Source organism: Coenobita brevimanus, chromosome 66 (assembly GCF_032717465.1).
Source record: "Coenobita brevimanus isolate Jiangsu-jjx chromosome 66, ASM3271746v2, whole genome shotgun sequence".
Taxonomy (NCBI): domain Eukaryota; kingdom Metazoa; phylum Arthropoda; class Malacostraca; order Decapoda; family Coenobitidae; genus Coenobita; species Coenobita brevimanus.
This window is the reverse complement of record NC_137019.1, coordinates 28,816,264-28,888,352: the sequence shown is the minus strand read 5'-3', so window position 1 is coordinate 28,888,352 and position 72,089 is coordinate 28,816,264. Positions and strand designations below refer to the sequence as shown.

Genomic DNA, 72,089 nt, shown 5'->3' with positions numbered 1-72,089 from the left:
TAAATGACTGAAATAAATGCAATAGACACATAAAATGTGGGTTTAGAAGTATGTTCATACATTAATAAACATTCTGGTACTTATGGACTCTAACTGAACCTAACCTAACCGAACCTAACCGAACTCTGAAAAACACATTCCTACTGCACATGCATGAGGTAAGTTTAGTATGGAAAGAGGTACAGTATGACACTTTCTGGTAAGTATAATATGGGAAAAAATACAATATGAAACATTCTGGTAAATATAGTATGGAAAATAGTACAACATGAAACATTTTGGCTACTTACAGCAAGTCCCTGGCCACCTCGATGAATAACCGCCTCCTCTCGGACTCTGACAGTAAGAACGATTTCCTGAAGCACTTGCACTACACTCTTCCTGAAGTCTTGCACTGAACTTAGTCACTAACACACAGAAGTCCGTTCTTTTCACAGTGTTCACTTTAGTCCAAATAATGTTCCATTAAATTTAAGTGTTGCACATTAACTTTTCCCAAGCCATGGCGAAGAGCGTAGGTCTTGTCGCGGTGAGAGACAGGCGGGAAGTGGGGAGGATGCAGCAGCACTCTATCGGACGTCGGAGGAATGATGAACCAAAACAATGCTCTCACGCGGCGCGCGCGGCAAGTTCAAATTACGGACGGCAAAAAATTGATTTTTTTTTTTCCAATTTTTTTGGATTTTCGGACCATTTTGGGAATGTTTGATCCCAGGACGATAAGGTTCGGTTAGTGGGGATGTTCGGTTATTGGGCGTCCGGATATTAGAGGGATTACTGTATACAGGACGAGAAAGTGAATGCTACGTATTTTACTGAAAGAAATTGAATCCCTACAGTGACAATAAACTAATACTACTGAAGGAAACTTATGGATAAAGACTGTAGATATATATAAGTGTTATATAGTAATAGAAATATAAAGTGTGAGGGGCTTTATGAATAATAAATGACAGAGTACCAAGAGCGAACTAGTGCCAGTGCAACGATCAGACGCGCTCGTAATTTCCATTGCTTTCACAGTGTTTTTTTTTTTTTAGTATGGATCTCAAACTACTTGAAAATTGTAGAATAGTGTTTATAGTGTTTGTATCTGACTGTGGTAATCATATTACGGGTTGTCGGGAAGTGTAAAGTGGAGACTTCGTTACCCTACATCAGAGGTCTCCACAAGTCCTACGGTAACCGACGAAGGCTCAACAATCATTCCAGGAGAAAGCTGAAGGTATGTGCCATAAGCATATGTAATTTTATTATTCTAGGACTAATAACTGATTTTTGGCAAATATTTTTTAAGAGTCTGTCGGAGCCCAAATAACCCCGCGGGACAAGCAAGTCATTGGTAAACAAGCCCGTGGTGTAGGGGTTAAAGTGTTCTCTCCATCTGCTCACTTTTTCTCCCTTCTCCACTAGTAATCTACCATTTTTATCTTTCACTCCCCTGCTAACTTCACTTCCACCCTATCTTACTCTTTTCACCTCATTTCCAGAACATTTTCTTACAGTCCCTCCACTTTACACTCAAATTCCTTCCAAATTCCTCATCCACTCTCTTCTTACTCTCTCTTACTAATCTTTTCACCTCTTTCTTTCTTTCTACATATAACTCTCTCTTCCACCTCTCATCTTCTTCCACGCCCCTATCTCTCATCCATTCATTGTATGCTTTCTTCTTTTGTGCCACAGCCTGTTTCACCTCTTCAGTCCACCATGCTGTTCCTTTCACCCCCCTCCATCTTCTCTTTCTTCCACACACCACATCACATGCTGCACATATTTCTTCTGTAAATATCCTACACACACCTTCCACGTCTCCCATCTGCTCCAATTCATATTTGCCCAATCGTTCCTCCACTTCACTCTTATACTCTACCGTTTTCTCATCCTCTTGTAACCTTTCCACTCTCCTTGCAACTACTCCTTCCTCTCGTCTTTCCCTTCTTCTATTCCTCCATCTTACTTGAATTCTGATTCTGGCCACCACCAAGTAGTGGTCAGAAAGTCCACCCCCCAACCTTTATAAACTCTTGCATCCATTACACATCTTCGCATCCTTTCATCCACACACACATAATCAATCATTGCCTTCCTTTCATTCAGTTCACCACCCACCCTTCTCATCACTCGCCATGTATACCTTTGGATCATTTTATGCCTGAAGAGGGTATTGGCTGTCATCGACCCCCTCCCAGCACAAATGTCCACTAATGCACTCCCATTCTCATCTATCTCAGCAGGCACACCCCACTCACCAACTATTCCATCCACCTTCACATTCCCTACTTTACCATTCATATCACCAATCAAAATCACTCTCTCATTCCTTCCAAACTTTTCCATGCACACATCTACATTTGTCCAGAACTCTTCTCTCACTCTTCTAGCACGATCTTGCGTTGGCGCATACACACACACAATCGCCCACATTTGTATTCCAACTTTCAACTTTATATATATCTATCTATCTATCTATCTATTGCCAGACGCCTCAATCCCGTTTGGGGTGGCCACAAACAAATCGCCTCCAAGTCGCCCTGTCCCCCCCCCCCTTTTCACTGCCCTGCTCCCAACTCACACCCCCCTCTCTCATATACCTCTCCACCCCATCCCTCCATCTCATCCTCGGTCTCCCCCTCCCTCTTCCACCCTCCACCTCACTCACATACACTCTCTTCGTCAGTCTTTCACCCTCCATCCTCTCCACATGGCCAAACCACCTCAGTGTGTTCCTCACAACGCTTCCTATCACATCCACATCCACACCACAACGCTCCTTTATATCCTCATTCGTCAGCCTGTCTCTCCACGTGACTCCACAGGCTCCTCTTAAATAACTCATTTCCACTGCTCTCACTCTTGACTTGTGTCCTTCCAACAATGTCCAAGCTTCACTTCCGTAAGTTAGAGTTGGTATCACAATACTGTCATGTAGTAACTTTTTTACTTCCATGCTCACTTCCCTGTTTCTTATCACTGCTTTCAAGGAACCAGCAACCTTTCTTCCCTGCTGTACCCTTTCAAGCACTTCACCCTCCAAACCTCCATCCTTACTCATCACACTACCCAAATACTTAAACGTACTCACATTTTCCAATTCCTCACCATCCAACCTCGCTGTACATTCACTGACTTCACCTCTCTCAAAGACCATCACTTTACTCTTCCCTACATTCACCTTTAGGTTCCGTTTCTTACACACTCTCTCAAACTCATCTACCAAGCCTTGCAGCTCCCCTTCGTCTTCACTCAACAACACAGTATCATCTGCAAACAACAGTACAGGGAGTTTCCAAACGCTATCCTCTCTCACCAGGGCCACTCCAACATCCACTACCCTACCTTGTACCTCTTTTATTACCCCATCCATGTACAGATTGAACAACCGTGGAGACATGACACATCCCTGTTTCAAACCAACTTTCAAAGAGAAAAATTCACTTAGTTCACCATCCACACGCACTGCAGCCTTCGCACCATCGTACATACTCTTCACAGCATTCAACAACTTCCCATCTACTCCATATATTCTTAACACTTTCCACAATCCTTGTCTATCCACCCTGTCATATGCTTTCTCCAAATCCATGAAAGCCGCATACAACTTCTTTCCCTTCTCTAGAAACTTTTCCACTAAAGATCTAAGAATGAATATCTGATCTACACAACCTCTTCCCTTCCTAAAGCCTCCCTGTTCTTCTCCAACTAATTTCTCTGTTCTTTCTCTAACTCTGTCTATAAGTATCCTACCATACACTTTTCCTATTATACTAAGAAGACAAATGCCCCTATGATTACCACCCACTTCTTTTTCCCCTTTTCCTTTGTACAAGGGAATAATTATACCTGACTTCCAATCCTCCTGGACTCTACCTTCCTCCCAGGCCAATCTGCACATCTTCCACATCCATTCTACTACTATCTCTCCCCCATGCTTCAGCATTTTACCACACACTCCATCAATTCCTGGGGCTTTCCCCGATTTAACTTTCTTCATTGCTTCCACAACTTCTATCCTACTGATTTCTTCCTGTCTTCTCACCTCCCTCCTTCTCCCAGCCATTCCCCAGCCACTTATACTCGCATTACTTCCATCCTCTACGTTCAACAATTCCTTAAAGTGTTCTCTCCATCTGCTCACTTTTTCTCCCTTCTCCACTAGTAATCTACCATTTTTATTTTTCACTCCCCTGCTAACTTCACTTCCACCCTGTCTTACTCTTTTCACTTCTCTCCAGAACATTTTCTTACAGTCCCTCCACTTTACACTCAAATTCCTTTCAAATTCCTCATCCACTCTCTTCTTACTCTCTCTTACTAATCTTTTCACCTCTCTCTTCCTTTCCACATATAACTCTCTCTTCCGCCTCTCAACTTCTTCCACGCCCCTATTTCTCATCCATTCATTGTATGCTTTCTTCTTTTGTGCCACAGCCTGTTTCACCTCTTCAGTCCACCACGCTGTTCCTTGCACCCCCCTCCGTCTTCTCTTCCTTCCACACACCACATCACATGCTGCACATATTTCTTCTGTAAATATCTTACACACACCTTCCACGTCTCCCATCTGCTCCAATTCATATTTGCCCAATCGTTCCTCCACTTCTCTCTCATACTCTGCCTTTTTCTCATCCTCTTGTAACCTTTCCACTCTCCTTGCAACTACTCCTTCCTCTCGTCTTTCCCTTCTTCTATTCCTCCATCTTACTTGCATCCTAATTCTGGCCACCACCAAGTAGTGGTCAGAAAGTCCACTCCCCCAACCTCTATACACTCTTGCATCCTTTACACATCTTCGCATCCTTTCATCCACACACACATAATCAATCATTGCCTTCCTTTCATTCAGTTCACCACCCACCCTTCTCATCACTCGCCATGTATACCTGTGGATCATTTTATGCCTGAAGAGGGTATTGGCTATCACCAACCCCCTCCCAGCACAAATGTCCACTAACACACTCCCATTCTCATCTATCTCAGCAGGCACACCCCACTCACTAACTATTCCATCCACCTTCACATTACCAACTTTACCATTCATATCACTAATCAAAAACACTCTCTCATTCCTTCCAAACTTTTCCATGCACACTTCCACATTTGTCCAGAACTCTTCTCTCACTCTTCTAGCACGATCTTGCGTTGGCGCATACACACACACAATCGCCCACATTTGTATTCCAACTTTCAACTTTACCCACACAATCCTTGACCCAACTGATCCATACTGTCTTATGCTCTTCTTCCATCTTTTACTCACAACTATACACACTCCTTCCTTTGCCCTCTCATTCTCATCTACTCCTGCACATATACCCCATCCATACTCCCATTCTCTCACACTTTCTCCTCTCCATTTTGTTTCAGTTATTCCACATACATCCACTTTCGCATCCTCAAGCACCTGGACAATCTCTCTCTCTTTCACCTCATCATTCGCTCCTCTTACATTCCATGTACACATTACCAAGTTCTTTGTCTGGTCCTGGGTCGTCAACGTTTGGTCAGTCCTTGTCCGAGGCTTCTTGTTTGTTTTTTTTGTTAGTTGTTTTCCGGGGAGGGGCACTAACCCTCCGCCAACCCTTTTAGTCGCCTTTTACGACAAGCAGGGATACTGGGGGAGTATTCTTGAAAACCCCCCTACCCTCAGGGGGTATATATATATATATATACAGTAATCACTCTAATATCCGGACGCCCAATAACCGAACATCCCCACTAACCGAACCTTATCGTCCTGGGATCAAACATTCCCAAAATGGTCCGAAAATCCAAAAAAATTGGAAAAAAAATCGATTTTTTGCCGTCCGTAATTTGAACTTGCCGCGCGCGCCGCGTGAGAGCATTGTTTTGGTTCATCATTCCTCCGACGTCCGATAGAGCGCCGCTGCATCCTCCCCACTTCCCGCCTGTCTCTCACCGCGACAAGACCTGCGCTGTTCGCCATGACTTCTGTGTGTTAGTGACTAAGTTCAGTGCAAGACTTCAGGAAGAGTGTAGTGCAAGTGCTTCAGGAAATCGTTCTTACTGTCAGAGTCCGAGAGGAGGCGGTTATTCATCGAGGTGGCCAGGGACTTGCTGTAAGTAGCCAGAATGTTTCATGTTGTACTATTTTCCATACTATATTTACCAGAATGTTTCATATTGTATTTTTTCCCATACTATACTTACCAGAAAGTGTCATACTGTACTTCTTTCCATACTAAACTTACCTCATGCATGTGCAGTAGGAATGTTTTTCAGAGTTCGGTTAGGTTCGGTTAGGTTAGGTTCGGTTAGAGTCCATAAGTACCAGAATGTTTATTAATGTATGAACATACTTCTAAACCCACATTTTATGTTTCTATTGCATTTATTTCAGTCATTTATGTGCCTTATTGGTGTGATTTGGGTGTTAAATAGGTGCTATGCATGTCAGGAGGAAGTTGTATAGGTGTTTCTCTGTGTTAGGGTCTGTAAGTACAAGTCCATAAGCTGGGGCCCAATATCCGGACGAAACCAATATCCGAACCTACCAATGGCTCTATTGCTCCGGATATTGGAGGGGTTACTGTATATATATATATATATATATATATATATATATATATATATTTGTATGTCTCTCTCTCTCTCTCTCTCCCTGTTTCTCCGCATATATAACTCGCGTGTGATTACTATTCCCTTTTCAATGTCAGTATTTGCTACTTATGTGATTCTTTAGCCAAAGTCTTTTTGCATGTACACATTATAATAACATAATATGTGACACTCCATTCTTCTTCCCTTGCTTTCTCTGTCTCAAAAACAGATCACAAATAATTGCCCAACCTGCGACCTATCGTGTCCTTGACCATTCAACCACACCTGTCCAGGTGAGTGTTACCAACATTGCGTTCTTTATTTTATGCGACGGACAGTATATTTTTGATGTGGTTGGGATTTTTTTTTTTTTTTTTTTTTTTTTTTTTTGTGGAAGACGATGTGTGCAAGTTTTTGTGCACAAAATCATTTCTAGTAGAAGCCGCTGCACAATGTATTTGTGTGCAAAAAAATTATTTGATCGGTAACACAAAACCTATTGATCCGGCATTAGTGCCCAATCTTTCCTCATCACATTCATATTATCCTTCCCATTGCATGCATTTCACTACCTCTCACCTCAAAAGTGAGGGCAGAAGGAGTGGGAGGAATGTTGCTTAGACTGTTAGCCAGTGACCAAGGCAGGTCTTTGCCTGTTGGCGGCCCACCAACTTGGAGAGACAAAGGTGAGGGAGGGGAAGGTGATGGTTTGGTGGGGGGCAGATGAAAATACCTTTTCTTGAAAAATGACACAATCTTGTAAAAAATATATATACTGTATATAAATAAACAACGTGAAAGTTTGCATTTGGTCAGGAGACGTAATCAGTGGAGATTTTTTTTTTTTTAATGGCTTTTTTTTTTTCAAGCTCATGTCAATTTCCTGAGGATAAGATTCTTATGAAAAAAATGACACGATCTTGTTTTTGTGACATTTCGTTATCTTACATATAAAAATCAATGTGTGCGAGAGAGAGAGAGGGGGGGGGGAGAGGGAGAGAGAGATTTTTATTGGTGTAGACGACGGTTGAAATTATGGATCACCAAGGGATTGGGGAGGGTGGCATGAGGTCACGCAATTCAGGCAGATTAGGTATATATTCTTTCATCATCAAATGATCAGGTTGGTACTATCCTGGACTAAGATTAATATTTTTACAATTCTTTGTATATATGGATTCTCTTCTTATGGGTTTTTCATTTGTACAACATTTTCCTTTCATTCCAGTTCACTGTGTGGTTATTCCTTTTTTTTCATGTTTCGTCTACACGCTGTCTCTGTCTCTTTCTGTGTCTGTCTGTCTCTCTCTCTCTCTCTCTCTCTCTGTCCCTGCTTCTCCGCATATGTAACTCGCGTGTGATTACTATTCCCTTTTCAATGTCAGTATTTGCTACTTATGTGATTCTTTAGCCAAAGTCTTTTTGCATGTACACATTATATTAACATAATATGTGACACTCCATTCTTCTTCCCTTGCTTTCACTGTCTGAAAAACTGATCACAAATAATTGCCCAACCTGCGACCTATCGTGTCCTTGACCATTCAACCACACCTGTCCGGGTGAGTGTTACCAACATTGCGTTCTTTATTTTATACGACAGACAGTGTATTCTTCATGTGGTTTGGATTTGTTTTTGTTTTTTTTGTAGAGCACGAGGTGTGTAAGTTTTTGTGCACAAAATCATTACTAGCAGAAGCCGCTGCACAATGTGTTTGTGTGCATAAAAATTATTTCATCGGTAACACAGGACCTACTGATGCGGCATTAGTTCCCAGTCTTGCCTCAGGACATACTTGTTATCTTTCCCATTGCATGAATTTCACTACCTCCTCCACATCAAAAGTGAAGGCAGAAGGAGTGGGAGGAATGTTGCTTAGACTGTTAGCCAGTGGCTAAGGCAGGTCTTTGCCTGTTGGCGGCCCACCAAGTTGGAGAGACAAAGAAGGCGAGGGAGCGGAAAGTGATGGTGGGTGCGGCTTGACATACCTTCTCTTGAAATAATTGACACGATGTCGTAAAACAAAAATCTAGATAGACAACGTGAGAAAGTTTGCAATTTGGTCAGGAGAGATGACCAGTGGATTTTTTTTTTTTTTTTAATTGGGATTTTTTTTTTTTTTTTTTTTTTTCAAGGTCATGTGAATTGCGTCAGCAAAAGATTCTTATGATGAAAATGACATGATCTTGTTTTTGTTACATTTTGTTATCTTATATATAAAGATTATTGTGTATGTGTGTGATAATTTTATGGTCAAAACGCTGCACGTGGCTTGATGAAGTTTTTCATGTGACAATGATTTTTCACCAAAAGTTAACATAAAGAGGCAGTAACTAAAATCATGGCCAGTGTAGAGCATGGGAGGGAACAAAAACCATGAATCTCACAGACCTACCCAACTGGGGTGGGATAGGGCGGTGTGGCCGGGGGAGAACATAAAGAACTTAAGATGAGAAAACAACTGCATTAGGCCGTATGACCCATGTTAGGCAGCTTCATCTGCTGTACTCCATTTACCCGAACTTTTCACCTGGCACCACGCTGAAAGTTACCCAGTTCGTCTATACCACCCCCCTGTCTAACTCCAGCCAAGTGTTGGAACCTCCCTCCGGCTTTTCCTAAATACGAAGAGACTGGTAGAAAAACAGACAGATAGACATGTTTATCCAGGGCAACTTCCGGTACCCCTATTTGTTATTATTAATTTTTGGTGATTTTATATTTTCCCAAAAATGAGCAAGATATGACTTCATTTTCTGTTTAATTTAATGAAAATTGTTGTTGTATATGGAGATAAAAGTAATGGTTGTTCCTCAACTCATTACCCATTGTGTGAGGCCCACCTCCCGTAAGGACTGCCAGGGGGTAAGCTTTTGGGGAAGGGATTAGGATAGTGAGTGACCCTCCCTGCTCTTGTCCTCAACCCCTTTGCGTCCCCCACATGGCCACAACCATCCTATCTACTATGATCATGCTTTTTGTGACATTTTATGTTTATATATATCTTGTTACTTTATATTTTTCCTACATTTTTATGCATTATCATTTTCCTGTCAGAAAATGGAAGGGGTAGATGTCCATTTGTTTTATCATAAAATCTGATGTAACATTCCTTCATGGATGACTGTGGGTGGGTTTGTGGTAACACAGGAGCTGCCACGTACGGGCCAATAGCCCTATTGTAGACTCCTTACTTTATTGTCATGTAACAGAACACAGAAAAGGCCATGAAAGAAAATGCTAATGATTACAATTTATTATACGCTAAAATATTAAAATTTATAGTATATGCAGTATATACCACGACTGTGGAGTCCTAGCTGGATGTTTTAGGTATCGACTTACAAACCTGGTTTATACCATGCACCATACACAATCATATTACCGTACATAACTATACAGACACCACCACAACCATACAGAGACCTCCATACACCACCACAACCATGCCTCAGACACAAGCATATGGATTCCAACAAACACCACAACCATACACCATATAGAACCATGCATACACTATCATTCATCAGCACAACTATTCCTTATACATAACCATAAAAAACACCATACACCACCACAACCAAACAACATACACAATCATACAGATATCACCATATTCTGCTATGCAACCATACAGACATAGAGGCTCCCAGGACCACCGCTGAAGAACTTAGAAGTGTTTTAGGGTGTGGTAGACCCGGAAGCACTCACCCAAGTACAAGCCAACTTTACATTCATTGCACATGACATTTGCTCTACTTTTTTTCTTTGTGCCTCGCGTTGTGTTGAGGCACACATGGCAGTTCACTCGTCTCCTATGCCCGTCGCCCATCTCTGTGTGTACAGGGTAATGACGGCTGCTGACACCGTCGATGTGATCTGGCATCGGTGTATGGCGGTGACCTCTTCTGTTGCTGGTGGGTTCCCTGAATTCTTCTAGAAGCTGGAAGCAGACAGTGTGTATAAACTCGCGGAGTTTCAGCTTCAAGATAGGGTACATGTCATGTCTGACTAGCCAGATATTGTATGCACTGAGCATTGTGATGTCTATGAGGTGGTAGAAGAATTTTTGGTACCACTTGACAGACTTTCTCAGACACTCAACGCTACTTATCTGAGAGTCAGACTTGTCCACCAGGCGCATATTCTGAGTGTAGTCAGTCACCACATCTGGCTTGTGGATGGGTTTTTTGGTTCTGTAGTGGGTTTTGCCCGAGTCAGCAATCTCACCCGTGTGGATGGTGGATAGTAGGTGGACTGGACTCTTATCATTCCACTTTACAGCAAGCACCTTTCCCGACTTTTCTCTCTGGACATACAGTCGCTTCGGCTTCTTCTGTCGCTTCCTGCTCCTCTCATGGTGGGCATCAGTTGTGTCTTCCTCGTCACTTGAACTCGGGTTTTCAAGGTGTCATCTGGACAAGGAAATTTGGCATATATTTCCTACTCTTCTTTACAATTCCACATGACCCAGTTTTATCATCATGAAGGAACTGACAGAGAGCTGGACTTTTGTACCAACTGTCAGTGTAGAGAATGTGATCCCTGCCCATGTAAGGTGCCATCATCTTTTTGACGACGGCACCAGACATACCCATGGGGTCTGTCTTACTGACCTTTGGTACATCATAATCTGTCCCTGTGTACACAACCATATCAAGCACAACTCCTGTCTCACAGTCGCATAGCACAAACAGTTTTATCCCAAAGTGATGGCACTTTGAGGGGATATAATGTTTGAAAACTAGGCAACCACTTGTATAACAGAAGTGACTCATTGATGACCAGCTTCTGGAAGGGATAGAAATATTTCTTGTACTGTGAAAGGAACATTGAAAATATTTCTCTCACCTTCCAGATATGGTCATCATGGTCAGGATTTTCATTGTCTGCAAAATGCAGAAATGTTAATAGCAATAAAAACCTGTCCCGAGTCATATATTTGCTAAACAGGGATGTGGGGATAAGGAGGTCATTCTGCCAGTAATGATCTATCATATGCTTCTTACAAAGTGGCATCACCAACATCAAAGTAATAAAAACAATGAGCTCCCTGGGCGTGGTATCCACCCACTGCCGTAGTCTGGAGCGAGGAGAGCTGAAGTCCATTTGCTGAGACACACAACGGTAATGTTTGTTAGTGTTCTCAGCAATGTACGACAGGACCTCATTATCTAAGAAGGCACGGAAGAAGTCACTCTCCCATGCCTCGTCTGTGCATGGTCAGTCTTCCGTTGTACCACTCCTGTTTTACATCGAAACTCGTGCAGGTCTGGTACAAAATCTGATCCCTGCGACCAGCCAAACGAGAGGACCGAAGTCTCATGTAAGCGAAAGGTAATTTACCACCCACAAAATAGGCAGAAAAATACAGAAAACAAACTAGAGCAATATGAATTGAATTGATAAGGTTATTAGGCTGTATGCTTGGACAAAAATTTATGAGTTTCAAAATTATAGGAGACGAAATACAGTGGAACCTCGGTCCTCGAATGTCTCACATGTCGAACAAATCGGACCTCGACCAAAAAATTCAAGAAATTTTTGCTCCAGAGGTCGACCAAAATATCGGACCTCGACCAACCTGAACGTAGCCAAACGAAGGGAAGCTGGCCGACCGACAGTCACGTGTCCACCTTTGTTGTTCGTCAATGTGGTCGTCCTGGTGTGCTTCACATTTTTCTTGATTCAGTGCAGTATTAGCCCCTAATAATGGCTCCAAAGAAAGCAAGGTCATCCAGTACGGCTACTGGCAGTGAAAAGAGGAAAGTAGTGCGGAAAATAATTGAAGAGGAAAAATTATTGCTTATCTTCATCAATGAGAAACAATTAGCAGGAGACAGTGTTAGTGAGTATACAATTTGTGAAAAGGCAAGAGAAATATACTGTCACCTCATAAAGGAAAGCACTGGTACCAGTGCTGAAACTTAAATAGGTAAGCATCTGGGGTCTTGGAACGGATTAAAATGATTTACATTATTTCTTATGGGGAAAATTAGTTCGGTCCTCGACCAATTCGGTCCTGGAACAGCCTTCCAGAACGGATTGTGTTCGAGGACCGAGGTTCTACTGTAGAACAAAAATGTTTACTAATAAAAAATACTTTCATCTCACGTGTTCTCGTAAGGTAGCATTCAGTTCCACAGTCTTTGTTCGATGTCGCATCCCAACACATTTTGGACCGACAGAGCATACAGTTATTTCTGCTTCTTACAGTTAAGTGTACATCTATTGCACATTCTTTTGTTCGTTCGTGTATGTGCGAAAGAGAGAGTATTGATACAAACAATAATGTATTCCATTAACCCCTTCATGGCTGCCAGACTTGAACAATGCTTTACCGTACCGGTGTCAGTAACGTTGAGTTAGGGAGAGCCATAAAAACTGCGAACAATTATGGGAAGGGAACGGAGGTCACTGGTATGTTTACACGACCCTACTCTACCATCCCAAACAGCCACGCGGTCCTTTCATCCCAGATGTTTTCGTCGATATGTTTAAATGCTAAAGTAACATGCACTCTAATTTTGTTTAAATGCTAATGTAACATGCCCCCTAATTTCATGAATCATAGCAAATCACAAGATGGGTTTAGGGAGGAGGGCAGAAAGCCAGGTGTACCAGATGAGTCTTTTCACATATATAAGAAAAAGAAACTGACTTAATAACTTTGAAACAATGGTTCCAAAGTCTACCACGGGAGCACAAAAATTTCTGAACTCACGAACATTGAGGGGGGTAAACATACGCTTTGCTGTAAGCACTAAAAGCACCTTACCAAATCAGTTCATCCTCATAGTCTGTTATATTTTTCTGATCATTTCTGGGTTGGTAAATAAACATTTCTTGTTAAATCTTTTTCCCCTCTGTTTTTAGCTGTTCTGGTGTGACGACTCTAGATTTGATTCGTTAACGTAATGGCAGAAGACACTGTTCTGATCTAAGTGTTTAACCCTGGCCTAACCTAGCTTAACAGCACCTAATAATTTAACCTAACCTAATCTTCAGTCGGGAAATGGGAAACGAAGTCCACATTTGAGTACGATGAGTTTCGTCCATTGTGCTGGAAACAGTCGTAGGTACAGCTTTAGAACGTGACGATAATAACAGGGAGGAAATATTTCAGTAAGGAAACGTAATTTACCAAACTGAATATAGTCTGAAAAATACTGAAACAAGCTGGAGTAATATACATTGAACTGGAAAGGTCTTTCTGGTACTTAAAGTGTACATTTACCAGTAAATAAATCAGTCTAACAATACAGTACTTGTGTTGTTCCTGCCGGATTAATCGTGCTTTCGGACTAATCAGGCACCCCTTAACACCATATAGCCCGGATAATCGGGCTACCTCAGTATTTTATAAACCATTGATTTTAGAGAGAAAATAAATTCATATGCAATACTCACCAGGGCGGCTTCGCTTGATCCCCTTCTGGCCTTTCCCTTTCCTTCCGGCTCAATTACGTGTTGAAGTGTTGTTGGTGGGATGGTACAGGGGAGGAGGCTCATTCACAAAAGCCAAACACCGCCCAGCATGCTTCTTTTTTATCATTTTCAAGAGAGGCAAGTCCTCCTCTGGAATTACTGTGGCCCCCGTGGACAGAGACCTGTCAACACTTCCACCTCTCATGGTGGTCGCTGCGTCACTGAACACAATAGGTTAGTCCTGGGTCATTCTCAGGTAGTGTGGAGTTGCCAGGTGTCACCGGCTGAATATTTAGCTCACTTTGACAAGACAGGTAGCGATCCAATTGGGCATAGTCGATGTTACCTACTGAGTGACCAACTGGGCATAGTCGCGGTTTACGGGTTAAATACGAATAAACACATCCATGTATAACATGCATAGTAATGTGAGACATAACTGATTGTGGGAGTGATGCCTAGAACCAGAACAATGGTACTCCTAAGAAAACTGAAAATATTAATATGTTTAATGTAAATACAGTAATTTAAACTTAATTCTGTTGAAGGCACTGTTAAGGTGGTCTCAGTTGGTGATTCATCAACCAGGGTGTCAATCAGGAATTTGACAGAATCAAATAATGGCCTCTTCATACCAGGAGACCCCTCGTAGGAGCGTCTCTTATTTTCTTGTATGCATTCATGAAGAAGGTTTTAAGGTTCCTAAACTTGAGCCGAACCATTCTGATAAAATAATCTATCTATCTATCTATCTATCTATAGCCCGACGCTCTAATCCCGCAAAGGGTGGCCGCAGACAAAACGCCTCCAAGTCACTCTGTCACCCACCATTTGACTCCCCTCCCCCCAACTCACCCCCCCCTCCCTCATATACCTCTCAACTCCATCCCTCCACCTCATCCTCGGTCTACCCCTCCCTCTCCCTCCCTCCACCTCACCCACATACACCTTCTTAGTCAGTCTTTCACTCTCCATCCTCTCCACATGTCCAAAATAAACATTATTTAAATCTTGTAAAAAAGAAAATGTTACCCTGGTAACAACATACACTTTCACAAATATTTATAGCAGTTGTTTAGGGAAGAATAAGTCTAAGGGTGATGGTTGCCAGTGGCTTGAATGAATACTTCATAACTGTATTACTGTATTGTATATTTTTACCATTACAGCATTCTCCCCAAGGAAAGTGGACCTGCAATTTCCAAATGTTTTTCATGTAATTATTCACTTGACAAGAAATACAGATCTAGCCTCTTCTTTTTTTTTTTCTGAAGAACAGAGGGAAAAATCTGTTCTATTAGTGGCCGCCACGGATAAGAAATTTGTAACAGTTGGGACTTAACCACTGTAGAGAAGACCGCCCCGAGAAAATGTCGCTGAAAGAATGAAAATGTCAATAGGGCGTGGTTGAGTGACACTCTAATAATACCTTCTTCAAGCAGGCCAGGTATGCATGTTCAAAAGGGGGTGGGGGAAATACAAACCTAACCTAATCTACAAGCTGTATACTTCAGGCAAGGCATGTACAGTATATATGTTAAGAGGGAAAAAAAATATTTTATATAATTTGTATACTTCAGGGCCAAGTATACCTACCAAAGTGATAATAAAAAATAACATATGTTACAAGCTGTATGTTTCAAGCAGGCCAAAAATACATACTACATATGACAGGAAATATTGCACATGCATGTAAGTGTAAATAAATTCTGACCTCCCTTTAAGAGATAAAGTTGAGGGTATTCTTCCATGAATGATTCAGTAGTGTAACTGATGGTCTCTTGTTACAACTTCGTCCTGTGGAAAAGAGCATTTTGTGGATCCCACAGGTATCTACTCTGCCTCACATGCTCGAGCAATGAGCCCTCATAGGCAAGGCACCAAGGTATTTTCTCCATAATGTTGACCTTTTGTGATTAGTGATTCACATAGTGCACAGTCTGGAACTGAGTACCATGGAAAAAGTCATTGATTTTATGAATTTATATCCAGAGAACTAGTGATTACATAAATATTTAATCTCCAAAACAGCATTTTAGAACAGGTTTTCATATTCAGATAAAAGATTCTGAAAAATGTTCTCAAGTATATTTACAAAGGTCAAGACAGTACTTACTGTACCTGCCACTCTACATATTCAAATGTATTTAATTAATCGGCATCAGGAATATAAATAACTCTTGTATTGCTTATAAAAAGTCACAGGTGAAGTACCTGTGGCCACCTTGAAACCTAGTGTTGCCGAAAATCGTAGTCGAGTAGGACCGAGTAGCCAAAATCTTGGGAATTCTAGCTGAGTTTGTGCCGAGTTGGTGTTGCCAGCAATTTCCACCAGGGAAAAATGCCCATGTGACCACGTTTTTAGCCTGTAAAAAGATTGGAGAGTAATTGTCTTGCTGTGGACAGACTCAGGCTGAAGGTGATGATGATGACTTTTTCCAAGCCTTGAAATATAAAAGATTTCAGCCAGTTTACCTCTGTCGCCATTGCATCTGTTGTTTTCATCCTCTCATATCACTGTTTATCTCTCTTACTAAAAAGAGAGGTGATAAAGATGTAATGAAATTCAGTTTCCCAAATAGAGTAATTGATCAGTGGAGTGAGTACCAAATGAAATGGTGTGTACCAAAACTTCATAAATTTAAGGATATGTATGATAAAAATGGTTCAAACACGGGATAGTACAAGCTTGGCGCATTCCTGTTAAGTTAAAATTAGGTAAGAACAATTAGGTAAGAGCTGACAAACACAGGTCATGGTCTGGAACAGGCCTACTGGTTGAGGTGACTGGTACAAAGGCCACTAAGAGTCAGAAGCAAATCATTCAATGGCCTTACAAATTATTAATAAAAATTTCAGTAATGCAGACTTAGATGAGCATCTATTATCATATTTATATGGTAAGGTAAGCATTCTGTGGGTTAGATATGCACACATCATGGCTCGAGGTATTGCACCATGCCAAGCCCAGTGATAATTTGTAAACAAAAACAGTTGATTCCGTTGAATGTAAGGCGGTGGTGAAAGACTTGTAGTTCCTGTATTTCCACTTTAAAAAAATCATTTAATGCAGAACTATTATCCTACCCTAACATAATTTATGATACATCAGTGTGTTTGGATAAGTTTCCATAGGTATTAGGTTTGATTAGGCTAGGTTGTTGTTTCATTTTCATTTCGTTTTTGAAGGCCCCAACATGCTTGCATGGGTTGGCCTTGGTCACCTAATGGTGGCTCTCCATGCTGCTTGATATTTGGCAGCCTCCTTGTTCAGTCCCTTAACCTTGAGGTCACAATTAAAGACCATGTCCCAGGTCTTTTTTGGTCTACCCCTCGCAGCCCTAGCCCAAATATTAACACTTCTCACTTTCTGCACCCAATTATCATCCCCCATCCTCTCCACATGCCCAAACCACCTTAATCTACCTCTCATCACAACACCAATACACTCCAGTCCCATCATACCTCTCAACTCTTCCATCGTAAACCTAGCCCCCATCCCCCAGGCCTTGCACTAAAGGACACACTGCACATTCACCTAATCATTGTCATTTATGTAAGTTTGAGTCTGTGAATATCCTCATCCTATACTCCCCAGGTCTACACTCCTAACACATGCTGCATACAGTACAAAGATCCATTAGCACATAGGGAGAACCCTCTCAGTGTCAGGAGAAGCAACAGCTCCCTGAACTTTTTCGAACCACTCCATACCCTAGCCATAGAGTAGCTCCAGCCCCACCTCCAGCACATGACATGTCACCCAGATAACAAAACTCTTCCACATACTCAAGAGACTCACCAGCAAGTTCAATCTTCAATCCTTTCACGCCTGACAATATCCATCTGCTCACCTCAACACACTGCACACATAAAATCAGCATTATCTGGCAGTCTACCTCTAATACCACTACAGTACATCTCTGATGCACCCACTTATCACAAACACTGCACAAAATGGAAATACTTCCCATGCCCTTGTGGCAGCTTGCACATGGCCACTCTCCCAAATCTTTGACAGTACTGCCACCAACCCTAGGTATCATCACTTTTGTTTTATCTGCACTTACTCTTAAGCCCTTGTGCCCCATACCATCTCTCCACTTCCTAAATCATTCCTTCACCTTCCTTTCATTCTCTGCAATCAAACACCAAATCATCAGCATACAACATCTCTCATGGGAGTCCATTTCTGAAGTCTCGAGAGAGGGCTTCAAGTACCATGATAAACAACATGGGACCCAAAACTGACCCCTGATGCACACCAACATTCACGGAAAACGTATCCCTCTAATATCCATTCACTTCCCTGCGTGCGAGTTCCCACATACATGGCCATAACCACCCTAACCGGCCACTTCTCGATCCCAAGTTTTTTCATTGCCCACTTCACCACCTCTCTAGGGATTCTGTCAAAGGCGTTCTCCAAATCAACAAAAACAAAGTTCCCTATTCTTTTCTATATATTTTACCTGAAGGTGTCAAACAATGAATATGGCATCAGTAGTCCCCCTGCCTGGCATAAACTCAAACTGCATCTCCTCATTATTCACTCCTCTAATCATACTTTCTAGAACTCTCTCCATTACCTTCATTATCTGATCTAAAAGCTTTATACCTCTATATAATTTCCTCTTTCCAGGGCATCACCCTTCCCCTTGTACACATTTATAATTACACTCTTGAGCCAACAATCTGGGACAACACACTCGTATATAATTATATTTATCAGGCCAGTGACTGACCTCACTCCTAAATCTCTGGAGGCCTTCAACATTTCAGCAGTCAACCCAGACACACCTGCTGCATTACTCATGGTTATGGTTAAATAAAAGTTTAGTGTGTGTTAGGTTAGATTAGGGTTGGCTTGCTAAAGTTAGGTTAGGTTTGGTTTGGCTTAGTGGTTAGGTTAGGTTTGGTTTGGCTTAGTGGTTAGGTTGGGTTATTTTTGTTTGGGTTACGTTATATTGTTTTGTTAGATAAGGTTATTTAATTTAGGTAAGACTTTTATTTGAATATGTAAGGTTAGGCTTGTAATAATAAATATTGAACTAGGCTAATGTTGTCCTATCTTCAATTTTTATGGATATCAAAGGTCGAATGTATTCAGCTTATCAAAAAATATAATGAACCTGAAGGGTTATGTATCACTGTTACTCCAATGCAACTGCCATTTTCAGCATCCTATGATTCCAGAGGGTTTGGCTGTGACAGAACTTAGAATAAGTCAGTCCTATGATTCTAGAGGGTTTTGGCAGTGACAGAATGTTGGATAAGTCAGTGCACCAGTGCTAGGCTGATGTTGAAAGCATCCAGTCTACATTAGCAAACAAAGTTGGTAGCTATTGTTTGGTGGTGCAGAGGTGGCACTTGGCTGAGTAACTTGGCATCTATATTCACCACATAGGACTTGCTAGATCTGTGATGCAGTCAATGATTGCTTTTTGTTGCTGATCAACCCCAGTCTGTCTGGGCAAGTAGACCCATCAAGTACTGGCAAGCAACCAACTCTGCAAGGATGTGCAATGCAGTGAACTGGTGTTCCTTTGTGGCTGACAGTGCCACACCCTACCAAGGTGCAGGGAACTGCATGGAGGTTTGGTTCATGGATGAGTGCCACATTTGTATCTCTCCACCCAGTTAACAGTGGCATTGTAGCAGGCCCCACTTCACCCTGTAATTTGGTTACCTTGTTACCAACCAGAGCTGTAATGGTTTCCTGGGTTATAGGAAATTATTAGGCTTGTAACTCAGCCTATTGCTACCTGATATGGAAAGAAGATTTGGCTAATAAAAAGTGGTAGGAAGAGAAGGGTGAGGTAAGATGAGAGGAAAGCAGATGCAGAGATAAAATGGGGAAGGGGAAGGGACAAGTAGGCAGCACTACCATGCATCAGTTGAGTACCATCACTTACTACCTTAAGTCAGTGTTTGAATAATGTAATTACAATTGCTGTTTGTATCTTGTCGTAGGAATACACTACATTTAAGCCTTACTGGTTTGTATATTTCTTCAGGAGGTACACATTAATCTGTTGATTCCAGGCCATTGACTACTAATAATATTACATGGTTCCATTCATGTAACATTATGTGTTCACTAGACATTTTACTGTTCTCTATGTAATGAAGTGATCCATGATTCAGGTGTGTGGTGAGAGAGCAACTGGACTTTTACAAGGCAGCTTGCAGTCAGTTCATCAGAGGAGCTGATGTGGACTTTGCAGACCCCAGCCAAAAGGTAATGATTGTACCAAGACTCAAATCTCCATTTTGATGTTTCTGGCTCTGTGTATAAAGTGTTGTACCGTAAGCCATTGTTTTGCATGGCTAATGTTTTTCCAAGTTGTACTTTGAATTGTGCAAATGGAATCTGCACAAAAAGAAGCTTAAAAATCCCCGTTGTTTAAGTGTCAGTGAAAAGTGAATCAGGAATATTCCCAAAAGTCCCTTTTTTTGCCCCCTAAGAAGTGTTTTATCATCTTGCATACAGCAGTGATACACAGTACACTATGGCTTACTGTCAAACTGTCCCACCATTGACGTTATCCATGACTCTGGTGCACAGTAATGAGGTGGCAGGAAATTCTAAACACCATACATCTCAAAAGTAATGTAGCAGTTTCTTGATCGTTATTCATGGCAGGAACATCACATGTTAAGGGTTAAAGATGTATTGACCATGAATGACACAGGAAACTGTTATTAATTGTCAAATAAATTGTATTTTTGTGTTTACAACAGTTAATATTGTACACAAAGATTTATAAACCAGCCATTACTAATAACAAAAGACAGTACAGAGATAGCCCGATTATCCAGACTACATGGTGTGAAGGGGTGCGTGAATGGTCCTTAATCATGATTAATCCTTCGGAAACAAAACACAAGTACTGTTAAATTGATTTTTTTACCAGTAAATGTCCACTTTAAGCAGCAGAAAGACCTTCCCAATCCAATTCATAATCCTCCAGCTTGTTTCTGTATTTTTCAGACAACTTTCAGTTTGGTAAATTACTTTTTCTTGCTGAAAAATTTCCTCCCAGTTATTATCGTCACTTTCCACTTACGATCGTTTCCATCGCAGTGGAAGAAACTCAACGTTCTCAAAGGTGGATTTCGTTTCCCAGTTTCCCAACTGGAGATTAGGTTAGGTTAAATTATTAGGTACAGTTAAGCTAGTTTCAGCCAGGTTTAGTTAAACATTTAGGTTAGAACAGTCCTTTCCGCCATTACCTTAACGAAACAAGAGTTGTCACACCAGAACAGCTAAAAACAAGGGGAACACAGACTTAACAAGAAAAGTTTATTTACCAACCCAGAAATACAGTAAAACCTCAATATAAGGGACTTCAATAGACCGGAATTTGCTTTTATCAGAATCAAGGAGCTACTGGACAAAATCCCTATATATCGGAAAAGGTACAATAAAGCCAGAAGCAGTCCAGACTGTCTGACCACTTCAGCTATGTGCACCACAATAAAGTAAATAAAAGACTCGTTTATGAGTGTACAGCACTTTATTATTACATATATATTATACATTTGATTAATGTAGTGAAGTTATAATACAGTACAGTACCACAATGGTAGTCAAAACAGTTTAAAAACTGTTCATGCGATCCGGACTAATGTCTGATATATTGGAAAAGTCCGAGTTTGCAGGGGGAAGTCTGGCGACCATATTCTTAAAAATATTTCCTTCCCTAAACTTTTCCTTCCCTTCGAAGGATTTTTCTTTCCCTTCAGTATGCATAAAGATTTCCTTGGAAGGGAAGGAAAAATGTTCAGGTTGGTAGCCCTGTTAAACTAAAATGACCCATCCTGCTGATATTTGGTATGATGGAGCATTAAATTTATAAACTAATACATCAAAACACGCATATCCTGTGCTGAATAATGAAAGCACAACACATTTGAGACGTGGGAGGTCGCCACCACATGCAGTATACTGTTGGTTTGTATTCAGCCACGAATGCCATTCTGGCCAACATCGCAGCGTGGTCACTCCTCAAGACAATATTTTGATAAATTATATTCGAGGAATATTATTACGCTTAATGTTGTTATTAGTACGTGTAAGAATCACTTGTTAACGTCCGTCTCGTGTACTTGCATGGCGGCGCTCACTTGTTTTTTTTCCAGCTGGAAGACATGAGCCGAACCACACGTGTGACCTTGATGGCAGATTTTCCTTTTTCCGGCAAATTAACAACCAAAATGTTTCTTGAAATGAATCCTCGTTTGACCCTGGCCATATTGTATAAGATTTGTCAGTGTCAGATCATAAAAGACTGGATGAATATCAGAGGTAGTACATCGTCTGGTCTGTTTATGTCTGGCTTATTGTCTCAGCCGACTTGGGTAACACTTTTAAAGAGAGACAAATAGCGCTTAAACATTAATATAGCGTTGTAAACTGCATCAGTAAAATTATACAGTAACTTCTGTCAACATTTTAAATATATATAAGACAATGAACCACAACAGAAAGCACAAAATTTATGAAGGAATTTTTGAAGAGAAGGGTCAAGGAATTCCTTCAAGTTTCAATAATTTCTGCTGCCCAGAGGAAAAATCCTTCCCTTCGCGCGGCCCAGGAAGGGAAGGATTTTTTTAAGAATACCAATTTGGCTAAAGATATCCTTCCCATGCCTCTACAAGGGAAGGAAATGTTTAAGAATACGGCCGTGGATGTCGCTTCTATCGGAATTTCGCATTTTTCGGACTGGCTTGGCCCCCAATTATATATTGAGGTCTTACTGCAATCAGAGAAATATAACAGATTTTCAGGAAGAACTGATTTGGTAAGGTGCTTTTACTGCTTAAAGTAAAGCGTATGTTTAGCCCCCTGAATGGCATGGAGTTCAGAAATTTGTGTACTCCCATGGTCGGCCTCGGGACCATTTAAACAAAGTTCTAAAATCAATTTCTTTTTCTTACATACGTGAAAAGACTCTTCTGGCACACCTGGCTTTTTTTTTTTTTTTTTTTTAAAACCCGTCCTGTGATTTGCTATGATAGGTGAAATAATTAATAAAATTAGGATGCTTGCTACAATAGCATGTAAACATTGGTGAAACATCCAGGTTGAAGTGAACTGTGAATGCCTGACTACTTGGGATGGTAGAGTAGGGTCACGTTAACACACCAATGACTTTCGTTCCCTTCCCATAATTGCTTGCAGTTTTTTATAGCTCGCCCTAATTCAGTGTCACTGACACCAGTACAGTAAAGCATTGTTCAAGGCTTGCAGCTATGAAAGCGATAATGGAATACATTATTGTTTGTATCAGTCCTCTCTCTTTCACACATACACATAAGAACAAACAAAAGAATGAGCAGTAAATGTACACCATCTTTAAGGAGCAGAAATAACTGTGCTCATCCGGTCCGAAATATATTGGGAAGAGCGATACCAAACGAAGAATGTGGAACTGAATGCTAACCTACGAGAACATGTGGGACGAAGGAATAATTTTTTTTTTCTGATTAGCAAACATTTTTGTTCCATTTCGTCTCCTAAAATTATGAAACCCATAATTTTTTGTGTAAGCATACAGCCTTAAGACTTTACTAAATCAGTTCATAGTCCTCTGGTTTGTCATTTGTATTTTTCTGACTATTTTGAGGGTCGTAAATTACCTTCTCTTGCTGAAAGAATCTGTCTATCTATTGCCAGACGCCTTAGTCAAAATTATGACGCAAGTAACATAAGCATGTGTACATTGGCGAAAACATATAGAATGAAGTGAACGCTTGACTGCTTGGGATGGTGGAGTAGGGTCATGTAAACATACCAGTGACCTGTGTTCCCTCCCCATAATTGTTCACACTTTTTTATAGGTCGCCCCAACTCAACGTCACTGACACCGATACAGAAAAGTGTTGTTCAAGGCAGGCAGCTATGAAGGGTTTAATGGAATACATTATTGTTTGTGTCAAGCTCTCTTTCAGATACACATAAGAAAGAACAAAAGTAAGAGCAGTAAATGTACAGTTAACTTTAAGGAGCAGAAACAACTGTGTGCTCAGCTGGTCCGAAATGTGTTGAGAAGAGCGATATCGAACGAAGAATGTGGGACAAAATGCTAACTAAGAGTAATTTTTTCTGATTTGCAAACATTTTTGTTCCATTTCATCCCGTAAAAATGTGACACCCATAAATTTTCATCTAAGCATACAACCTAAAGAAATTTGTTTTCTGTATTTTCCTATTTTGAAGGTGGTAAATTACTTTCTCTTACTGAATGATTTCCTCGTTTATTATCAACACGTTCTTTAAGCCGTACTTACAATTGTTTCCAGCATAATGGAAGAAACTTACTCAACGTACTAAAAAGTGGATTTCGTTTCCCAGTTTTCCAACTGGAACGCAGGTTAGGTTAGGGTAAGTTAAATTATTAGATAGTTAAGCAAGTTTAGGGTAGGTTAGGTTATCAGCCGCCTCACCAAACTCCACCTTACCACCCTTGTAATTTAGTTGTGAGCAGGAGGTGTGGGTGGGGGCAGGGGGGGCAGCCTCACAGTTGTTTACCCGTGTCTCGCTCTCGCTAGCAACCAGTTGCTTCCTGTTTAAACCGGAGCTATTGTATGGATAATTCTATATTATTGTACCACTGAACCATTCGGTCACAGCCCAGATATACCGAAACCTGGATATCCGAACCTGGATAATCAAGCTTTCACTGTATTTTTTTTTATGTAGCTGGTTTTATGTACATTTCTGGTTTTTTTATTGCTGTGCAAATTAACCGTAAAAATGATTCTAAACATATATATTTTTTGTCACATAGAAAAAACAAACTGCATGCAAAAGAATGGTTCAATGAATAGTGTTATTACTTTCATGGAGACTGATTTAATGGCAGCTATTGTTCCATTTTCACAGCTGAAGTCATAGCAGTGATGCAGTCATAAACAGTGTCGTCATCAGGGTGCTGCTTGATTAATAGATGACCTGGACGACACAGAAGTGGGGGCATGTCTTATATTGTGTTTGCGCTTCCAACAAGAGGTACCTTGGCCAACAACTTCCCTCCCACCCTCATACAGGGGCTGATCTTGGATCATTTACCTGGTGTGGCATTTACACTATCTGTTGCTGCAGAGACAATAGGTAACAGCTATTGAAATAAGGAAGACAGTGGTAATTTCAGTCTGAATGGACAGCTTGACTGAGCAGTGATGCCCTGTATATTTAAAGTTACGGTTCAGAAGCATTCATGTGTGTTAATAATTTATTGTGTCAGCAGTATTGTAAAGGAGTCATAATCTGTAGAAATTGTATCATTTTTATGTATATACAATTATTATCCAGTAATGGTGATGAATTTTTGACAGTTACTGCTGAATCTTAATGACTGAGCATTGATACAGTATAGTTATCATACTGGTGGCAGACAGTAAAATTAACACTAAGGTCATGTAACTGAAGTATGATGGAAATTGAGAGAGGTAGATGGAATGATATAATAGAGATGGTGAAGAAAGAACCAGATGTAATATCAGAGTGTAAAGTGAGTGATAATATAATAAAGCTGGTAAAGGAAAAACCATTTGTAGAGCATGAGGTCATTGATAAGATAATGGAGGTGTTAAAGCAAGAACCAGATGTAAAGTTAGAGTGTAAGGTAAGTAATAAAATAATGGAGATGGTCAATGAAGATCGATATGTAAAGTTAGAGTGTGAGGTGAGTGATGAAATAATGGAGGTAGTAAAGGAAGAACCAGATGTAAAGTTAGAGTGTGAGGTGGGTGAAGAAGTGCTGTTTAGTGAGAATGAGGATATCCAGGACACAGTGTCCCTTTCAGCTGAAGTTAAGCAGTTCAACAGTTTAGAGTGTGGTAAGGCATTTCCCTTTAAGAAAAATATTCTTCAACATGCTATAGTTCATTCAGGAATGAAGAATTTCAAGTGTGATGCATGTGGTAAACTATTTGCACGGAAAGGCATTCTCACCAAACACCTGTTAATTCATTCCAGAGTTCGGAATTTTAAGTGTGAGGAATGTGGTAAACTCTTTACTCACAAAAGTCAACTCACCCAACACCTAGTAGTTCATGCAGCAGTGAAGCATTTTAAGTGTGATACATGTGGTAAATTGTTTGCTCGGAAAGATGTTCTCACCAAACATCTATTAATTCATTCAGGAGAGAGGAATTTTAAATGTGAGGAATGTGGTAAACTCTTTACTCAGAAAAGTCAGCTCATCCAACACCTAGTAGTTCATGCAGGAGTGAAGAATTTTAAGTGTGAGGAATGCGGTAAACTGTTTTCTCAGAAACATTGTCTCAACCAACACCTATTAGTTCATTCAGGAGTGAAGAATTTTAAGTGTGAGGAATGTGGTAAACTCTTTACTCTGAAAAGTCAACTCACCCAGCACCTAGTAGTTCATGCAGGAGTGAAGAATTTTAAGTGTGATGAATGTGGTAAACTGTTTGCTCAGAAACGTTGTCTCATTCAGCATCTATTAGTTCATTCAGGAGTGAAGAATTTTAAGTGTGAGGATTGTGGTAAACTCTTTACACAGAAAAGCCAACTCACCCAACACCTAGTAGTTCATGCAGGAGTGAAGAATTTCAAGTGTAATGAATGTGGTAAACCGTTTGCTCAGAAACGTTGTCTCATTCGACATCTATTAATTCATTCAGGAGTGAAGAATTTCAGGTGTGATGAGTGTGGTAAACTGTTTGCTCAGAAAGAGTGTCTCAACAAACACCTGTTAATTCATTCAGGAGTGAAGAATTTCAAGTGTGATGAATGTGGGAAATTGTTTGCTAGGAAAATTTCTCTCACCAAACACCTGTTAATTCACTCAGGAGTGAAGAATTTTAAGTGAGATGAATATGATTAAAAGTTTGCTCAGAAAAGTTCTTTCACGAAACACCTGTTAATTCCTTTTGGAGTGAAGAATTTTAAGTGCTAGGAATGTGGTAAACTCTTTGTTCATAAAGACCATATCATTAACTGATTCAGAAGTGAAAATTTTCAGATGTGATCATTGTAGTAAACTGTTTGCTCAGAAATGTGTTCTTACCCAACACCTATTAATTCATTCAGGATTGAAGAATTTTTAGTTTGATAAATGTGGTAAACTGTTGCTAAGAAAACTTCTAACTGAGCATCTCTTAGTTCATTCAGGAGTGAAGAATCTCTAGTGTGATGAAGGTGGTAACCTGTTTGTTCGGAAAGGTGAGCTCACACAAAACCTACTAAATCATTGAGATGTGAAGAAATTGTAGTGTCATGAATGTGGTACATAGTTTGCACAGACATGCCGTCTTTCTGACACTTATTAATTCATTCAAGAGTGAAAATTTTCCAGATGATGAATGTAGTAAGATGTTTGTTCAGAATAGTTGTCTCACCAAACACTGTTCGTTCATTCGGGAGTAGAGTTTCAAGTGTGGTGAATGTGCTAATCTGTTTGCTGAGAAACCCAACATCCATGAACCCCTCCATGGCCGTTCCTTTGGAAATTTATAGCCGCATTCTTAAAAATAATCGCTTCCCTAAACTTTCCCTTCCCATCAAAAGAGTTTTTACTTCCATTGATATTCAAACAGATTCCCTTGGAAGGGAAGGGAAAATGTTTAGGTTGGTAGCTATGTTAAGCTAAAATGACCCATCCTGCTGATATTTGTTATGGTGGAGTTTTAGATTTGTCAACAAATACATCAAAACACGCGTATCTCATGCTGGATAATGAAAGCACAACACATGTGAGATGTGGAAGGTCGCCACCACATCCGTACTGTTGGTTTGTATTTAGTTATAAATGCCATTCTGGCCAACACTGCAGTGGTGTTCACTCCTCATGGCACAATATTTTCATAATAAAAATTATATTCGAGGAATATCATTATCTCTAATGTTATTTGTAAATGTAAGAATCACTTGTTAATGTCCGTCTCATGTACTCGCATGGCAGCACTTACTTGTTTTCTTCCTGCTGGAAGACATGAGCCGAACCACTCATGTGACCTTGATGGCAGATTTTCCTTGTCCAGGCAAATTAACTAGCAAAATATTTCTTGAAAAAAAAAATCCTTTTGTGACCCTGCCTGTAATGTATAAGATTTGTTGGTGTCAGAGCATACAAGACTGGATGAATATTGGAGGTAGTATGTCATCTGCTCTGTTTATGTCTGGCTAAATATGTCAGCCGACATGGGTAACACTTGTAAAGAGACACAAATAGCACTTTAGAAAATCATTGTCATTGTAAATCGTATTAATAAAATTGTATGGTACCTTTCATTGATATTTTAAATATATTTAAGACAGTAAACTACAAAAGAATGCACAAAAATTGCGAAGGGCTTTTTGAAGAGTCGGGTGAAATGATTCCATCAAGTTCCAATAATTTCAGCTGCTCGAAGGAAAGACCTAGCCCTTCAAGCAGCTCAATAAGAGAAGAATTTTGTAAAGAATACCAGTTTAGTGAAGGATGACCTTCCCATGCATCTAAAAGGGAAGGAAAAGTTTAAGAATATAGGCGTTACTTTCCCCTCCTAGCCGGCACTGGGACCATTTTTTTCACAATTTGAAAATCTTTTTTTTTTTTTTTTTTTTAATCAACTTAAAGAGAACCATCTAGCACACCTGGCAATGTAATTTTTAGCTTCCTAAACCCATCCTGTGCTTCATGGTGAAGCACAGAAATAGGTGAGTTTCTGGTCAAAATGTTTTTAAAATAGGATATTTGTGTAGGTAAAAAATATTAAGAAAATTACAATGTCAACCATTTTTTCAAAAAAAAAAAAAAAAAAAAAAAAAATTGCAAATACACGAAAAAATAAAAGGTAAAGTAGCTGAAAAATCACATGACTATGAAACGGCCTCTGATTGGTCGTGACGTCTCTACTCACGCTGAGGTGGCATTTGTGACCTCCAAGAATGTCCAGTGACAAGAGGAATAATAGCTGGTGTTTCATCCCAATGTGTAAGAGCACAGGCAAAAGTACACTTGGGAAATTATTCCTCAAAAAAAACTGTGCTTAATTTAACTATTGATAGAAAATTAGGTTTCAGAGTGAAAACGTGCTAAAGTTAGTGGGTATTTCTCCTTAAGATCGTCAACTCGCCTTGACAGACTTCTGTTTTGCACAAGTATTGATTTACAGTGCAAATAAATTAATTTGCCTGATAAATAAAAATTTATACAAAGCAGAAATCTGCCAAGGCGAGCTGTTGAGCATAAGCAGAAGCACTTCCGCTAACTGTAGTGTGTTTTCATTCTGAATCCTGATTTTTTTAATGAACAGTTAAACAGATATTTGACCAGATTTAAGAGAATTAGGTGTGTGTAAACCTATATAGTGATAAAAACTATAATATTTACTATTTAAAAGTGCCATTTTGGTAAATGACCACCCATTTGGTATTTCATTGCACCCTCCAGAAGGTACTTCTATATTCTTCAAGTTCAGAGCACTCAATGACATTGTTCTTTCAGAAAACTAATAATGAAGAGGTCAAATATTAAACATTCATGACCATAATACCAATATTAACTCATACAACTGATACTGTACGGCATACATTAAACACTTTCCACTTGAATGAGTAGAGCACAGCTCGGGAATGATGTAAACAGTGGTAGCTGTTCGCCACTTCTAGGCAGTTTCAGTGCAGTTTACTTATCTAACAGGTACCACCCATTTACACCATGAATAGTATTCCTTCACAACATTCCTGAAGAGGGTGATTTGGATCTCCAGTGGCCATGTCGGTAAATATCTTGACAACTGTTATCGCTGTTACCGGTAAAGTCTTGTGTGATGGATTGGAGCATTGTCTGCAGCATGAATACAGATGTCATTGCCAATTTAGCGGCTGTTTCCTTCCAGCAGCAAAGAATTAAAGTTATTACTGCCTAATCAGTGCAGCTGATAAAGTAAATTAAAACACACAGTAAATATACCGTAAGCTTCTAAGTACATGGCAGATTGCACTTACCATGTTTGTCTAGAACCGAAAACTTGTCTGTTTCACAAAGTGAAGGTGTACACGCTGGTGAAAAGTAAGCAGAGGAGCATCAAAACCTCACACTAAGAAATATCCATATTTTTATCCTCCTAATAGTTCACTGTTGCTGAAATGATTTGAAATGACTAGATAATTATTACAGACAAAATCACTTCATAATATGGCAGTTTTTTTTTTTTTTTTTTTTTTTTTTTTTTTTAAGTATGGATTTATTTTTGTAGTCTGGGTGGTGTTGTGTATGTTAATAGAAATGCAAGAGATGCTATTCTTTTACCCTAGCCAGATAAATGTGCTCCTTTGTGTATATAAGCTGAATCGCAGCGGCTAAAATTTTATATGACTTGCGATTAATGCTTTGCAGGATGGAATTTGCGTGAATGGAAAGAAAGGTTTTACACCCATCTTTTCACCATGAGAACACTCTAATGTTGCTGAAATGCTTGTGCAAAACTAGAAATATGTAAAATGAACAAAGTCAGTACTGTACATAATACAGTAGGCACGCATAACATGCCAGCTTACAGTATGCGAACCTCATGGTACGCAAGGACCTATTTTTTATTGAATTTTAGTGTACTTTTTAATTGTGACGCGAATTGAACTCATAAGAGGCAAGATGGCAATGAAGAGTGGCCCAAATCCAGGGTTACCCCGAGCACGGGACATTGCCACCCCAAGAAGCGCCAACCACCAGTGATGGAAAATGGAGACTTGTCGATGAGCCATTTCCTGGGGAGGATCAAGAGGATGATGCGATGTCTGAGGTGTCAGAAATTGACTTTGAAGGGTTTATGAACGAAGTGAGTGCATTAGCTAGTGAAAGTGTCGAAAGTGCTGGTGATGAGAGTGGTGAGGAAGATGGTGTGTCGGGTGGTGCATGAGGTGCACACTAGGGTTCCAAGACAATTCGCCGTCGTCAATTCACCGTCAAACAATTCCCCATCAAAGCATGGACGATTCCCCGTCAGGACAGTTTGCACCCTGAACGATCCCCCATCATTCTATAAATACAGTATGCTTATTATTAATTAATCAATACTTTAATAACTATATTTCAAGGGGATCCATCAGAGTCTATGTTCAATAGCATACGCTTTGGATATTATTAGTTGCACCTTTAGTCAATAATTAACTTGTTTCTTCCTCGCTGTAGTTGCCTCTGAATTATTCTAGCATCACCCATAGCTGTCTTCATTAATGACTGCAAATTTTCTTGTTATTGTTGTGATGGCGAATTGTCCCGAAATCCATGGTAGGTGCCACCGAAGGGCCGGACATAAACAAATCATTGCTGTGTTCAGCTCATATTCCTGGTTTTTCCGCTGGTCCTTGCCTTCCAACACCCTTCTGTCATTGCAGGGAGCAACATAAAGGTCTAGTGTTTACTTCACCGTTGGTTGTGTTTGTCTGGTGTTTGGACTTGGCCTGTAGTTTGGGGGGAAATTCAGTATGGCAGACGGGGCCCCCACTGGTCGGGTTTTCTCATTTCTGCGCATGCGCAGTACGACCTGTGTGACATCATGGATGCGTCACTCCACTTCCCCTGCTACCATTGGTCTGTTCTGTCATGCTGGTGAAGCTGATGTCCCGCTCACCCTGCTACCTGCCTAGGTGTGCAGCATGGAGTATTCGGGCCCTGCCACCCTTGAGGACCTTGAAGCTGACCTGGTGCTGAGTGACAAGGATGAAATGACTCAGAGTGACTGGCCACAGCTACCACAAAGTAATTGCAATGTCTTGCTAGCTGGGAAAGTAGCTACGGAACCAGCACTATCTGTACCTGCTGCACCTCACCTCATAGGCCAGGCATCTTCCTCTGCCAAGCGCCCCATGCATAACATCTCGGACAGCAACAGTGAGCCTTCATCCTCTGCTACCAAATCCTCCAAGCAGCAGGAGACTTCTGATCCTCTGCAGAGGGCAACTGCCCTTGGATCCAACACTCCTCGCCTCGCGCAGCTTGTTCAATCCCCCCAAGTTTCGCCGTTGCTTCCTGCCTCTAAGCCTCCGGCATTCGCACCCAAGGCTGACTACATCAAGCTTTATTCAAGGACAACCCAACTGTGGTCATCAAACTTCGATGGTTGTCTGAGGTCAACATGCTTTTCACCTTGACCGCACCCAAGCAGAGGTCAATATGTCTGCAATCACTTCCCGTTTTGTCAACATCTCCAAATGTCGCAGGGACATTGTAGATAGTGTAACTAAAGGAGAGTTCCTATCCCTTTCTTTGGAAATTCAAGACTCACCTGAGAGGCCCTGCAAATTTCCTACTTACCTCCTTACATGTTATCCTGTCTGCATTGATCCCAACTTGGCCAGGGAGCTGCCAGCTATCTACTCAGCCCGACGTTTCCACCAGAATGGCACTCCTATCAACCGGCTGGTAATCACCTGGAGCCTTCACCTTCAGCTTCCTTCCCTGCCTCCCATCTTGTGAGTTTCACAGGATGGAGCATGAGCAACCGTGGTGCTTTCGATGCTGGGGCATTGGTCACATCTCCTGGTATTGCTCTGCACCAGAACAGTGCGCATGGTGCTCTGGCCAACACGACTCTCGGACATGACCTCACCGACCCCCTCCACCTGCTTCTGATACAGCCTCGATGCAACCCAACCCACCACCTCCAGATACCTTGCACTGGAAATGTCCCTGATGTCACCAAGAAGGCATGGCTGCACTAGACTCCGGGCTAACCCTGCCTGCATTGCCAAGGGTGGGACTCCACTAGCGTCACCATCACCACTCCGCGCTGCCGCTCCCCCTGCCTCCACTGTCGGCTTGGACTCAGCTGCAGTCACTGAACTTCGCGATGCTGTTGCCACTCTCAGGACTCTGATTAGCTCACTTACAGCACGTTTTGATGCAATAGAAGCCCGCATTGATGGCTTGGTTAGCAAGCAAACCACACTTGAGACAACATTAAATTCACTGGTTGAATCACAACAAGTCATCATTATGACTGTCACCACCCTTACGGAGAAGCTGGACTCCATTGTCACTCCCATTGGATGACTGAATGCTCCCCCGAGGGAGTCTTCCCCTCGTGGCACGCCGCGTAGCACTTCTCATGCCACCACCACTTCCTCATCTGGCCCTCGCAAACATTATGGCAAAGTTCGGTAACATGGCACAACTGCATGTCATCTCTTGGAACGCCTGTTACTAACCGGTCTAAACTTACTGCACTCAAAGGATATGTATACAGTCGCCATCCGGATATCATTTTCATTCGGGAATCCTTTGTTGGTCGTGCGCTACTCGGGGTAGAGGCACCCACTCTTGGTGGTTATGTTTCTTACATCCATCGAGTTAGGAATGGACTTGTCACGTATGTCCTCTCCTCCATCCAGCACCGTTTCCTCCAAAGCTCTGTAGACAATGAGACAACCTTCCAGCTTCTTGAGGCCACCATTGGAAGCGGCACAGTTCGGTTGTGCAACATGTACTCTGCGCCAGGCAGGTTGAATACAGCTGCTCTCCCAGCTCCCACCATCCGTGGCAAGATATACATGGGGGATTATAATGCCCGACACCCTGCTTCGGGGGACCTTTCTGCCACCATTAACCATAATGGGACTATACTTCTTGAGTATATTCGTTGTAATCAGCTCACCCGCTGGGACACCGGTGGGGCCACACACTCTCGAGGAGGCACACTAGATCACGTCGTTACATCCGGCCTCGTGGCGTCCTGGGTCAGGTGTTCATCTATCCCTGCATTCTTCTCTGATCGCACTGCTCTCGCCCCTCATTATTCCCTCCCTGCTACACCTTCTCTTGTACACCGATGCACTCGCATTGCAATCCCACCCAAGTACTGCCCTACTGTACATACATCTCCTATATGACCATCCTTCTTCCCATGTTCGGCCTTCATTGTCCGGAAAAGTTGTATTCATCACTTGTCAGCCCCACGCATGACTTCTACACCCATTATGTCACTAGGCCACACATTACGCACCATCATGATCCCCACACCTGGACACTAGATAATCGCATCGTTCAGGCAGAAAGGAAGGCGATGGAAGATGGTTTTGCCTTTCAAAGACGACCTTCCCTCGAGAGTCTCCATCGGCATCAATTGTCGAGGGATGATCTAGTTGCTCTCCAGCACTGCGTTTATACTGATTCGTGGCATAAACTTACCGATAGCATCAACCATCAAACGACTATCAGTTCCATGTGGCGCCTTATCAACAATGTTGTCAAGAAGAAGCCCCTGAGTGTCCTCCACCACAGTCCAGCACAGTACACACAGGATCTCGTAGAAGCCTGGTCTGCACAGTCATGGGCTTCCGCCTGTCCCGCATACATACAGGACGTGCTCTCCACCCAGAAAAACTTTCGTGCACTCCGTCTCATTACTGAGGACAGATGATGAGGATGGTGTGGCTATAACTGACAATGAATTGCGACAGGCCTTCACCAGGGGTAGGGTAATGGCTCCAGGTGATGATGGCATCACTTTTTCTGTGCTCCGTGTCCTCCTGAAAGTTCCTGGTAATCCCCTTCTCCAGCTGTTCAACCTTTGCATCTGTCTGGGATACGTGCCACAAGCCTGGACCCACAGTACGATAGTGCCTATTCTTAAACCTGGCACTGGTAAATTCCGACCCGTTTCCCTCACCTGCTTCAGTAAAGTACTGGAACGCATCCTCCTTACAAGACTCCTGTTTAGGCAGCAGGACGAGCTCTCGCCCCGACTGTACGGCTTTTTACCACAGCGAGGGACACATCACTGCCTCATTTTTTTTTTTTTTATGTGAGGAAGAAGGAACCAAAGGCCGTGAGCCCGCAAAACTGTGCCTTCCAAGAGAAAAACAAAATACGAGAGAGCCAAATTCAAGATCCGATCATTTTGAGATGCCTCGACACACTGGATTTGAAAGACTGGAGATCATACGAAGCAGGAATACAGACAGAGGGAGACAGTTCCAGAGTTGACCTGTTGCATAAATGAAGGACTGGGAGTAACGGTTAACTCTTGCATTAGAGAGCTGGACAGAAAAGGGATGAGAATTTGCTGCTAGATGGGTGCTACGTGCCTGTCGTAGAGGTGGAGGAATGCATGCAGACAGTTCAGAGGAGCAGTGACCATTGAAGTAGCGATAGAAAAGAGATAAAGATGCAACAGTGCAGTGAAGAGACAGAGGTTTAGGGGGTCAGTAAGAGGAGGAGAATTAATAAGACGAAAAGCCTTTGACTCCACCCTATTGAGAAGAGCTGTATGTGGGGAGCCTCCTCACACATGAGAGTTGTACTCCACACAGGGGCGGATAAAACCCCTGTATAGAGTCAACAATTGTGCAGGGGTAAAGAAGGAGTGGAGTCGGCTTAGCACACCTAATCTCTTGGAAGCAGATTTTACAAGAGATGTAATATCTTTCCAAGACAAGTCCTGAGTAAATAAAACCCCAAGCATGTTTAAGGATGATGCAGGATTAAGCTGAATATTATTAAACATTAGTGGGTATACCTGTGGAAGATTTTGTCAGGTTGATGGGTGTAAAAACTGAGTCCTTGATACATTAAAACAACCAGATTATTTTTACCCCAGGCAGATACACAAGCCAAGTCAGACATAGGTGTGCCATAGCCTCATCCCATGTTTGCTGAAGTAACTGGTGGGATGGACGTGGTGGGATGGACGTTGTGGGAACCGAATGGAAAGGTGAAGGGTGGAGTCATCAGCATATAAGTGGATACGGTTAGATGTACAGATTAGAATGTCATTGAAGAATAAAGGGAAGAGAGTTGGTGATAGGACAGAGCCCTGAGGAACACCACTGTTAATAGATCTAGGAGAAGAACAATGGCCGTCTACAACAGCGGCTATAGAACGACCAGAAAGGAAGCTAGAGATGAAGGCACAGATAGAAAGATAGAAACCGTAAGAGGGCAGTTTGGAAATTAAAGATTTATGCCAGACTCAATCGAAAGCCTTTGAGATGTCAAGTGCAATGACAAAGCTTTCTCCAAAGTCCCGAAAGGAGAACGACCAAGAGTCTGAAAGGTAGGTGAGATCGCCAGTAGAGCGTCCCTGACGGAACCCATACTGACGATCAGAAAGAAGGTTGTGATAGGAAAGATGCTTTAAAATTTTTCTATTAAGAATTGACTCGAAAACTGTTGAGATACAGGATGTTAAAGCAGTTGAAAGATAGTTAGAGGGTTGGGAAGGGTCACCCTTCTTTGGGACTGGCTGAATGAAAGCAAACTTCCAGCAAGAAGGAAAGGTACAAGTTGATAGACAAAGGCAAAAGAGTTTGCCTAGGCAGGGTGTAAGCACAGAAGCACAGTTCTTGAGAACAACAGGAGGGACTCCATCAGGCCCATATGCCTTATTAGTATTGAGGCCAGTGATGGCAGAAAATACATCAGCTGAAGAAATTTTAATGTCAGCCATGAGGAAGTCAGGGGGGAAGTGATTGAGGAAAAGCACCGGAATCGTCTAAGGTGGAATTGGAGGAGAAAGTCTGTGCGAAGAGATCTGCTTTATCAGTAGAAGAAATAGCTACAAAGCCATAAGAGTAGAAAAGAAGAGGGAAGGATGATGAGGTAAAGTTGTTAGAAACGTTTCAGGCAAGGTGCCAGAAGGAGCGTGAAGAATTCGAGCTAGAGAGTTGAGAGCATTTAGTACGGATGAAATTATTTTTACTAGAGCGAAGAACAGACTTAGCACGATTCCGGGCAGAAACGTATAAAAGATGTGATTCAGAGGTGGGTTGGCTCTGGTACCTTTTATAGGTCCTCTCCTTGTTGCGGACAGCAATAGAACAAGCGTGATTAAACCAAGGCGTTTTTGCATTAGTCAAAGGATATGAGAAAGGAATGTATGCTTCCATACCCGAGAGAATAACCTCCTTAATGCGCAAAGGACACTCAGATGGCTCCCGGCCATGGAAGCAATAATCATTCCAGGGAAAATCAAAGAAGTACTGTCTGAAGGCCTCCCAATCTGCAGCTCCAAAGTGCCACAGACAATGTTTCTTTGGAGGGTCCACAGGCCGTACCGGAGCGATAGGACAGGTTAAGGTGATAAGGTTGTGATCGGACGAGCCCAATGGAGAGACAAGTTTAGCCCCTTCGTGGCCTCCTGCGTCGAATGACGTTTAGCCGATAAATGGCTGCCGGTGTCGTTTGAGCGCGGCCTATAAAAAACTGCAAAAATTTTTGGGAAGTGAACGAACATTCTGAACGTCTTCACACTGACCTACACTACGCTTCCATACACCTCATCAAGCACTTCAGAGCCTGATGCTGTGATGAGTGGATTTCCAATTTTATTGCTCCTGGCCATGCCTGAACAAGCACAACTACACCCATTATCTCGACCAGGCAGAACATATCTTTGTCCTGTCTTGCAAAACACATACAACCATCTATATAGGATTATGATGTAACACAGGCACGTCCAAAAAAGACATGATAATAAGTGAAAAATACATTTCTGTCTTGGTATCTTTATGTATTTGCTCAGGTTTGCTGTAATGGTTTGGATCATTTGATGCAGTGCAACTTGTAGAAAACTGTGAAAACCTTCGGGAAGTGAACGAAAATCTGGGACATGAGACTGACCTTGACTTCATCCTCTCACATATCATCTGTCAGTTCACCACCTGCTGTCGTGACGAGTGGATGTACAATTTTTTCGATCATGGCCATGCCTAAAATCACATAGTTACACCCATTACCTCGACCCAGACAGAGCAAAACACACACAACCACCCTGTTTACGAGACAACAATATATATTGCGATAATAACAAGGTAAAATGATAAAGATGAATGTAAAATGACAGAGAAACATGAACATGTTATTACGGAAAAAATATGTTTCCCCCCATTTGTAAACATATTTATTTTTACTTTGTATCTGTATTCGTAATAATTAGACTTGTTCTTCGTTCTGAACTGCATTACGATTCTATCTTTAGCCATGCTCGTGGTGTGGGAGCTGGAAGTTGCGACTCAACTTCCTTATTGCTAATCGGATCTGACCCTCCACTTTATTCTCCCGTGGCAGAGTCTAGCCTTTGAGGACGTGCAGTTTTCTCATTTAGGACTGAAAATTCAACGCTTTCGCTCCCTTTTCCAAGCATGGGCACCAGCCACTGTATGTACCGGGGAGGGATCGGCCACTGTACATTCCTCAGCTGTTTCCCCCTGTAGCACAGCGGTATTGGTCACTGTACGTACCGGGGAAGGATCGGCCATTGTATGTTCTTCAGTTCCAGCCACCTCTGGAGACCACCTCAGTGGGTTAGCTATTGAGCGCCCACCGACTGGCAAAGGAGAAGTGAGACCACGGTATCGGCCTCTGTACGTACCGGGGAGGGATTGGCCACTGTACGTCACTCACTCACTTTTTCGTCCTACAGGAGTAGCCCTGTAGCTGGTGAGGCAGCTATTGAGCGCTCACCAGCAGGAGAAGGCAGGAGAGGTGGAACTGCGGTATCAGCCACTGTCAGTACCAGGGAGGGATCGGCCACTGTACGTCCCTCATCCACCTCCTCCTCCTTCTACAGGAGTAGCACCATGGTATCGGCCACTGTATGTACCGGGGAGGGATCGGCCACTGTACATCCCTCAGCTACTTCCCATCGGGCAGGCAGAGTCGAGGTATTAGCCACTGTACGTACCGGGGAGGGATTGGCCACTGTACATCCCTCATCTGCCTCTTCCTCCTTCGGGAGCAGCGCCGCGGTATCAGCCACTGTACGTACTGGGGAAGGATCAGCCACTGTATGTCCTTCTGCTGCTACCCCAAAGAACTGTGGGACTGCGATGATGGCCACTGTACGCGTCGCGGAAGGGACAGCCACTGTACGCCCTTCATTCACAGCTCTGTGGGTTCTCCCGGAGGGGAAGGTCCCTTGCGCGGCCCACCCTACACCTCTGGGCTACGCAGGATGCCCTTCTCTCTCTCCCCACAGGTGCAGTTCCCCGGAGGTGCAGCCGTTTCAGGACTGGTGGCGAGGTTCTATCGCTGGAGGCGAGGTGCACGCCCTACAGCCGGCCCCTGGACGATGGCTGTTCCTGATGGACGCCCCACGGATGAGGAGCCCCCACCTAAAGGTGACCGCAGTCCCAGGTCTCCTAAGGCCCGGCTCCAGACCCTAGGGCAGGGCCACTCCAGCCCTTCTCACCGTCAGCCCTCTGCCCGTAGCCAGAGGTGGCAGGCCCGACTCCTGGCCTTGTTCAGCCCCAGTCCTGAGGGCCATCTATCAGGTCGAGGCCCACACAAGGAAGGGACTCCCTGCACCCCAGACCAAACACGCGCCCGGGTTGTGATGCCCCCGAGAGCTATACTGTGCCTCCTTCAGGAGAGCTCTCCTGACAGGCCTTCTTCTCCGCCCAGGTGCCACCTCAACTAATCCCAGGCCGTAGGAATCCAGTGACGACACCTACAACTCCCAGAGTCGTGTTAAAGACTTGGTGCAAGCGACAATCAGTGATGTGAACAGTGAGACAGAAATATTACTCTAAGGTTCCTATTCTAGCTTTTCCAAGGTACTGTGATTATGCCCAAGCCCTTCGGAACCGGGGTAATGTACTAGTGTGCGGACTGAGACTAATCTATTAAAGACAGTACGTGTGATCAGTGTCGGTGCGGCTAAGTGACATTCCCTCGCGCCCCGACTCAGGCATAGACACCGTGCCCATGTGATATGTATGCTAGTATCAGTTACTGTGTCACCCAGCTCTATACATATGTGAAATGCGTGGCTTGCAAATCAGTGCCCTTGGAGACGATGTGAGAGAAGAACAACATAGTGCCCCCAGAAACACGGAAGAACAACGTAGTGCCCCCAGAAACACGGAAGAACAACGTAGTGCCCCCAGAAACACGGAAGAACAACGTAGTGCCCCCAGAAACACAATGAGAAAGAAACAGTGCAGTGCCCCCAGAAACACACCGACACCCCTACCCGGAGTAGCCACACCCACACTAGGGGACACAATACGACAATGGCATAAGCCAGCCCGGACCGTGCGCCCTTATCACACTCAGCTGTCGCACCGCTACCGTAGCAGACGGAGGACACTACCTTCGGAAAGCAGGACTGCTGAATCAGACTGGGGTGGAACTGATATTTCAGTTTCCGATAGCGCCCCTCTGGAGACGGCCGATTGCCACTCCCGCCTTCGTCAGTCGGCCAAGGGTCGCACTGAAGGTGTTTCTGCCAAGACGGCCAATTGCCACTCATTTCTTCTGCCCCAGGAGACGGCCAATTGCTGCTCCACCCTCCTGCCGATGGAGACGGCTGATTGCCGCTCTGGAGGCGTTCCCACCGAGACGGCCAATTGCCGCTCAACCCTCCTGCCGAAGGAGACGGCTGATTGCCGCTCTAGAGGCGCTGCCCCTGAGATGGCCAATTGCCGCTCACTCCTCCTGCCGAAGGAGACGGCCGATTGCCACTCTGGAGGTGCTGCCCCCGAGACAGCCGATTGCCGCTCACTCCTCCTGCCGAAGGAGACAGTCGATTGCCGCTCTAGAGGTGCTGCCCCTGAGACGGCCGATTGCTGCTCACCCCTCCTGCTGAAGGAGACGGTCGATTCCTGCTCCAAAGGCGCTGCCCCTGAGACGGCCGATTGCTGCTCCCCTCTCCTACAGAAAAGACGGGCCCACGGCCTCTGGAGAGATGACCAGAGATGCGCTGACTCCCCCACACAGCCACAGCCTATTGCCAGGCCCTACGGCCAGACAGAGGTGCCATCACCCCTGCGTGAGACAGACGCCCGCCTCCCCAGCACCAGAGGGACCCGCAAGGCGTAATGGCCTCCCCTGGCCTCCGGTCCCTACGCCTGGCCCTGGAGAAGACTCACCTGTCGGGCCCCAGTACAAGACGGTGCCGCAGCCCCCACCCGACGGCGCCCCTTGATTTTGGGGACCGCAGACCTCAGCTTCCCCAGGCCCTCCCCAGGACTCCCGGGCGCAACCTCTCCACGCCCAAGAGACGGCGACGGACCTCCACGTCTGGCCGAGACAGGAGCCAGAGACTCCTAGACCTGTTTGGCCCCAGCCCTGAGGCCCACACCCCTAATCCCAGCCTGGAGACTACGGGCCCTTGCGCCACATGCAGCCTTAGACGAGAGAAGACGCCTCTGCGAGCCGTCCCGTGCCCTCTCGGCACGCCTTTCCCTGGCGGTGCCCCTAGCCCGGCCAAATAGATGCCAGCATGTCTCCCCGCCGCCCCCACGACACGAGTGAATATATGTCAAGTGTGGTATTGCCCCAAGACTAGTGACGGAAATTATATTAAGTGTGACGTTGCCCTAGAAAACAGGCTACAGTGATATAGACTAAATGTATGTTCAGTAGCAGGGCGAGTGAAATCACGGAAGAGTGAGTTAGGATGAGAACAGTGAGTCCCGAGAACTCTGACTCATAAGTGACGCCCTCGTAAGAAACCAGTAAGAACTCTTCCCCTGAGGAAGTCTCTGTAGTGAAAATATACATATGTCCTTCGTTGTCAGAAAACCATAGAAAAGTGAGAATATTATCCGTCCCTTTGTATTACCGCAAATATCCAGTGTCCCGCTATTCCCTCCCTCTCTATAACATCCCCTCCCCATAACTAACGTAATATAAACGAGAGATAGATCAAATGCCAAAACCCTTTTTCTATCAAGTGATACTAAGAGTGAATTAGAAAGACGTATCCTTTCCCAATATTACTATAACTGTTCCGGCTCGTCACGAGTCCTTCCCCTCCCCCCCCCCGTGTGAACTCCCCCTCCTGCGCTCTCACGCGCACCCGTGTTCCCTGTACACCTGTTCACTAGACTTTCTGTATTGGCAACCGTAGTGGTTAAGTCAGTATCCTGTGAGATACTAATATCCTAAGTAAGGTTTTATTTCTGTGTCACTATTCGTGTTGTAATATCTGTATTTTGTCCTGTGTCTGACTGTGGGAATATACGTGCAAAGGGTTATTGCCTAGAGTTTTTGTGTCCTGCCTCTCTTTCATTGCACTAAGCTCCGGTCACGAAAGAGGACCCCGCTACACGTTAGGCGTTTTAGGACCGAGGAGTCGGGCCTTTTTCACCTAGCATTACAATATGTAGTGTTTCTTGACGTGTATATTGAATGGAAATTGTGCACTAACCCTGACATCACTACCGTGCACGTGTGACCGATTATACGTGTGTATTATAGTGAACCTGTATACTGACTCAGTCATCAGTCACCTTGTCTCTGTACACATTGTACCAGAATCAATCGCCCTATCCTTTTGTCCCTTCCATATTCAGTATATTTTTGTATGTACATTGTAAGGAGATTGAATTAAGGCAATAGATGTGTTAAGGTGTCCTGCCGAGTTTTTATGCCCCGTTCCTTTGTGAGTGTTCTACTTCCGGTCTAGAAAGAGGACCCCGCTCAGTCGCTGGTGTCTTTAGGGTGAGAGGTCGCGCTAAAAACATCCAACATTACATTGTGGTTTTCAGATCAACCCTATGCGAGTCCTGTTTGGACTCAGTGGTCTGGTTAAACTTAATTTATTATAAATTTATACATTTGCTTAGTTCATAAAATATAATGAATACAATAAATAAGTCAGTATCTGCAGGTATTGATAGGCTAGTCCTTTTGTTTCATTATTGCCTTAAAAAGTAATTGTTTCATTCATTCATTGCCAGACGCCATGTATCCCACACGGGGTGGCCAAGGGCTTAGAGTTAGTTTTACAGGGAGGGGCACTAATCCTCCACCAACCCCACTTGACACGTAGGGATGCCAACAGCATCTGGTGTTCCCAAGCAGTCACCCATCCAAGTACTAACCAGACCCAACGTTGCTTAACTTCGCTGATCGGATGGGAAGCGGTGTACTCAACGTGGTATGGCCGTCATTTAATGATTTCTTTAATTCCTATGACCATTATTTAATGCACATAACTTTCTTCCACTCCTAGTCTCGTATGTGTGACATAAATGGAGAAAAATACGTTAAACCTAACATTATTAACACTCAGATGCATGAACTTACTGCGTGGTTTCTGCTCTTGATGTTGGTAATAAGTTCTTTAAGAGCGTGTTCACAGTAGGCGGATTATGATTGGTCGGGAGTTCGAAATGGCAAACCTCGATAGCCAGTGAAAACTGTTGATATAAAATATGGCAACAGAAATCAGCTGACAATCCTTTTCATATTTTCAGGAGAGATTTTGTCTTCAAGACTTAATATTAGTATATTATGGGCCAGTCACACTCGAATTCCGTAAATATTCCCCATAAATACTCAGAATTCCCCAGTATTTTACCACCCTCAGTGGTAAAGAAGTCACTACCCCGTGGCTGGAGGTGGTATGTTGTGGTGGTGGATGTCTGGTGGGCCGGGGTGAGATGTTGTAGGAGGCTGGTCCAGTGGAAGGTGACAGGGTTTGGCTCTCGGTGGGGGTTGAGAGCGAGCCGGAGGGAGGATGGGTGGTCGGTCCGGCGTAAGAGGCGGAGAAGGTGGTGTGTCTCCCAGATCCTGACATGTGGACAGTCGTGGGGTAGCCAATGGACTCTGGTGATCCTCATCTCGGGGAATGGTGCCTGGTGGGGAGGTAAAAGCTGAATGCTGGTGAGTGACGGGAGATTGGGGCTTTAATGGGGAATGGGTCGGTGGGAGTAGCGTTGTACTTTGGGGAAATGGGATTTGGGAGGATTCCATCGTGCTTGGTGGAGAGGGAGGGTTATGGGGGAGGTGTTCGGGGTGTGGGTGGTTTGTGGTGGTGGATGGTGGGGTGTGTGGGCGGTGGGCGGCAGTGTTGGTGTGTATCTGGAGGGTGGGCGTGAAAGGCGTCCTGACCTGGTGGTGGTGGTAGTGAGGGTGGGTGTGGGTGGGTGTGGGTGGTGAGGGTGGTTGGGCACGTGGTGGTGGTGAGGGCGTGCTGCCATTGAGGGGGGAGGCGGGTGGGGGTGCGGTGTGGTGCGTATAATGAGAATGGTCACGGGGTAGAGGGGGTGAGGTTGGGCGGGTGGTGCTTGTATGTGGTGGGCTGGAGTGTGGTGTGGTGTGGGAGGTGGTGGGTGGACAGGTGGGAGGGGAGCGAGTGGTGGGTTGTGGGGACGTGGTGGCATCGGGCGGGGGTGGTGATGTAGGCGGTGGAGGTGGTGTAGAGGTAGGATGGTCGTCATTAAGGGGGGGGGGTTGGGTGTTAGGGTTGGTTTTGGAGGGTGGTGTGTCGGGAGTGGGTGTTGTGGGAGGCGGCGTGGTCGTGGGTGAGGTGGAGGGTAGGGGTGAGAAGGAGTAAGAGTAGGAGTATGGGGGGTAATTTTTAGAAGATGTGGAGGGGACAGGTGCACGGGAAGAGGTGCGGGGCGCGCGGGTGTGAGGGTGGTCATTGTTGGAGGGGTGAAAAGGTCGCACGTGGCGATTGCGATACGTGCGTTGCTGTCCTTGTTGGTCAATGATCACTTGGTAGGGGTTAGGGACTCGGACTATTTTGAAGGGACCATCGAACCGGGGAGAGGTCTTGGTGGGGGCGGGTAGGTGTGCCACGACGACGGACTGGCCAGGTTTGTAGGGGTTGGAGTGGTTGATGTCGGGTGTAAGGTCTTGTTGGGCTTGGAGGTGGTGAAGGGGGTCAGTGGTAGAGGGCGGGGTGGGCGGGTGAAGGTGGTGGCAGAGGGGTAGGAGGAGCGGGGTTTCCCCGAAAACTCGCTCGTGGGGGGTTATGCCGTCATCTCGTGGGCATGTGTTGAGGCCCCATTGAACAATTTTGACATGGGGGGGCCAATCGTATTTCCCTGTTTGCATGATGCGTGTCCGGACCTGATTCATGAGGGAGCGATGGCTCCTCTCGCAGATGCTGTTACCTTGGGGCCAGTAGGATGAGTGGGAGATGTGATAACCGAATATTTTCCCCAGTTCTTCCCAGACTTTGCAAGTGAATTCTGGGGCATTATCCGAGTGCAGGGCTTGGGGAATGCCAAAATAAGGGAAGACATGGCGGGTCAGGGCATCGGCAACTGATACAGCGTTGTGATCTTTGGCGGGACATGCGATGATGAATTTCGAGTACACATCCACGAACATGATAATGTATTTGTATCCTGGTTTGGGTGTGAGGGGGCCGACGACGTCAAGGGAAAGTAATTGCCACGGTTTCTGTGCTGTTAGTTTTCCTGAAGGGCCGGGTGTTTGAGTGATGTCTTTCCTCAAAGCGCAGGCACGGCAGGATTGGATGATGTTTTTGGCAATGGTGGATGGGTTAGCTGTCCAGTACATATCACTGAAGACTTGTAAGAGTTTCTTAGTCCCAAGATGGATGCCATTGTTGGCGTGAAGGTGCAGCATAGTGTCGTGTGCGGTGGTAGGGTCTAGGACGATGTGGCCGTTGGGATCGAACAGGTGATCGCCGTGAAGGTGGAGCTTGGCAAATGTGCTTGGCGGGATCCAGGTAGGACGTTGCTTATTTTTCCACAATTAGAGAAGGTCTGGTTCTTGGCAAATGGCATTGATGGGTAGGCGGGAAAGGGCGTCGGCGTTAGTGTGCAACTTGCCTGGTCAGTATGATATCTCGAAATCATACTCTTCGAGTGCTTCTTGCCATCGTATGAGTTGGGCGTTGGTGGTTTTGGATTGGCGCAACCACTGTAGGGATTGGTGGTCAGTAATGACAACTACGTGAGTGCCGGAGATATATGAACGAAAGTATTCGAGGAACCAGATGATTCCGAGGCACTCGCGTTTGGTGGCCGTGTAATTTCTTTCAGGCGGATTCAGGGTGCGGCTGGCACAGGCGATTATGTGTTCGCGGCCATTTTGGACTTGGGCAAGGACAGCCCCTATGGCTATGAGGGAGACGTCGGTATATAGACGGAAGAGGAGGTTGTAATCTGGGAATGCAACGATGGGGGCAGAGATCAACTTGGACTTAAGGGTGTTGAATGCAGTTTTTCTCGGTTCTGTCCATATGAATGGTTCGCCCTTTTTTGTCAGGTCATGGAGGGGTTTGGCGATGTCGGCAAATCCTTTTACAAAGTGTCTGTAATATGAGGTTAGACCTAGGAAGGCCCTGGTTTCGTGTACGTTGTGAGGTAGGGGGATGTCGGCAATCGCACGTAGTTTGTCGGGGTCAGGTGAGATGCCTTCGGCATTGAACATGTGCTCTAGGAAGGAGACTGATCGTTCGGCCAAGACGCACTTTGTGGGTGTGAGTTTAAGCCCAGCCTGGCGTATGCGTTGGAACACCTGTTTGAGGCTGTGGAGGTGGTCGGCCCAGGTGTGACTGAAGACTATGACATCATCCAGGTAGGCCAGGCAGGTTTTCCAGGTCAGACCGCTCAGGACAGATTCCATGAGGCGGGAAAATGTGGCGAGGGCATTGCAGAGTTTGAAGGGATGGACGTTAAATTCGTAGTGTTTCCCGTTCGAGGTTGAGAAGGCAGTCTTTTGTTTGTCGTCTGGGTGAACGGGGACCTGCCAGTAACCTGATTACAGGTCTAGGGTAGAGAACCATGTTGACCCGTGCAGGGAGTCAAGAGAGTCGTCGATTCTGGGTAGGGGCGTGGCGTCTTTGATGGTAATGTCGTTCACTCTGCGGTAATCAACGCAGAAGCGCATGGTTCCGTCTTTTTATCTCATGAGTACGATGGGTGAGGACCACGAGCTGGTGGAGTTGGAGATGACACCGGCATCAAGCATGTCCTGGACCTGCCGGTCTTCTTCTGCCCATTGCTTAGGATTTTTCCGGCGTGATGGTTGGTGAATGGGAGGTCCAGTCTTGTGTATCTCGTGACTGAGATAAGTAGTGTGGCTGAGGTCTGTTGGGACGGAGGAGAAAAGGTCCTGAAAGTCCAGGAGTAGTTGTCGGAGGCTGTTGGTTTGGGAAGGGGATAGATGTGATGGTAGGTCGGGGAGAGTGGGGTGGTTAGGTGGTGGTGTTTGGCATGGTTCGGCTTCTTCCGTGTCGCCAATGATGAGTCCTCGCGGTAGAGTTAGTGGTGTTGTGGCGAGGTTTGCGATACGGATCTCCTGGGCATAGGGGGGGAGGGAGGTGGGGGACACTAAACAGGATGAGAGGGGTCCGGTGGGTAAGGAAGGCGAGAAAAGGACGGAGGTACCCGAGGGTCTGTTTAGTTTTACCCAAGCTTCGTGCTGGGGTGGAATGGTGACTGTGGAAGCGATAGTGGCGGGAAATGGAGAGGGGGCCAGTAGAAGTGGAGCAGGAGATGGGGATGGAGAGGGATGGAGTGAGGCGTGGAGTGAGATTGGGGCGGGGTTGCATGTACAGGTGGGTTGGGTCAGGTGAGTGTTGGGGGGGGGGTGAGCATGGTGTGTGGGTGGTGGTGTTGTGTTTCTATCTTCTAGTTTTTTTTTTTTCCTTTTGTGATTGATGCTTGTTTGGGGGGGGGGGGCTGGACTGAAGTGGAGGCGGCACTGATGACAATCGATGGTCGCGTGGAGTTTTTGGAGGAGGTCCAGCCCAAGGTATCCATCATACTGATGGCATGTGGAATCAAATATGATGAAGGGGTGATTGGTGACTGTTGGTCTGAAGGGCCCGGGTTTCCCCACGGATGGGTAGGGGGCCATCCCCCGTGTCTACGAGGTTGGCTGAGGTGGGGAGAAGAGGGCTGAAAGCAGAGGTGTGGCGGGAGTAGAAGTGGGAGTAGAGGCATGACCTGGCTGCTCCCGTGTCTACCAGTAGTCTAGCCTTGACCCCATTCAGCCAAATTTTGTTATAGACTGGGGGCCTGTAGTTGTGTGAGGTGGCCCCCGCCACCGTGGGGAGGTGCGGGGGTGGGCCTAAAAATCCATCTGCTGAGTGTGGACGTGTTCGTCGTGTTCCTCGTCGTCCGGTCTGGGTAGGCTAGGGGCGGCGCGTCGTCTTCTTGGGCTTCGTCTTCTAAGGAGGAGACCTTTTTGTGCCCCTGTGGAAAGGTTCTGCACCTGCTTGCCTTGAGCTGCTCTCTTATGTCGTGCAGGGGGCAGATGCGACTGCAGGCCATGAATTCCCAGGGATTAATTGTGATGAGGTTGCCTTGATCCCTGGGGTTGGGGCGTTTCTTCTGCGGGTGGGCCCTGGGCACAGTAGGAGGCGGCTCCGTGGGTGATTGGTGAGGCGGCGGCTTTGGTTTTGGTGGGGGGGGTCTTGGTTGTGGGGAATCTGCTCACTGCGTGGATAATTTGTGGCATGGGATGGGCGACGAGGAGACGTCGGACGAGTTGCAGGTCCTGATCCATGTTCCCTGAGGGACCATAGATGGAAAAATGCTCCCTGACTGTGCTAGGGAGAATCTTCAGCAGGGCATTGAAAGTGTGTAGATCCTGAGTATTTGTGGCTGCCTCGGGATAAGCGGCACTGACGGGGCGCCGAGCCTGGACGAAGGTGTCGTCTAGGTTACTGACGTAGGTGAGGGCATCGAGTTGAGAAAGAGCGACAACTCTGCCCATAGAAGGCATGAAAGCCTGTCTCACAATGTGTGAGAATTGGTCCCATGTCAATTCTGGGATGATTTTTGGTGCAACAGTGGCGATTATTTTGCCCAGGTTAGGTAATGTGATGGCTATCTTTTCTTTGTCTGAGTCGAACCCTATGTCTAAGAGGGGTTTAACCATATCCAAGTACACATCAATGTCACATTGCTCCAGGTTGAATTTCGGCAATTGAATGTGAGGTTTGGCTGCCATTGTGCAAGTTTTACTTCATCGTTCCTCCATGCTTTATTCGGATCCATCCTACCTCTGGCCACCAGTGTTATGCTGGGTGTTTTTAGGTCGACTTCTCATCCTAAGAACACCAGCGACTGAGCAGGGTCTTCTTTCCAGACCGGAAGTAAAGCACCCACAAAGGAACAGGACATAAAAACCAGGCAGTATACCTTAACACATCCATTGCCTTAATTTCTACACCGTTACAATATAACACAGAGTGGTATTGGATATACAGTAGACAGGGACACAGAGTTAGCCTTTAACACCAAGATTCACAGTTACACTTGAGACACAGTATTATACCTGTACACTTATGTTATTAGTTATAATATTGCGATACCCTTACTTCATCTTTAGGCAGAATTCTAATTATATATATTTAGTCCGATGTACTGGGAATGAACAAGGCCAAGAGTCAGTGGGGTGAATACTACTATAACTAGACAGGGTGCGGATCGCGACACTGGATGTAGTCACTTAGTCGCGACGGCACTTATACACAGACTTTTGATTCTCCCGCGCACCCTAGTCTCCGTTCACAGTTACTATAAGTTCTTTTATTTGGGACTCAGGCTATTTTCTATTCTGCCGGGTATCGGGCTCTTATAGGTTAATGGTAACTTTCACTGGTATTACACTGGCCCTCACTTTGTCACTGTTCACTGTTATTTTCCCCCTGGGTTGTTCTCGGTACAAGAGGCGTCACTATTTACCCGTGTGTCCTGGGTATGAATCACTCTGGTGTATGGGCGTGCAGGGAAGGCCCTAGGGGGAGCCTTCCTGTAGAGGACAATACACTGCCCGGGTCCTGGTCATCGGTGGAGTACAGGGAGGCCCTCCTGTCTGGAGGCCTCGACCTGATAGGAGGCCCTCGTACTGGAGCCTCGTTGGTGGGGTGCAGGGAGGCCCTCCGGTCTGGGGGCCTCGACCTGAGAGGTGGCTCTCGGGACTGGGGCCAAACAGCTGTAGGAGGCGGGCCTGTCGCCTCTGGCTCCGTGGGGAGAGTGAGCCTGGGTTGCCCTCACCTGGAGGCTGCTGGTCGGGCCTGGGGGTCCTAGGACTGCGGTCGCCTGTAGGGGAAGGCACCGATGGGGTTGGGCTGCGGCACCGTCTCCGTTGGGTGTCTGGCAGGAGCAGGGATCTCCCAGGGGTAGGAGGTAGGGCCTGGATCGGGCCTTGCCACCACTCTGGCAACACCTCCGGATGGTGACAAAGGGCGTCCCACGCAGCTGAAAGGGAAGGGGTCGGCCGTGCAAGGGACTTCCTGCATCGGGAGAGCTCTCAGAGTCACGAATGAAGAGCGTACAGTGGCCGCTCCTTCCCCGTCACGTACAATGGCCATGAACGCAGTTCCGTGACTCCTAGGGCACACAGCTGAATGGCGTACAGTGGCCATGCCGGCGGTGCTGCTCCCACAGGAGGAAAAGGCAGAAGGGTACAAGGAGTCCATGCCCTCTCCAGTACGTACTGAGGCCGTAGCCTTGGGTCTGCTTACCCTGGTACGTACTGCGGCCATAGCCGTGAGCTTAACCGCCCTATGAGAAGCAACTGAAGGGCGTACAGTGGCCACTCCTTCCCCGTCACGTACAGTGGCCGTCAACGCGGTGTTGTTCCCGTAGGAGAGAACAGCAGGAGAGGGGTGCACAGAGGCCGCGCCCTCTCCGGTACACACTGAGGCCGTAGCTGAGGGTACCCTTACCCTGGTGTGTACTTCTGGCCGTAGCCTTGGGCCTCCTGCCCTTGGGGTGGGAACTGAAGGGCGTACAGTGGCTGCTCCTTCCCCGTCACGTACAGTGGCCATCGACGCGGTGTTACCTGGGACTGAATCTTGTTCAGTCCCACCCCGATTCTGGTGACGGCTGTCCTGCTCGCAAGGTCGTTGCCTCTTTCCGCTCACCTGGTGTTGGGGTAGTTGCGGGGAAAAAGGACTCAGGACAGTAGTGTCTCAGTGACCCTCTTGTACTGGGTCACTAGCTCCACCGTTGTGTCCTCCTGGGGTGGTGGTGTGGTAGCAGCTCGGTGGTGGGGTGGGGGTGGGGGGTGGCGGGGTGGGGGGTCCGGCGGCGGGTATTTTAATAATATTTTTACTTATGTGACTGATAAATTAAGTTATTGTATTTTAGTTTGTATGCCAAATAATTTAGAGTGTTACGTACTGTAAGAAAATTCTGGCATGTTTTGGATGTCTCTGATTTGGCAACTGTGGTAGCTAGAGTAGCCTGAACTCAAAAGATCTGAGTGTAACGCAAGATTATAATTATAGTGATGGAGGAGAGAATAGTGGAGTTTGAGTTTATTTTGACTTGTGACCTTGCGAAGTTGGTGTAGCTCTGGTACTTGTGAAATCTGTGAAGCGTTGTTGGCGAGCATAGCTTGTAATTACTGGGTAAATAAAGACAACGAACTTGAGAAGCCTGTGTTTGTTTACAACTCCTGAGCTGATCTTGTGTACTGTACATTGAAGGGCAGATCTTACTGTACGAAGAATTACTCACTGGGTGACGTCTTTCCTACACTGAACTACTGCTGTTGGAGGCTGTGGCAGTATGGAATGGGGACATACCAAGTGGTGTCAGGAGTTGGGATTGAAGTGCTGCAGTGAGGCTAATCTTCGACATGGAAGCAGAAGGTGTACAGACAAGAAGCCAGGCTAGGCAGAAGGAGATGTCATTGGCTGCAATCATGAAGTTTCTGCAGTCTCAAAGAGAACAACTACGAGCACAAATTGAAGGGCAGAAAGAACCCTGTGAACATCTACAAGGACAAAGTGAACAACTGCAACAACGAAGTGAAGGACAGAATGAGCTCAAGAAAGAACTCAGTGAACAACTGCAAGCACAAAAGAATAATATGAATGACTTCAAGAGGCATTACAGGAACAACAGAAGTAGTTACAACTGAGGATGCAAGGACAGCTAGATGTTTTCATGTGGGAAATTAAGGAAGAACAACAACAGTTGAAGGAAGAAGTATATTCTGAGCTAAAGGAGCAGAAGTGTGAGGTAGGCAATAACGAGATGGCGTGCAGACAATATGTAGACATCCAGCTGAAGAGTACTGAGGGAATTGCAATGGAGTGCAGACAGCATGTAGATGACCAGTTAAAGATAATTAGTGAGAGAATGGAGTCTGTAAAGAAATTTTGTACTGTTCAGCCACAGGTTAGTGTATAAGGCGCATGTTATAAAAATGGACAGTGTATGTTGAATCTTGATGAATCTCAAGCAAGCATTACAGGGTTGAGTAATCAGAATGCAGGGGTTTTGAGTCCTGGACTTAATTATGATGATCAAATTTTTAGGCACCAAACCAGTGAAGTGCATGGCTATAATGGGGGTCCAATGAAAAAGAAACCTCAGGAATTTGATGGCAAAGCATCTTGGGAAGTTTACAGTGTGCAGTTTGAGTTATTTGCTGGTCAATTACTTGCTGGTTACAGTGTGCAGTTTGAGTTACTTGCTGGGATGATAGGCAGAGAGCAGTAGGCTACAGATTGCTACAAGCTGTAAGGGTGCTGCAATGGAGATTCTTGGGCAGATGCCAGTGGAGGAGAGGAACAGTTATCAGTCCCTAGTAGAAGTGCTGGAGCGCAGATTTGGGGCTATGTACCTGACTGAGGCTTACAGAGCAAGATTCCGGCGCTGTGTGCTTGCTCGAGGATATTCTTACAGCAGCTTGTTCATGACCTGGAGAGTACGACACACAAGGGATAACCCTGGAGCAGCACCTAACCTGTTGGCTTTTCTTCTGAGGGACCAGTTCATCAATGTTCTTGATGGTGCAGAGCTGAAAGTGCAAGTGAAGCAGGCACAACTAAGAAGCATGCAAGAAGCACTAGCCAGGGTTCTGGAATTGTGAGTCCTACGTCAGGTCCAGTACATTCACATTTCAGGCAGGTTGTAGTGCAAGATTCAAGACACGAAAGGGGCAGGTACGTGAAGTGGAAATATTTGAAGGAAGTTGCTGTTACTGTGAAAAGCCAGGACATTGGAAAGAGGACTGTTACAAGTGCAAAAGGGAACAGAAGATCAGAGGAGGTTGCTGGTTCTGTAGAAAGTCAGGGCACAAGGAGGATTGTTACAAATGGAAGAAGGAGCAAGAACAGGGCAGTGCAAGGAAATCTACAAGTTTAACAAAAGTGTGTTGGACAAGTTGTTAGGTGGGACATTTCAGTTCTGAATGTCCAAAGAAGAAAAAGCAGGATAAGAAGGCTGCAGAAAACCAGAAGGAAATGGAAAACTATTGGAGGCTGGTGCTAAGGGGCAACCACCAGCCGGCTTTTCCCAAGTAGCCCCACCACCGAGAAAATGCATGAGATCTGCAATTGACAGTGTGCAGGTAGATGGAAGAATAGACTGCAAGAAGTGTTCCCTAGTGATTGATTTAGTCTCAGAGAAGACTTTCGTGAGGCCTGATGTGTTACGTCATCGGTATCCGCCTGAATCATCAGAACAATTGTGTGGTGTAACAAGGCACTGCACAGAACTGATGGGACCCTTGGCTGTCCGGATTGAAGTGGCAGGGAAAGAGGCCACGCTTCCAGTCCATGAAGCCAAGATGGAGATGTTGACTATCTGATGTCCATGGGATGTGAGCTGGACTAATGCTCCATGAAGATGAATGTTCAAGAAAAGTCAGTTCCTGTCACGGCAGTGAGATGTACCAGTTCCAGTGGCGAGGTAAGGGCGTTCAGCATTAAAGTGATACCCCCAAGATTAGAACTATTGCTTCAGTACAAGGTGAGTGGCTCTTTTGACAGCTGTCTAAGGGTAGTGGAGCCTGATGTACAGTATAAGACGAAGGCCGGAGTGATGGTGGGGAGAACTTTGGTGGAAACAGGTGCAGGTGAAGTGCCAGTTGCGGTGGCCAATTTCTCCCGTGAGTCACAGAAGATCAAGGTAGAAATTGTGGGGCTGTGCCAGGCGGTGGACCCTGAGTGGCATCAGTGGAAGGCCTGTAAAAGGAGTGTAGTGAAAGAAGATGGGAATCTGCCAGACCACTTACAAGATCTGTTTTCAAGGAGTTGCCAGTGCCTGGATGACTCACAAGTGTTGCAGTTAAAGCAACTGCTAGTGAAGTTTGCTGATGTCTTTTCCACCGAAGACCTAGACCTGGGATGCACAGATCTAGTAAAGCATTGTATCAACACCGAGATTACCACCCGATTAAACAGCCAGCTCAGAGGATGGCACCAGCTCAGCGGCAAGAAATGGAGAAGGTGATGGACAGTCTTTAAAGTCAGGGAGTGATAGAAAAGTCCACAAGTCCTCGAGCATCAGCAGTTGTTCTGGTAAGGAAGAAGGATGGCTCAGTGAGGTGCTGTGTGGATTACCGAGCATTGAATAAAGTGACGGTGAAGGATGTGTAACCCTTGCAAAGAACTGACCACATGCTGGATGCTCTGTCAGGTGCCAGGTGGTTCTCCACTCTAGATTTGAAAGCAGAATATCACCAGGTCAAGGTTGCAGAAAAGGACGAGGAGAAAACAGCCTTTTCATAAGGATGGGGTTAATGGCAGTTCAGAGTGATGCCATTTGACCAATGTAACACCCCGGCTAATTTTGAGTGTCTCATGGATCGAATACTGGAAGGTCTGCACTGGCAGACAGCTCTCATCTAACTTGATGATGTACAATAATTGTGTTTGGACACACTTTCGACCAGGAAATGGAGAGGCTGTCGGAGGTATTCAACAGGATCCGAGCAGCACAGCTCAAACTGAACTCCAAGAAGTGCTTCTTGTTCCAGAAGGAGGTGAAGTACCTGGGACACACTGTAGGCGAGGGCAACGTGTGTACTGATTCAGAGAAGTTGGCAGCTGCGAAAAACTGTTTGGTTCCAACTTGCGTGAAGGAATGATAGAGTTTCCTGGGTTTGTGTACCTGCTACTGGCATTTTGTCCAAGACTTTTGCAACGATAGCTGCACCTCCACACAAGTTGTTGGGGAAGATGTAGAGGGTTACATGGACTGCAGTGACTCAGAACGCCTTCGATGAACTCATGCATGCACTGACAAGCTCTCCAGTGTTGCCGTACCCAGATCAGAGTCAGCCATTCATCCTGGACTATGACGTCAGTGACCATAGCACTGGTGGAGTCCTGTCGCAGAAGAAGGATGACAAAGAGTATGTGGTGGTGTATTACAGCAAGAAACTCAGCCCACCAGAGCAGAACTAGTTTTTTTTTTTTTTTTTAAATACCAGAACGGAGGAAGGAAAAACAAATGGGGGAAAAAAAAAAATCCATACACCAGACTACTGGTGTCCTCCAGTCATAAAATATCTGTAACAGTTAGACGTGAACAGTTGTGGGTTGAAATTTGGAGGAAAACAACTCTGGGGAAGCGAGTTCCAGAGAGATGCAGTTCGGGGAATGAAAGAATTCTGATAGGCAGAAGTTCTGCAATATGGTTGAGTGACATTCCAGTCATGAGCGCTACCAGATGCCCGTGTAGCACAAGGGAAGGCATGGAGAGGCGGCACCATGGACGCAACCTCATCTGAGCACTTGCCAAAAAAATATCTGTAAAATAATGCAAGGGAGGCAACATTCCTTCTTACTTGCAGGGGAGGTAGTTTATATGTAATGGCAGGGTTGTTAATGATTCTAACAGCTTTATTCTGAATTTTGTCCAGTTGTCTCAATGCAACCTCTCCACAACCATTCCACAAGGGTGAGCAATATTCAAGCTGAGAGCGCACATGACTCTTATAAATTATAGCTAACTGCTCATCGGCGAAGAAGTTACGGACTCTGTACAAGTTTCTTTGAGGCGGCCTTAGCAAGTGATCTGACATGAGAGGTCCAGCTGAGGGCACTGTTAAGTGAGACACCAAGAATTTCAATACTTTTGGAGATGGGAATATTAGTAGCACTGAAGGTAATGTACGAATCTGGCAATATCTGTCTATTAGTAAACTGTATATATTTAGTTTTACTAGCATTAAAGGGACAAGGTTGTTTTGTCCCCATTCACTGATTGTAGCTAGATCTTGATTTATGGAGATGGCTGTACTGCGTTGAGAGGTACAGATATTAGACTTTGTAAATGGATGTCTGAATGTGAATGAACTATGTAGTGTTGAGTCATCTGCATATGAGTGAACGGGATTGTGAGTGACAGATAAGAGATCATTAATATGAACCAGAAATAGGGTTGGCGCCAGAACTGATCCCTGCGGCACGCCGGCGTTAATTGAGTGGAAATTCGAATATACATCATCTACTTTTACTCTTATTTTCCTGTCACTAAGATAAGAAGAAATCAAAGGAACAAAAGACGTTAGTCCATAGCAAGGGAGTTTGGACAGCAGGGAACGGTACCATACTCTGTCGAAAGCTTTAGAGATATCAAGAGCTACTGCATGAGTTTCTCCAAAAAGATCAATTGATTGATGGATGGTATGAGTTAAGAGATTGAGTATGTCAATGGTGGATCTTTCGTGGCGAAAACCGTATTGTCTATCACTAATTAAGTTGTTGGATTCAAGATGTTTAACAATATGCTTATTAATTAAAGTTTCAAATACCTTACCAAGAGAAGATGTGACAGCTATTGGTCTGTAATTGGAGGGGTCAGACGAACTTCCTTTCTTCAGAACTGGGTGGATATTGGCTTCTTTCCATGAATTTGGGAATAAAGAAGTACGTATGCATAGTCTGAATAATTTGGCTAGGACAGAGGCAAGTTCAGGGGAACACTGTTTCAAAACAATTGGAGGAATTCCATCTGGGCCTGGAGCTTTGTTGGTAGGTAAATTGTCTAGGATGGATTTTACGAATCTTGTCTGTATTTTAAGTGGGGCAATTTCGGGAGAATCAGGTTCCAGTACTGAGACATTCTGGCTGGTATCATCTATGGTAGAGTTTCTTGCAAAGGTACTAGCAAAGATATCTGCTTTCCCACGTGGATCATTTGTAATATTGCGATCTGAAGATTTTAGTGGGGGAATGGAAGATGACTTGTTAAAGTTATTATTGAAAGAATTAAGAGTTGACCAGAATATTCTATTGTCATTAGGGTTGTTAAGTAGTTTTGATGCTTGCTTTTGAAGAAAGTTTGATTTAGATAGATTTAATACAGCTTTTGCATGATTTCTAGCAATTTTAAATTGGGAGAGCGATTCAGATGTTTTTTATTTTAAGTAAGAGTTATATGCTAATGACTTTTGGGCTGTTGCTCTGGCACAATTGCCATCAAACTATTTTGGAGAGTTTGATCTTTTAGTGAACTGTTGACTTGGTATGAATAAATCCATACCAGCTAGTATTAAGTCGCAAATGTGGGACTGGGTAGTATTGGGATCACTAGAGAAGAAAGACTGCCATGGAACATCAGCAAGATAATTTCTAAATCCATCCCAGTCTGCCCTGTCAAAGTGCCATCGGGTCACCCTGACAGGTTTGGAATGGGGAGGTGTAGGAGGGTTAACTAATGAGGCTTTGATGAGATTGTGGTCAGAGGATCCAAGTGGTGACAGTACCTCTATCCTGTATTGATCTGGATTATTTGTCAAGAATAAATCCAAGAGATGGGCATTATGGTCAGGATTATCAGGTATTCTGGTTGGTTGCTTTACCAACTGGGTGAGATTAAACGATTCCGCAAACAGCTCGCATTCTAGACCAGCATCGTCAGTCCGGGCAGAATGCAATAACCATTCAACATTGTGTATGTTAAAATCACCCAAAATGGTAATTACATTGCCAAGGGCAAGGTCGAGGTTACTCAACTGAGTGGATATGGAATCAAATACACTGGGTTCCGAAGAAGCATTGGGGGAACGATAAACTACACAGATATATTTGGTAATGTTTTGGCAATTTAATTTATATAATAAGTAATCAAAACTGGATGAAGTGAAGTTTAAAATAGTATCAACTGCATATCGGGATTTGATATAACAACAGGTGCCGCCCTTGTTTCGAAAGTTTGTAAGGAGATGGTAACCGGGAAAACAAAATGGAGATATGTCGGTAGAGGGTGAGATTTGTGGTTCTGTGAGGAAAAGGGCCAAAGGGGATATGGACTGAAGGAAAAAATGAACTGAGTTTAAATTTGTGGTAAGGCCGCGGATGTTGGTAAAGAATAAGGCCGCACCGTCACCTCTTCGCCGACGAGCATTCCCGGAAATAGCAACAGTCGCTGCCGGCACAGTCGCTTGATGACGACCGGGAGGACCCTGTGCCTCCAGCCCTACCCTGCCGGTGGTGGCAATCCAAGGTACCACCTCATTTGATTGTAAGATTGCAGTGGCCATTACTAAAGATGTGAATAGAAGGTGTGATATGTTAGCGCATGTAATGTGGTGTAGACAGTTGAAGGTACAGGTATTATGAGAGCATGCTGGCCTACTCTCTGTGTAAATGAATGCACTGAAAATGTTCAGAAAAGGGAGATGGTCAGGATCAAGTCCTGAGGGCTGGTGAAACGGGAGCTCCAGCTCTCCCTATCACCAGCTTGCCATCAACCTCGGGAGTACTGCCCTGTTCGACTGGTGCTACTGTAAGGAGCTCTTGGCAGTGATGAAGAGCCTTGATTTCTTCCATCCCCACTTGTATGGGTTCTGCTTCATGATCAGGACAGACCATGCAGCACTGAAGTGGCTGAAGACATTAAAGAAACCAGAAGGACAACTATGGAAAGCTGGACCAGCATAACTATGAGGTGCAAGACTGTCCTGGGTGGGCATATGGCAATGCTGACAGCCTGAATCGTCGGCCTTGTGACCCAGATTGCAAGCAGCGTAGTATGAAAGAAGATCCTAGCAAGAAATGCAGCACACTGCAGTGACAGGGCCAGCGTCAGATGAAGGAGACCTGAAGAAGAGGCTGATGGAGGATGCAGATTTACAACCAGTCCAAGACTGGCTGCAGCAGAGTACAGTGCAACCATCTTGGGAAGAGGTTTCCATGTTCAGCCCAGTGACTAAGAGCTACTGGAGTCAGTGGGACCATTGTTTGAACAACAGACTACTGAAGCAGTAGTGGGAAACACCTGATGGCCTCAGCAAGTATTGGCAACTGGTGGTTCCGAAGAAAATGAGGTCTGTCTTAGAAGAGTCTCACAACCAGATCACTAGTGGGCACATGGGAGTGAAGAAAACTCTGAGTCGGCTGCAACAAAGGTTCTACTGGACTGGCATGCAGCAGAATGTTGAAGAGTGGTGTCGGGCCTGTGATGTATGCTGTGCCAAGAAGGGACCCAAGAAACGTGGTTGCCCCCCTCTTCAGGTGTACTAAGTGGGTGTATAATTGGAAAGAGTCGCGGCGGACATCGCTGAATCTGTGCCACTCACTGAAGGAGGAAACTGGTATATATGTGTTACCATGGACAACTTCACAAAGTGGCTAGAAGCCTATGCCATCCCCAATCAAGAGGCTGCAACTGTTGCTTGACCAGTTTTTCTGTCATTTGGGGATGCCACAAGAGCTACATTCAGACTAGGGTAGAAACTTCTAGTCTGCTGTGTTCCGTGAGTGCTGCAAGTTACTGGGGACCAAGAAGACCAGGGCGACTCCACCATGGCCACAATCGGATGGGATGTTGGAGAAATTCAAGTGGACCCAGGGACAAGAACTGGCCAAGTTTTGTGTAGTGGGACAGAGGGAATGGGACCAGAAATTACTTGCATTGCTGATGGCATATCAGTCTGCATCCCAAGAGTCTACCAGCTACATCCCTGCAAAACTGATGTTGCACCACGAGTTATGCTTACCAGTTGACCTGTTAATGGGAAGACCACGTGGTGAAGAGCTGCCTACAGACACCTCCAGCTATGTGAAGCATCTTCAGGCAAGGCTGGCTGAAGTACATCATCTAGTGTGAAGAGACCTTAAGTTTTCAGATGTGACAAAGCACAAGTATGATGCCAGGGCAAGTAAGTTGAGCTTGAAGGATGGTGGCAGATTTTGACTACACAAGCCTCAGCGGGAGAAGGGAGAATCATCAGCGCTACATAGCCCGTTGGATGGGCCCTACACTGTGATGGACCGCCTGTTGATCATAACGTACCGGATTCAGGGAGGCAGGAAGTCTCGCCAAAGGTGGTTCACGTAAATCGTCTGTGGCAGTACCACGGGCCAGGACAGTACAGCTGGGATATCCCCGAAGAATTATGCACACCCGTAGCTGATGATGCTGAGGAGGACCTAGAAGGTGAAGTACAAGAGGATGTTGACAGTTTCCGAGAGAAGTGAATGAGGAAGAGGACCAAGTCATCCCAGGAGGAGTGGACTCTGGAGGAGCAGGAACATTGTTGGAAGCGGCATAGGAGAAGACTTGATAAGTTGAAGGATTATTTTGTGTATAATTAGATGTTTCATTTGGATTAAGGATTATGTTTGTATACATTGTGTAGTTTTGTCGGGATGACAAAAGGACTAGGGAAGGGGTAGCGTTAAGAAGTGGGATTTGCTAGGTAGGTAGTACTGGAGGGTTCCTGATGGTTCTCACAGTTTCTATCATGTGTCAGAATTGCCAGTTAGCCTGCTATTGTAAGCAGAGTTATTTTGTAAAGTTATACATTCATTTTTATGCTCTTTTTCTCTATATTTTTATGTGATGGTTTTAATTATGTAAGCAACGCTGGGTCTGGTTAGTACTTGGATGGGTGACCGCCTGGGAACACCAGATGCTGTTGGCATCCCTACGTGTCAAGTGGGGTTGGTGGAGGATTAGTGCCCCTCCCTGTAAAACAATTAACTCTAAGCCCTTGGCCACCCCGTTTGGGATACATGGCGTCTGGCAATGAATGAATGAATGAAAAATTTCAGTTTGTATGCTAAATAATTATGAAACGTAAGGAAACTCTGGCATGTTTTGGATGTCTCTGATATGGCAACTGTGATTTCTAGAGTAAACTCGAAGATTCAGTTGTGATGCAAGATTATATAAGGATCGAGGAAAAAATAGAGGATTTTGAGTTTAGCTTGACTTGTGGCCTTGCGAAATTAGTATAGCTCTGGTACTTATGAAATATGTGAAGTGTAGTTGGCGAGCATACCTTGCAAATACATGGTAAATAAAGGTAATGAACGTGAGAAGCCTGTGTTCGTCTACAACGCCTGAGCTGATCTTGTGTAAAGTACACTGAAAGGCAGACCCTACGAAGAAAGACTCATTGGGTGACGTCCTTCCTATACTGAACTACTGCTGTTGGAGCCTTTGGCAGTGTGGAACGACGACATAACACTGTAATAACTAATTTTCATGGGGACCTATCAAGGTTTGTGTTCATTCAATAGCTTGGGCTTTGGATATCATTTATAAGTTGCACTTTTAGCGTCAGCCGTAGCTGTCGTCATTAATTTTTATTGGTACAATATCCTGGGTGTATTTTAAAGAGACTTTGACGAGACACAAGTATATATTAATTTCAAATGACAATATCCAGTGTCTTGCTCTGATACCCATAGTGGATGCATACCGTGGGGAAAGTTATGTCTGAGCCTCAACAGATGTTACCACATACGCTGGCAAAGTGACCGAGCTTAATTGGATCAATGAATATTTAATCAGAGGCAGAAAGAAGAGGCTCCATTATCTCCATTTTTCTTTGCACCAGATGCATTACGTTCTCCTTTATTGATATATATATATATATATATATATATATATATATATATATATATATATATATATATTAATTTTATGCTCATGACAGCAATTAATTTCAGAGGTAGTAATTAGGTGAATCATACTGAATACTGAAGTAGTTCAGGTTACAGAATCAACGAAGTCTGCTTTTCTTTTTCATGTCACTATTGATATAATAGCTTCACAGTGAAAGATTCACATCACACCATACTCCCTCCCAAAAAAAACACTGTGAAAGCAATGAAAATTACGAGGGTGTATGACCATCCCACTTCCGATCATTCACCGCTAGTGTTGTCTATTATTCATAAAAACACTCACAGTTTATATTTCTGTTACTATATATAGGGGGATGAATATAGTTTTGAATGGTGAGTTGCTTGAGGAGGTAGATTGTTTTAAATATCTAGGGTCACATGTTGCTGTGGATGGAAGAATAGATGCAGAAGTGAAGTTTAGAATAAATGAAGTAGGAAAGGTGCTGGGAGGAATGAAAAAAGTGTTTAAATGTCGTTCACTGAGAATGGATGTAAAGAGAAGGCTGTATGAGGGTGTTGTGGTACCGACTGCATTATATGGGTCTGAAACATGGAATATGGGTGTAGCAGAGAGGAAAAGTTTGAATGTAATGGAGATCAGATGTCTGAGGAGTATGTGTGGAGTGACGCGTATAGATCGGGTGCGAAATGATGAAGTGCGAAGGAGAACTGGAGTTGTTCGGGAGATGGCTGGTAGAGTTGAGCAGAGGGTGTTGCAATGGTTTGGGCATATGGAGAGAATGGATAATGAGCGATTGGTGAAAAAGATAACTAGATCTGATGTGAGAGGTGTAAGGCTGAGAGGAAGACCACGAATAGGATGGATGGACAGTGTGAAGAGAGCGCTGGATGCGAGAGGGATGTCTGTTGAGCAAGGAAGAGTGGCTGTGCGTGACAGAAATAAATGGAGAGAAATTGTGAATGAATAAGTGATGACGCAGCCCTGAGGGGAAATTCTCCCGCATTTGGTCTGATCAGCTAGTCAGGTCAGGTGTGGGTAAGGGGATGGGTCTGTTATGATGTGGCAGGGGTAAACCAGTTCTGCTGTCGGGCCCTGCTGCGGATGTCACTGATTGCATTGCCCAGTTGACCCTTGTGCGGTGTGGTGCAGTGAGGATCTGTCCGTTCTCCCCTTTGGGGCTAAGATGCGAATGAATGTGTTTGAATGGATGAGTAAATGGAGAGTGAGTCGTCCTGTCTCGGCTACCTCCCTTTCCTTGGGGGAAGCAGCCTAGGTATATAGATAGATAGATAGATATAACACTTATATATATCTACAGTCTTTATCCATAAGTTTCCTTTAGTAATAGTAGTTTATTGTCACTGTAGGGATTCAATTTCTTTCAGTAAAATATGTAGCATTCACTTTCTCGTCCTGTATACTAGCATTGAGAGTGAATGTAACTTTCACCTTCACTCTCATAACTCATAGTATTCATACATGCTAAAGTGAAACTTTCCTTTCATTACTCCTAGGGTATTACTCGTATTCTTATAATACTACTCATTTACATTTCTATTTACGTTCTCTATTTTATTTACGTTATTTACATTTCTATTTTATTTACACTGTGTTATGCACTGTCACATGAAGTAACTTATAAAACTATTTTCCACTGTTCACGTATATTTACATTCATTACTTTCACTTGCTGTTTACACATTATTTACACATTATTTACAATTCCACTTGCACTGTTTTACTCAATAGAAAGATCGTAGTCACTCTTTTATCAATTGTCAGCCCTTTACCTCTTTCCACACGAGGTTTAGTAGGGGGTAAAGGTCACAGGGCCCTTTGCATGGGGGTGAAAAGTGGCTGAAGTTAGCAGGAGCAAACAGACGTACCTCCACATTGGAAGATGACAGTGAATTGACGGGTGGGCCGGGGTGGCCTACCTAGGGAAATGCATTACTGCCAACGTCAGCCTCTTGACAGCAGCTAATATATAGCAGTGAAATGATTGGCAGGAAATCTAGACAATACATTATAAATTAGGTAGTTCCAGGTGAATGTAAATATCACTTAGGCTTCTCCCTTCCCTCCTTTTATGTATATTTATTACGAAAATAGATTATACAGCATATTTCAAGGGGAAATAAACAGCGAATATTAGCGAACGAGTGCACGTGAGGTGTTGTCAGGTGATAATTGGCCAATTCCAGGTGTATGGCACTCTCACTTACCTTATTTCTTTTTTGTGTATATTATTTGGTATAAGAATAAGGCATAGGGCTTATTTCAATGGATGAAATCAGTGGAAAATTCCAGGGAAGATTTACTTAGTGTAGAATACAGTGTGGTGGCCTGCAATAATTAGGTAGTTCCAGGTGAATGTAAATATCACTTAGGCTTCTCCCTTCCTTTCTTATGTATATTTTTATTATGAAAATAGATTATACAGCATATTTCAAGGGGAAATAAACAGTGAAAATTAGCGAACGAGTGCACGTGAGGTGTTGTCAGGTGATAATTAGCCAATTCTAGGTGTATGGCACTATCACTTACCTTATTTCTTTCTTGTATATATTATTTGGTATAAGAATAGGGCATAAGGATTATTTCAATGGATGAAATCAGTGAAAAAATCCAGGGAAGTTTTACTTAGTGTAGCACGGCCGGGCAGGTGAGAGGATAGGGTAACGGAAGGAGGGGGGGGTAGGGAGGGGAGTCAAGAACAGGGAGAAATGGCTAAATTGTCAACAATGGATGGGAGTACAGATGAGATTAGGAGTGCTGACTAGTGTTGGACATTGGCAGTACTGATAGATGATACCAGCCACCACTTGAAAGCCCGGGTGAATTCAAAATAACACAGAATCACAAAAGTAACGCCCCGCGGTATGATCCCTTGCTCCCAAGCATCACGAAAGTGACGCCCCGCGGTTAAGGGGTTAACGCAAAAATATCACCAAATCACTTGTATTTTATCACAGTAATTCACAATATAAAATAACACTTTCAGCCACTCTCGTATGATTCCAGTGCGATTTGGGTACGTATTGCTTCATATTAGTTACCAGAGAGAGAGAGAGGGGGGAGGGAAACAAACCGGTTTAGACAAGCTCATAGAGGGGTACAAGGAAGAGAGGGGGGAGGGGTAGGCCAGCAAACTGGTTTAGACCAGCTCATCCAGGGTACATGGAAGAAAGAAATACAGTATATGTCCCATTATTCGGCATCCATGGGACCGGGATGATGCCGAGAAATTAGATTTGCCGAATAATAAAAAAACCTACCCACTCAGTACCTTAAATATATTGGTGAACACTGTCATCACCACTTATAGTATTACAACTGTGTTTGGAGAGAGTACTATATACTGTACAATACTGGAATGAATACAATACTATACCTGAATCTGAAATATATATATAAATTAGTGAACATATACAAGTGTAATGACACAGTAGGCCTAGAAGTCAGATAACACTTCCTGGATGGCCGAAATGATACGGAATATTACCTACCAGCTCAGTACATCACTTGTATTGGTGAACTCATCACTACTTATATTATTACAAATATGTTTGGAGTGCGTACTAATACAGTACTTTTTCCAAACACACAATAGAATAGTCGGAAAATTACATAAAATAAAGTGAAGGAATATGAATTGGTAAGGTCTTCCTGATGAAAGTTAAACGTACATTTAGCACTCATTCTTTTGTTCGTTTTTTTTGTGTACATGTGAAAGGGAGAGTATTGATGCAAACAGTAATGTATTCCATTAACCCCATAATAAGCTCCGGCATTGAACAACCCTTTACAGTACCGGTGTCAGTGATGTCGTCATTCCCTCACCATAATTGTTCAGTTTTCTTTATAGCTCACACTGACTTGATATCACTGACATCGGTACTGTAAAGGATTGTTCAGTGCCGAAGGTTATTAAGGGGTTAATGGGATATATTACTGTTTGCATCAATACTCTCTCTTTCACATTAAACACAAAAACGAACAAAAGAATGAGCGCTAAATGTACATTTAACTTTCATCAGAAAGATCCTAGCAATTCATATTCCTCCAGCTTATTTTTAAGTATTTTTCTGACTTTAGGTTAGGTTAGGTTTGGTTAAATTATTAGGTACAGTTAAACTCGGTTAGGTTAGGTTTCGTTAAACAGGCCAGTCCCTTCAACCATTATGCTGAGGAATAACAATACTAGAGCTATCACAGCCGACTGCTAAAAACAACGGGGAAACTGATTTAACAAGCAACAATTATTTATGGGTAATTCATTACAGTGTCAGTGGTTCATGGGCTACAGAATTACTGGTAAATGTCATTTTCAGGAAGGCATCAAGAATGAACAAATTTCAAGAATTAGCAAGGGAGCTTGGAACGTAACCCTCGCTAATTTGGTGGGGGTGGTTACTGTACTGTATGATACTAGGCAATATTGTAATCAATACAGTACTATACCTGAATCTCAAAAAATATAGAAATTAGTGAACATACATTGTAATGAAACATTAGGCCTACAAGTCACAGATAACACTTCCTGGACTGCCGAGATGATTCCGGACATCTGCCGAACAATCAGTGATTTTCGTAAATGGGACTATTTCTCAAAACTGCAGAAATGTCGGATCTACTGAATAATCAGCTGCCAAATAATAGGACTTTTACTGTACCAGTACTCCGAGCCAGCCCATCCTAACTTTTCCCCTGATGAATTAATAGCATTAATAAATGAAGTGGCAAAAAGCAAGAGTGTTATATTTGATTCACTGGATAATGCCATCACTAAAACACCTATGAACTGTGTTGGCAGAGTTCAATGAGATAAAATGCTTTAGTGAATCTGGCCCCGGTACTGTATCCACCTGCGGATATTTAAAATAGTTTATGTTATATCCACCCGTGGATATTTAAAACCGTGTATGTTAAAAATGCAGATGTTAAGGGATGAGTGTACAACAGTCATCTCACACACCATCTCAACTTACTACAGTGACTACTTCCACACTTATGCAACCTCACACTCTTCCTACGATGACGAATAAGGCCCCCCCTCCACAGTCCAATTATTTGGACGATGCTGACCACCCCAAATTAATGGGATACGATAGTACAATCTCAATCTATGACTTCCTCAGAGAGTTCAAAACAGACATTTGCAATCGGCAAATCACAACTGAACCCCTTAAAGTCTCTTATCTTATGGGTTGGTTACACCAAGGCAGATCACTATTAGGTGCCGCAATTTGTGCGGGGCACTTAGAAGATTGTCATACATTTGATGCATGCCACCAACACTTTTTTTTTTTTTTTTTTAAATAACAGAACGGAGGAAGGAAAAACAAATGGGTAAAAAAAAATAATCCATACACCAGATTACTGGTGTCCTCTGTTCATAAAATATCTGTAAGTTAGACTTGAACAGTTGTGGGTTGAAATTTGGAGGAAAACAACTCTGGGGAAGCGAGTCAACATTCGAATGCCACATCTCTTATAGGTTTAACTAATCTCCTCATACAAATGGAGGAGGATATGAAAATACCATTAAATGATGCAAGGGTAATTGAGGCGGCCGCTGCAGTGAAAGCGACGAGTTCTGAGATGCACCAATTGTTGCATGACACTCAGTCGGTAACCGAAGTTAATGGCCAGTTTATGCTTACACGAGACAATTTTGGAGATTTGCTGGTTACCTAAGATTTATGAATTGGCTAACCAATCACCAGCGGAAAATAGCCCTACAGATTGGTTTTAATCCACGTGACAAAATTGTTAACATCTCAAAGACCATAGTAGAAAGATCGGGATCAAACATCACTCGCCAGGCCAGTACTCACACCTCAGCCTCTCACTCCATGGGCATTACTGTGAAAGTACTACACAAGTCCACTACTTCATCGGATTACTCACGTTCGTGGTCAAGTACGAAAGGGAAACCTAGTAACCGTTCTCACTCACAGTACCAATCACCAGCCAGCAATCGTGACCAGTGTAATGTGCGGCGGGGCAAACAATCCTCAACTGTGTGCTGGCACTGTGGTAACGTTGGTCATCGAGAGTCCAGTTGTTCCCGCAAACAAAGACGACTTCGCTCACATGGGCAGCAGCACACACCTTCACATTCCCGTCGTCTTACATGCAGGTATAACAAAAACAGTACAACTCACTCTACTGACGAGTGTCGTTACCTTAACCCCTCTGTGAGGCAATTCGAAATCCGCAGACATGCCCCGGGAGGCAAAAGTTTCAGGAAATTTGAGAAGTCATATTTTTATGATTTATGTGATTGGGATGATGGATAATGATGAAATATCAACAAAAATAATAAAATGAATATATTTTACCAGCCCATTACTGAACGTACAGCCGATGAATGCAGTATGGGTAATCCATGAGGAAGCCACAAAACGTAAATAAACATTTCTTGCTTCTGTGTACACTTATTTTCAAAACAGAACTTGTTTCCATATTTCAAAAAATTGCAATTTCAACTTTTGAACTTTACTTATGCCACCAGTAATCAGAACAGAAATTATTTCCTCTCATTCAACAAAACTTATCTTCTTGTTCTTATAGTTTGAACAGAACAATCTTTCCTTATTAGAAAGAAACTTATTTCTTGCTTCTGTGTACAATTATTTTCAAAACACATAATCAAGAATTTCACCATAAAAAAAAAAAAAAAAAAAAAAAAATTGGAGAAAATACTCCATTTCAGAACTGTTTTTGTCTACACCAGCAGCCCTTGTCACTCCACTGTGAGTTGCATCAAATCTATAGCAATTTGGTATGAATCTATCACCATTTGCCCAGATAATCCCAGATCCATCAGCATTACCAGTACCACCAGGCCTACGGGGAGGGTCACACACCTTGGGGTCATCATCAGCATCTTCATCATCACTTAGGTCTGAATCATCATCACTCTCGTCACTCACGGGAATAAATCCATCACTGTCACTGTATGCCATCCCCTCACCGTCACTACCACTCCCCTGCTCATCATTATCGTACTCCAAACATGTCGATAACTTACGTTTCACTCCAATACTACTCACTGATACCCCAGAGGTTGATGGAGTTTGTATATCACTGGCTGAAAATCCTTCAAAATCGGTGATGTCATGCACTTCCCTCTCTTCACCGAGTCTACTAGTCACTTCAGAGTTCTCCAAGTTGCTGTTCAGTTCTGCCATATCATCTGAAGCCAGTGTTGAGGGCAAAAAATGAAGATTTCCCTCTAACTCCATGATAAACACAATTGTGTTGCCTTAACCCTGCGTGTGTGCAGACGTGAAAAAAAATCGGCCACATGTACTGTTATTATAGCATATTTTTGAAGCATTTTAGGCATATATTTGTTTGTAGAAAATTATGTTACGATTTATGAGTCATTTTTAGGTAATTATTTGACCATAAAATGCGAAAAAAAAAAAAAAATCCACCCCAAAACTCGGTACATTTTTACCAGCAGGTTTGTTTACGTATGACGTCAGAGCCCAGACCACTCTGAGTGCAACATGGAAGGTGGGGGGTATCCTACGAAGTCACCCGTTGCCTGAGGCTCTTTTACTCAAGAGCCCCAACACAGTATCCATCAAGAGAACCTGTCTTAAGGCCCGACCCGGACTTAAAGGGTTAACCCTTGAATATGTCCCCTATTTTTTATGACGGCAACATGTACGGGGGTAATATTTTACCCCAATTTCGGAAAAAAAAAAATAGTTCTATTCAATTTTTATAAACCCGCCGCATCCCGTTGACATATATATACGTCCGAACATTTTGTCACTGTCAGTCCCGCGCATCAATTGCAAGATCCCTAATTTGCACAATTTTCAATTTTTGCGCGTGATTTTTGTACGTATACACGGGACACCTTCCTCTACAAGATGCCAGGCAGGGACAATGTCTTACCCCGCATGACCCCCCCCCCCCGCACGCCATTGTCTTGGCAATTCACCCATTACCAGTGACTTGGCCAGTAAAGACATGTCGTGCCATGGTACGAAATTCAGGGCCAGAGTGATTCCCCAATCGATGACAATGTGGAGGACAAAGTTTACGTAGCATTGGAGGATGAAACAGTCAGAAATGATGATCAGGTAATGTTGCCCAAAAAGGTCAGGTATGTTGATGTGTTTGGTGAGTGAAACAATGCTTATATTGCCTATATTACTGTGTGAAAACCAATATACTCTCGTACTACATATAAATTCGTACCAAGTGAATAAATAAATACCGTTTATGAGTGGTGTGGAATAGTTACCCTCCCATAGAACTCGTTTTCTTTGGAGCCAGGCTGATAGAAAAAGGTAAGGGGCACTGCTACCTGTATTGAGTTTTTTAAACCTCAGGTGAGCGATTTCTCTATGAATTTTCGATGTTTCTCACCAAAAGCGGAGGTTTGAGCCAAAAAAAATTTTTTCCCAAAATTGGTCAGAATTGGTGGGAGTCAGTGGTGGAAAATTGGTCGGGACAGGCCAGTTAAAGCTAAAGGTGTCATTTGAAAGTATAATGATTGAACTTTCATTTCCATTTCTAAATAAAACCAAAAGAAAATGTGATATTAAATGGGAAACTTAATAAAAAACATAATTGACCAAAATTGTACACACTTATGTATGGGGGTGAAATTTTACCCCAGTGCACTCCTAATGCCCACACTAATAGTCACAGCACCAACCACATACCTCTCACCCACAGAGCAAACACCAAACTGAAGCTATAGCCCTACCCAGCCTGGTCTCTTTATGGCAGCAGTGCCACCAGGAGAGGGGAGGTCGCAGGCCAAAATTGTACACGCTTACGTACGGGGGTGAAATTTTACCCCAGTGCACTCCTAATGCCCACACTAATAGTCACAGCACCAAGCATATACCTCTCACGCACAAAACAAACACCAAACTGAAGCTATAGCCTCACCCAGCCTGGTCTCTCTCTGTCACATAGAATGCCACGTGATCAAAGTTGACGTGGGGTAAAATTTTGCCCCCGGACGTGTTTTAGGGTTAAGAGCCACCAGTCATAGGAAGAGGAGCGCCTGTATCGGGAGAATGTAATGTAACAACGAAAGATATGCCCGTACCAGAAAGTAAGGTACAGTAACAGAAGATCAACTCCCCATTCGCCAGGCAGGGCCTACAACTTCTTTAGGCTTAGTTATTTTAGGACAGAGCAAAGGGGTTCAAAGCTCCTTTTTCATGGACACAGGATCTATGGTATATTTGATCTCTGATACCTCTCTAAAAAGCATTAGGGGAACACGTAAAGGGTCGGGATCCTTAAACCACCTGACATTCGTCTATACGGCGTGAATGGCTCAGAGTTTCGGGTTAAGGGAAGAGTCACTTTAGAGGTACAACTTGATAAAGCCTTAACCCCTTGGGCGCTGCAAGCATCTGAGAAGGATGGGTCGACAGACTGCTACAAACCTCTCAGAAGGCTCTTAATGAATGTTAATGGAAAATAGCTGCACCAGGCCATGACTTTGTTCAGAGCTCTCAGCAGCCTAGGGGTTAACACCTTTCACTACTGAATATATTGTTACCAATGAACTTAGATATCCAGCGGATACTCTTACTGGCTTTCCAACAATGGCTCAACAAGCAATTGCCCTATTACCTGCTTGTGGTAGTATAGACACTGACAGGTTCCCAGTATCTAGCATGGAATACCCACGTCCGGCACTCTTCCAAATAAACTCGGTTATTCAGTCTCACATGACCCCACCATTACCCGAGAGTAAAAAAGTGGACACACCACTACTTGCACAGCCAAATTCACTAATATCTAATGATACACCCTCTAAACATTCAATAGTGGACACACCCTATAAGTATTCAATAGTGGATCACGTCAACCCCTCTAACAGTGGAACAATACTGTAGTCGACTCAGAAACGTCTCCTTTAACTACCTCACATAGTTTGAATGGTGTTCTACAACGCGCAGAGACAAAGCGTGCAGTAACAAATCAGTGCACAATTTTGTTACCGCATAAGTTTACCAAAGTCTCTGTTCACGTTGTGGGTGTGAAAGCAAGAGTGGATGTACTAACGTGTTGTGTGAATGGCTTATCTTATGAGTCAGCATTGTGTACGGTGCTGGAGGATAGCTTATGCTACTTGTACTTAGCCAACACTACTAATGCCCCACTTAACCAGTCATGTCCCGACCGATTTCGCACCTCCGATCTCCCCCAATCCCGGGGTATTTTCGAAAAATTTCTTTTTGGCTCAAACCTCCGCTTTTGGTGAGAAACATCGAAAAATCATAGAGAAATCACTCACCCATCCATTCATCCATCCATTGCCAGACGCCACGTATCCCAAATGGGGTGGCCAAGGGCTTAGAGTTAATTGTTTTACAGGGAGGGGCACTAATCCTCCACCAACCCCACTTGACACGTAGGGTAAATCACTCACCTGGGGTTTAAAATACTCGATACAGGTAGGAGGTCCCCCATACCCTTCTGGGTTTTATATCAGGCTGGCTGCAAAGAAAACAAGCTCTATGGGAGGGTAACTATTCTACACCACTCAGAAATGGTATTTATTTATTTATTTGGTACGAATTTATATGTAGTATGAGTATATTGGTTTTCAAACAGTAATATAGGCAATATAAGCATTGTTTCACATCAACATACCTGACCTTTTTTGGTGACATTACCTGATCATCATTTCTGACTGTTTCTTACTCTAATGCTATGTAAACTTTGTCCTCCACATTGTCATCGATTGGGGAATCACTCTGGCCCAGAATGTCTTTATGGGCAAGGTCACTGGTAACAGGTGAATTGCCATGACAATGGCATGCGGGGGAGGGGGGAGGTTATGCG

The 72,089-nt window shown here is 44.0% G+C and overlaps 1 non-coding gene and 1 pseudogene across 1 annotated transcript; one reads left to right on the top strand and one right to left on the bottom strand.

Moving 5' to 3' along the window:
• The first annotated feature begins 25,440 nt into the window (after positions 1–25,440).
• LOC145405324 (uncharacterized) lies at positions 25,441–27,220 on the top strand (annotated as a pseudogene).
• A 15,510-nt stretch (positions 27,221–42,730) lies between these two features.
• Positions 42,731–42,849, bottom strand: LOC145405406 (5S ribosomal RNA). Its single transcript, XR_013898358.1, has one exon. It is a non-coding gene; the product is annotated as a 5S ribosomal RNA (ribosomal RNA).
• Between the last annotated feature and the right edge of the window lie 29,240 nt (positions 42,850–72,089).